The following is a 72,089-nucleotide window of genomic DNA, read 5'->3' on the forward strand; positions in this document are numbered from 1 at the left end:
GGCATCAGTTTCCAAAAACTGGTTCAGATGTTGCTGCTCTAATCATTCAAAACCTATTTAGCTAGAATGCCTAAATCTCAAGGCCAGCAGCAATTGAGTTGATCGGCATACCCTTTGCAGAGGCACTCGTCTCTAATAAATGGCACACGATATGCTGCTTTACTCAGACTAAACCTCCTGAGCTAGAATCCCCAAACTGGAAGATCAGTAATAATAGAAACAATGTTGATAAAGACTTTTGCCTCTGCCAAGGTTAACAAGTGGTACAAGACTTAATGATCTAACCAACTATACCCTCCTTAGCTAGCCCCCGAAATATAAAGGATAGCAACAATGGATTGGATAAATGGTACCTAATTTGCTGATCTACTCATTAAGAACATATTTAGCTAGACTTCCTATCTCTCAAGGTCAGAAACAATAGAGTAGATCATGATACCTTTTGGTAAGGCACAAGTCTCTAATAAATGACACAAGAGTTGATTTACTACTCAGTCTGAACCTCCTGAGCTAAAATCCCCAAATTTGCAGATCAGTAACAATAGATACAATATTAATACCTTTGGCAGAGGCACCAGTCTTCAAAAAATGGTACATGAGTCAATCCTCTAATTAATTAGAACAATGTTAGCTAGACTCCTGAATGTCAAGGTTAGCAAACAATGTTGATACCCTTGTCAGAGGCACCATACTTAAACATATGGTATGTTAGTTAATGCTCTAATTAATTAGACCCTACTTAGCTACACCAATAAATCTCAAGGTCTTTGAGAGGCAATAGTCTTACAAAAAAAAAAACAATCAAGAGTTGCTACTCATATCAGATTTATCCTCCTGAAGTAAGACCTTCAAATCGCAAGGTTAGCAGCAATGGAATCAATCGTGACACCTTTTGATGAGACATTTGTCTCTAATAAACTACATACAAGTTCTAATTTATCAATTAGAACCTAATTTGCTACAGCTATCAAATCTCAATGTTCGAAGCAATGGAATAACTTATGATACCCTTTGTGGAGGCACCAATCTCTAACAAACAGTACACAAGTTCATGCTCTAATTAATTAGAACCTCCTTAACTAGGCCCCCAAAACTCAAGGATAGCAACAATGGAGGTGATTTTGATACCCTTTGAGAGATAAAAGTATCCACAAAAATGTTACAAAGGTTGCTGCTCCTATCAGATACAATGCCCTAAACTAGGACCCTGAAATCTAAATGTCACCAGCAATGGGATGACTGATGATACCCTTTGTGGAGGCATCAGTCTTTAACAGAGGGTACACAAGTTAATTCTCTAATTAAAACCCATTAGCTAATTGTCTAAAACTCAAGGATAGCAACAATGGAGTGGATTTTGATACCCTTTGAGAGGAAAAAGTATCCACAAAAATGTTACAAATGTTGCTGCTCCTATCAGATACAATGTCCTAAACTAGGAACCTGAAATCTAAATTTCAGCAGCAATGGAATGCCTGATGATACCCTTCATGGAGGCATCAGTTTCCAAAAACTGGTTCAGATGTTACTGCTCTAATCATTCAAAACCTATTTAGCTAGAATGCCTAAATCTCAAGGCCAGCAGCAATTGAGTTGATCGGGATACCCTTTGCAGAGGCACTCGTCTCTAATAAATGGCACACGATATGCTGCTTTACTCAGACTATACCTCCTGAGCTAGAATCCCCAAATTTGAAGATCAGTAATAATAGAAACAATGTTGATAAAGACTTTTGCCTCTGACAAGGTTAACAAGTGGTACATGACTTAATGATCTAATCCAGGGCTTGACAAATTTGTTGTGAATCTAGGCGCCAGGTAAAAAAGTTAGGAGCCAGGATTTTTTTAAACTAACAGTTGGTCAGGAGTGATCTGATCATCATCAGCCCACTTACTAAACTCACAGCGTTTGACCTGGAAGCACCCTGGACTTTCAGGTCAGTGCTGTTTTTTTATTTATTTTTTTTGGTTTTTTTTTTTAACTCTTTCGATGCTGATGTTCCATTGGAGCACAGCATTGACTGATATTTCGTCCCCACAAGCTTGTGGGGACAAATGTTAACCCCTGCAATGCCACGAATGTGTCATACACAATTGTGGCATTGAAGGGGTTAATGCTGCACTGTCGCTCTCTTGGAGCGATCAGGCAGCAGGGGGGTGTTGGGGCTGGTCTCTACACTCATGTGGAGACCAAAGAACCCTCTCCCTTGTCCCTGAAGCTGCCTCTGGCAGCTGGGACTCAATTGCTGGTCTATAGACCAGCCACTGCAGGGAGGGGAGTCTTTGATGACTCCTGTAGGCTTCCATGCCTACAGGAATCATCAAAGGGCTTATGGAGGCTCGTTTTTGCTGTTGCTGGTCTGCCTGGGCTTCCAGGCAGACCACCAGCAGCAGAGCCCCGTGCAAAACGGGAATTAACCCCTAAATGCTGCGATCGCGGCATTGAAGGGGTTAACGCTGCACTGTCGCTCTCATGGAGCGATCAGGCAGCTGGGGGGTGTTGGGTCAGGTCCCCACACTTGTGTGGGGACCCAATCAACACACAACCCCCTTCCCTGAAGCTGCCTGTGGCAGCTGAAAACACGATTTCTGGTTTTGCAGCAACCGCGTTTTCAGCCTACAGAATCACTCCGTGGGAGTGATCTCAGGCTCGGGGGCAGGCTCTGAGTGGCTGTGCTGTCTGCCCAGACACCTGGGCAGACAGCAGCAGCAGCGCCCCCGTGTGGTAGCTCAGCCTCTAAAATCCACAATTTTTTCTGGATGTAAGAGGCTGACAAAACCTAGGCGCCAGGACAAAATTCTCTGTCGCCATGGCGACCTGGCGCCTGGGATTTGTCGAGCCCTGATCTAATCAACTATACCCTCCTTAGCTAGCCCCCGAAATATAAAGGATAGCAACAATGGATTGGATAAATGGTACCTAATTTGCTGATCTACTCATATAGAACATATTTAGTTAGACTTTCTATCTCTCAAGGTCAGAAACAATAGAGTAGATCATGATACCTTTTAGTAAGGCACAAGTCTCTAATAAATGACACAAGAGTTGATTTACTACTCAGTCTGAACCTCCTGAGCTAAAATCCCCAAATTTGCAGATTAGTAACAATAGATACAATATTAATACCTTTGGCAGAGGCACCAGTCTTCAAATAATGGTACATGAGTCAATCCTCTAATTAATTAGAACATTGTTAGCTAGACTCCTGAATCTCAAGGTTAGCAAACAAAGTTGATACCCTTGTCAGAGGCACCAGACTTAAACATATGGTACGTTAGTTACTGCTCTAATTAATTAGACCCTACTTAGCTACACCAATGAATCTCAAGGTCTTTGAGAGGCAATAGTCTTACAACAAAAAAAAACAATCAAGAGTTGCTACTCATATCAGATTTATCCTCCTGAAGTAAGACCTTCAAATCGCAAGGTTAGCAGCAATGGAATCAATCGTGACACCTTTTCATGAGACATTTGTCTCTAATAAACTACATACAAGTTCTAATTTATCAATTAGAACCTAATTTGCTACAGCTATCAAATCTCAATGTTCGAAGCAATGGAATAACTTATGATACCCTTTGTGGAGGCATCAATCTCTAACAAACAGTACACAAGTTCATGCTCTAATTAATTAGAACCTCCTTAACTAGACCCCCAAAACTCAAGAATAGCAACGATGGAGTAGATATTGATAGCCTCTGAGAGGCAACCTTCTCCACCAAAAATAGTATGCCAGTTCCTGCTCCTATCAGGTACAACATTCTGAGCTTGGACTCTCAAATTAAAAGGTAAGCATAAATGGAAGGACTCATGTCATGCTCCAAAAAATGGTACACAAGTAAGTGTTCTAGTCATTTACCAGCTCTTTAGCTAGAAACCCTTAATCTTAACATCAGCAACAACTGAATGAAACTTGATGCCCTTTGAAAGGCAACAGTATTCTCAAAAATGGTACATTAGTTGCTGCTCCTATGAGACACACATCTTGAGATTGCTTCTTAATGTCAGAAGCAATGGAACGACTCATGATACCCTTTGTGGAGGCATCAGTCTTTAACATAGGGTACACAAGTTAATGCTCTAATTAATTAAAACCCACTAGCTAGTTGTCTAAATCTCAAGGATAGCAACAATGGAGTGGATTTTGATACCCTTTGAGAGGAAAAAGTATCCACAAAAATGTTACAAAGGTTGCTGCTCCTATCAGATACAATGTCCTAAACTAGGACCCTGAAATCTAAATGTCAGCAGCAATGGAATGACTGATGATACCCTTCATGGAGGCATCAATCTCTAACAAACAGTACACAAGTTCATCCTCTAACTAATTAGAACCTCCTTAACTAGACTCCCAAAACTCAAGGATAGCAACGATGGAGTAGATATTGATAGCCTCTGAGAGGCAACCTTCTCCACCAAAAATAGTATGCCAGTGGCTGCTCCTATCAGGTACAACATTCTGAGCTTGGACTCTCAAATTAAAACGTAAGCATAAATGGAAGAACTCATGTCATGCTCCAAAAAATGGTACACAAGTAAGTGTTCTAGTCATTTACCAGCTCTTTAGCTAGAAACCCTTAATCTTAACGTCAGCAACAACTGAATGAAACTTGATGCCCTTTGAAAGGCAACATTATTCTCAAAAATGGTACATTAGTTGCTGCTCCTATGAGACACACATCTTGAGATTGCTTCTTAATATCAGAAGCAATGGAACGACTCATGATACCCTTTGTGGAGGCATCAGTCTTTAACAGAGGGTACACAAGTTAATGCTCTAATTAAAACCCACTAGCTAGTTGTCTAAATCTCAAGGATAGCAACAATGGAGTGGATTTTGATACCCTTTGAGAGGAAAAAGTATCCACAAAAATGTTACAAAGGTTGCTGCTCCTATCAGATACAATGTCCTAAACTAGGACCCTGAAATCTAAATGTCAGCAGCAATGGGATGACTGATGATACCCTTCATGGAGGCATCAGTTTCCAAAAACTGGTTCAGATGTTGCTGCTCTAATCATTCAAAACCTATTTAGCTAGAATGCCTAAATCTCAAGGCCAGCAGCAATTGAGTTGATCGGGATACCCTTTGCAGAGGCACTCGTCTCTAATAAATGGCACACGATATGCTGCTTTACTCAGACTAAACCTCCTGAGCTAGAATCCCCAAATTTGAAGATCAGTAATAATAGAAACAATGTTGATAAAGACTTTTGCCTCTGCCAAGGTTAACAAGTGGTACATGACTTAATGATCTAATCAACTATACCCTCCTTAGCTAGACCCCAAAATATAAAGGATAGCAACAATGAATTGGATAAATGGTACCTAATTTGCTGATCTACTCATTTAGAACATATTTAGCTAGACTTCCTATCTCTCAAGGTCAGAAACAATAGAGTAGATCATGATACCTTTTGGTAAGGCACAAGTCTCTAATAAATGACACAAGAGTTGATTTACTACTCAGTCTGAACCTCCTGAGCTAAAATCCCCAAATTTGCAGATCAGTAACAATAGATACAATATTAATACCTTTGGCAGAGGCACCAGTCTTCAAAAAATGGTACATGAGTCAATCTTCTAATTAATTAGAACATTGTTAGCTAGACTCCTGAATCTCAAGGTTAGCAAACAATGTTGATACCCTTGTCAGAGGCACCATACCTAAACATATGGTACGTTAGTTAATGCTCTAATTAATTAGACCCTACTTAGCTACACCAATAAATCTCAAGGTCTTTGAGAGGCAATAGTCTTACAAAAAAACAACCAATCAAGAGTTGCTACTCATATCAGATTTTTCCTCCTGAAGTGAGACCTTCAAATCGCAAGGTTAGCAGGAATGGAATCAATCATGACACCTTTTGATGAGACATTTGTCTCTAATAAACTACATACAAGTTCTAATTTATCAATTAGAACCTAATTTGCTACAGCTATCAAATCTCAATGTTGGAAGCAATGGAAAAACGTATGATACCCTTTGTGGAGGCACCAATCTCTAACAAACAGTAGACAAGTTAATTCTCTAATTAATTAGAACCTCCTTAACTAGACCCCCAAACCTCAAGCATTGCAACAATGTAGTGGAATGTTACATGAGTCGCTGGGATAATCCATCAGAAGCTCTTTAGAAACCCCAAATTATGAAGAACAGAATGGATGTTTATACCCAGCATATGGCACAGGAGTAGTAGTACTATACAACGAAAACTCTCTAACTACAACCCCCAAATCTAAAGGTCAGATTTTAAGTAGTAAACCTTCAAGCTCTCACCCATATCCAATGATTTCTGTGCTGTGAAGACGAGTATCAGCTCCAAGGGTGTAGGTGTGAAGATCTGTCAGAGACTGTAGCAGCAGTTACTATTGGTGACTTCTGTGACATCACAACGTGATCTCTCTTTGACATTCTTGCTCCAGTCGCAAAGTATAGCATGTTGAACATATTATTAATGTGATAATTACAAAAACAAATAGTTATTTAGATATTTGTTAACAAGCACATTATTTCTATTGTCTATTAGGGTGGAGAAGGTTTTTGATCAATTTTGTAGTTGCATTAGTCTCCAAGAAATGGTACACTAATTGCTGCTCTAATCAATTAGGACCTCCTTTGCTAGAACACCCAAAGCTCATGGTCAGCAGAAATTAAAATGATCTTGGAACCCTTTGCAGAGTCACCAGTCTCCAGCAAATCGTACACGAGATGTGGTTCTAATCATGAAGACCCTCCTTAGCTAGAACCCCAATTTTCAAGGTCAGCAACAATGGAATAGATCTAGATACAATTCCCAGTCTATAGCAAATGTTACATGAGTCGCTTGGCTAATCCATCAAAAGCTCTTCAGAAGTCCAAAATTATGAAGAAGAGAATGGATCTTCATACCCTTTGTTGAGACACGAGGCTTCAGCAAATGGCACAGGAGTAGTAGTACTATACAACTAAAACCTCTCTAACTACAACCCCCAAATCTAAAAGTCAGATTTTAAGTTGTAAACCTCCAAGATCTCACCCATATCCAAGGATTTCTGTGCTGGGATGACGAGTATCAGCTCCAAGGGTGTAGGTGTGAAGATCTGTCAGAGACTGAGATGTGACTGAGCACAAACAGAATGTTGCAGCAGTTACTAGGGGTGACTTCTGTGACATCACAACGTGATCTCTCTTTGACTTTCTTGCTCCAGTCGCAAAGTATAGCATGTTGAACATTTTATTGATCTTATAATTACAAAAACAAAAAGTTATTTAGATATTTTTTAACAATCACATTATTTCTATTGTCTATTAGGGTGCAGTCCCTAAATACTGTATTTTTCTTTCTATCTTACATATTTCTGATATCTATCAAACTAAATCCTTTTATACATTCAATAAAAATGTACATTTTGTGAACTGTATCCACTATTCCCTCTTGTGGATTTAGAGCACAACAAAATAAAGCCTATCAAAACTTCTTAGAATTTGGTACTGTTCCTTTATCACCCCTACATAAAAGGTGGAGGGCTGTTTGGGGGTCTCTGGTGGTCAAGGATGGTCAATCATTCAGGAGAGGTGCTAAAAGCTCATGGTTCACCCTAACCCAGGGCAAGCGGACCTAGTCACGTCTCGAAGTCACTAAAACAACTGTCTGCTTTTTACTTAGAGCAAATAAAATAATTGTATATAATGTTTTACTTGAGAGAACTCACAGACGTTTTCCTTCAAGCTGCCAATCAGTTGCAAGAAACGAATCCCATTGAAATCAATAGGCGATCTTTCTGCGCATGGGGGGGGTTATGAAAGCTAAAGGTGGATAGGGAGATGCGTTTGGCCGAACACACCTCTTGCACTGAAAATAGCTGCTGGGCAGGGAAAGGGCAGATACATATGGGGTGATTCTGCTAATTAACCTCCATGCATCTAAAAGGGGACACTATGACAAGTTAAGGGCACCCCGCAGCTTTCATACGCATTAATGTGTATGCGATGGCTGGAGTGTTTAAACATGCATGCAACAGGCATAAGCTTGAATATGAAAGAATTTCAAGGACCAAATCAGAAACTTTACTGAGTGGGCAGTAGATAAATGGAACAGCCTCCCATCAGAAGTGGCATATATTAATACATTGAGGGGATTTAAGCATGCATGGGTCAGGCATAAAGGTCATGATTCTAAGAGAAGACCAACGACTGATTAAGTATTAAATTCTGAGTCTCTACATCAGGAATAATGTACAGGCTAGATGGGCTGAAAAGCGTTGATTTTCAAAAACCGAAAAATCCGTTAAGAATAAGCCTAGCAGTCCCAGTCAGGTGCTAACGACGGCACCATGCCGTCACTAGCACTGTCTTACCTTCATGGAGGTCTGTGGACCTCCATCACCACCTACCCCGGCGATCTGACCCTCACACTGAAGGGCATCTGCCCGGTGACGTCTCGCGCAATGACGCAATGACGTCACCGCGCAACTTTATTAACAACTGACAATTGTCAGTTAAAGAGGTATGGGAGCCTGCTGCTTAGATGCCTCTATCTCAGGCATCTAAGCAGCTACATACCCCCAACATATACATAATAAAAAATATTACGTTAAAAAAAATAAAAATGTAAAAAAAATTATTTGGTGGGTCTCTAAAGGCAGATAAAAAAAGATCAAAATTGCCTAGAGACCCCCAAAATAAATTATTTAAACATAAAGTAGTTTAACTTTAAAAAAAAAAAAAAAAAGTTTAAGTATTCTAGCTAAATGATCACTGTGATAGCCAATGTTACCACAGCGATCATATAGCTTTAAAAAGTCACATTCCCTTTTTAAAAATGGCCGATACTAATTTTTAATCCTATGATCCCTTTGATCATGGGGTTAAATTTAGCCAACGGTAGAGGGAGGCAATTTTTGAAATCCTGATGAACTGCAAATATTATTAAAATCAGCCATTTAGCCTGTGCGGTACGTGAGTAACCATATCATCCCTGGAGCGCCTTGCATTTTTACTGCAAAACTTATTTTTGCTGTAAAAGTGATTTTTTTTTCTCCCTTTACCCTCATTTCTTTGGGATTGTAAGGGGAAAGAATGATGTGTGCTTCTGTGAGTAAATGTATGGAAAGAATGGCGTGTGCTTCTGTGAGTGAATGGAGATATGAAAGGCGTGTGAATGGTCAGTAATTAGGGTTGAAGCCTTGACATGGCATTACTGCTCACGTTAGAAGTTAAATTATGGCACAAAAAGTACACATATGCAAAAACTACACCCCTTGGCGCATCAAATGAGGGGCTGCATGTGTTTCTAGTACAAACCTGGAGTGCGCAAGACACAAATGAACATGTCATTATGGTTAGAAAAAACATATTTTCAAGCCAAAGCAACATATTCCATCATTATTTGTGCACTCAACTTTTGTCCTAGAAATACATGTAGCCCCTCATTTGAAGCTCCAAGGGGTGTAGTTTCTTAAAATGGATGAATTGTCTGAATGAGGGAGAGCATGAGTTAATATGTGGATGATTTGTCTGAATGAGGGAGAGCATGAGTTAATGTGATTGTGTGTATCATAGATGTATAATTGTGGAAGGGCAAAGATGGCACTAGCAGGATGTTTGAGCCTTGGGGACCAAGATGGCACAGACAGGGTGTATATGGGACAAAGATGGCAAATCGTATGTGTGTTATCTGGGTGCTGGCCAGGTTCTATGTGGGCAGTGTGGTTGGGGTGTGCAACCTGTGATCTATCCCTGTAATTTAGGGGGTTTTAAATATACCTTTAATGCCGTGTTTTTATGTGAATTCCAATTGATCTTTACCTGCAAAGCTGGGTTTCTGTGTTATTCTGTAGATCCATATCTGCTATGCTATGTTTCCATACATTATTTATGTATACCTGCAAATACAGGGTTTGTATGTCTTGTTCAGTTGATTAATACTTGCAATGCTGTTTCCATGTATTGATTTGATCTATACCTGCAATGCTACATTTCATATATTATTATTGTATACCTGCAAATACAGGATTTGTATGTCTGATTCTGTTTATTTGATATGTACCTTCAGTGCTGAAATCACAAGTGTATTTCAATTGATCGATACATGCAAAGCTGGGTTTGTGTGTTAATGTGTTAATCTATACCTGCTATCGGCAGCAGGGTCTAATATTCATATATATATTTATATATATATCGGCAGCAGGGACTAATATTAGGCCCTGAAATCATTTAGTGGAAAAGTTAAGGTATTGTGTTGTTTAAAGGATTTCAAGGATTAGTCGTACTAAATTGTGGCTTCAGGCTTCCCATGTTGAATGATCAAGTATTGTATTGTCCAATAACAAAAGTATCATTCCATAGCACATTACTTTTGGCAATATATATATATATATATATATATATATATATATATATGTGTGTGTGTGTGTGTTTTTTCAGTGGTATGATTTAATGGTGGAAATTATTAATGCCCCCCCAGTTTGACTGTGGTATCTTGTGTGCCCCCCTTATATATTGTTTCTAGAGTCGCCACACATGTAAACAGCCTGCGCCTGCCCCCTCCTCATCGCAGCCCTTATGAAACCAACAACATGGGCTGTTTCACAACAAGGGAGGGCAGCCCAGAGACAGCCAATGGGAGGCCACCCCTGCCGGTCACGTGAGCACACACTTTATGTAATGTTGCCGCACATGTTATGTCAGGGGCTCTTTGTGCTTCTTCTTCTTCCCACTTTGTGTCAGGGGCTCTTTGTGCTTCTTCTTCTTCCCACTTTGTTTCCGCCGGAGTCCGGATCCGCTGCGTGCCAAGCGGGGTGGAGAGTTACCCTCCTGTGACCCATGGATGTCTTTAACTGCCCCTCCTGCCAGCAGGCCCTCTGGAACCCTGTAACTGTAAGATGCGGCCACTCTTTCTGCAAAAGGTGCTTGCGGGGGCCAGCAGTGGACAGGTGCCACGTTTGCAAGCAGAAGCTGAAGCCCAGGGGTGCCCAGGAGCTGAAATGTAACACCCTTTTATGCAACTTGCTGGAGAAGTGCCTGCAGAGCGAAACCAGACTGAACAGGGTGAGAAGCGACCTGCGCGATCTGCTCTCACTCCAGGACCACAAAGAGGCAGCAAAAGTGGCCTCCAGAGGAGTTGCGATGGGTGAGTTTCTGTAGGAGGTACCATGGGGGGCATTTAAATGTCTATATGTGATCCTCATGATGATATAAGAGTAGATCATATATCACATTATATATGATCATTGCTATTATATACCGGGATTAACTCATCCATAGCCAGCGCATATTGAGTTTCTGTAAAATTGTGGACAGTGATCATTATCAATGCGTTTCTGTATTTTAATGGCCTGTTGTATGATTATTATTATTATTTATTGTTGTATATAGCGCCATCATACATTAAGGACATTACGCTGGTGGCAGCGTGTTAGGTGCCTGCCGCCGTCACACTATTACGTGTCTATGTAGGATGCCATCCTGAGAATGGAACGTAAAAACCTTTTTTGTTACTTAAAATATTTGTACTGGTGGTTGATCTGTGCCCTCCTACCATTAGATTGGGCTTAGGGGGTCTTTCAGGTGTTGAAATATCTGCCCAGAGCCCAGCAATGCATTAAAGTGCAGAACCTTCTTAGATGGAGAGGGGGAATGACGGAGGTAGAGGCGCATGTCCAAGACTGGACTCATCTCTGATAGCCTCAGGTCAGTTGAACCATCAGACGTGACATCAGTGCCAGTTAGGCATACCTTGGAGAGCTTCTTTAGCCAGCTGACTGCAACTATTTAGGTATTAACCCTTTAATAGCACCTCAAGAAGATTCTTTGGAGTGATTTGCCAAATTGTAAGACTTGTCATTTTTTTAAAAGATGCGCTTAACTGAGTCACCTGCATTCAAGCAGGGATATCATCCATAACATACTGGTATCAAAAGCACCAAGTAGGGGTCTTATGTATGATCACAGCAGTGTAGAATAGGACAGAGTCAGTTCCAGACCGTGTGATCTGGAGATTTTACTCCTTCATTCGGAGACGCTGATATTTGGGCAACAAACCACGGACTCCGCGTCAAACCTTAGAGTTCCCAGCTAGGCTCTTACAAGAATTATGGGGCTCATTCATTCTTTGGTGCAAAATTGGACGTTTGGGTGAGAGAGGGAACGTTCCTTGTCTCTCACCCTGCTCTGCGGATGCTGACATATTTAGATTTACGAATGTTTGCCATGTTAGGTTTTTTTTATGTTCTGTCCAATAGCAGATTATCTAAAATCATAGCTACCTGTGGAGTAGGAGGAACGTAAACCAGTTCTGGGTGGATCGGGGAGCACCTGTGAACGCTGTGTGTCTGCTTATGACAGCTTGACAAAGGCCCTGTTTGGCCGAAACGTTGCTTTTGTTTGTTTTCGCTTAATAAAGTGTCCTAGAGACTGGAAGCTGTTTGGAGTGCTGGGATTCCTTTTCTTTGTTTGAATGCTTATGACACGGTTTGAGTAATAAGCAGCATTTAACGATAAGTAATTAGCGAGATCTTTAACCTGAGTGCTGTTGGTAGCTACTGAATACTTCAAAGCAGTCTGGTGACACTTTCCCGAACATCCAAGAGGGAGTCACTGGGTTCTGTCTATGAGACACATATAGTGCTACATGTAGTATGGGCGATCAGACCTACTTCCACATTTCTGGGTGACAGATGGTGCCCTTCTGTGGCACCTGGACCAAGAGCCAGAGCTAGGCCCTTTTGCACCAGAGGCAACAATGGAAAATTGCACCCCCTAGCTATTTTTTTTTACAGAGGTTGTTTTATTTACACTGCCCTTACACACACCTGTCCATAAACACACAAATACACATACACGTTGCCTTTACACACACCTGTTCATTATCACGCATATACGCATACACTGCCCTTATACACAACTGCCCATAAACACACATATACGCATTCACTGCCCTTACACACCACTTCCCCAAAAACACACACATACACTGCCCTTACACGCGACTGCCCTTACACACACACCTGCCCATTAATATGCATAGACACATACACCAGCTTACAAACATACAAATACCTACACTGCCCTTACACACACAACAGCTTACAAACACACACCTGCCCTTTAACACGTGTATACACATACACTGTCCTCACACTCCCCTACATTTACACACACACATATACACACACACCAGCTTACAAACACAGAAATACCTACACTGCCCATACACACACACGCTGCCCATACACACACACACACTGCCTATTCACACAGACACACACATGCTGCCCATACACACACATGCTGCCCATACACACACACGCTACCCATACACACACACACACACACACACACTGCCCTCACACACTGCTCATACACACACACACTGCTCATACACACACACATATTGCCCATACACATACACACACACTGCCCATACACACACACCAGCTTACAAACACACACACATACACAGCACTTACACACACACCAGCTTACAAACACACACATATACACAGCCCTCACACACACACCAGCTTACAAACACACACATATACACAGCCCTTTCTCCCATCTATTACTTTTCTCATCTTCCATCATCTTCTATCTTACATCCTGTAGTGGGAGCTCGAGGTCTGTCACTCCAGGCCTCTGCTTGACATCATATCCCGGAGCTCTGCATCATTTGCCGTCGCATAGTGGTTAGGGAGAACGGAAGACGAGGTCTGAATAGGGAGCATGAGGTCTGTCAAATGTTGGGCCGGTTTGAGGGGTATTGTGATATCCCCAACCAGCCCTGCTCATCGGGCACCTCCACCCCAGACCAGTGCTGATGGTGCCTGGGTGCGCACTGCCCACGGGGGTGCCTGATGAGCAGGGCTGGATGGGGAGAGCACAATCGTGCAGTCCCCTGAAGACCGGCACAGGGGAGGGGGCCTTTCCGGTCGCCCTCTCCCATATAGAAATGCTACTGTCCGTGATCTCCCCAAGCAGACCTGTAGCTTCTGATTGGGCGGCTGTGCGCCCCCTCGCCTCACCCTTGCTACAGCCCTGCCTGGACCAGAAGAATGGCAGCTGTCACTCCAGAAAATATGGTGTCCTCCATTGAAAGTAGGTCCCAATGTAATGTAAGAAAATACCCGCAATGTATAAGTAGGTCGGACCCCCACCCACTAGGGGCCACAAAAAGACCCTTCATGCCTGGACATACACAGAAGAACTCTACATTGGCATTGAGAACCGTAGCCATAATGGACTACATACATTGGGAATTAAACAATTCTATTGCCATAGCAACAATTAATTATAATTTATTATCATTCAAGAATTATTTCAAAACTGTATGTATATTTAGTTACAAAAGTATATTGAGTAGAGTACGTTGAATATCGACACATGTAACATTCAATGTAATTATGTTGTAGGCGCAACATATTAAACACTGGCTAAATTTTCCTCCATTTAGCTGCTTGAAGATCTCGGTTTTCCGAGGGCCTTCATCTCCTGAAGAGCTGTTAGACGAGGTCTCTCATTACTTGAAGTCGTCCAGTCCAGACGCCGCTACCCTCATAGCTCCTCTAAAAGCTGCATCCATTGATTCATGTGACACAATAGCGAATGTGAAGGTAACGTTAAGTTTTGGTATGATTGGGATATAGCCATTGAAATACTGCAGGTTTACCTTACCAGGAGACATACAAAAATCACAAACAGTAGGAACCAAATTCATAACTTACCTCTGGCTCAGGGGGCATACGATTGAAATGTTGAGATACATCTGATGTCATCAATACAATGTGAGCCAGGAGAAAGAGTCAGAGCAAGCTATAGGTAAAGGGCCATATTTTAAATTTAGTTTCAGAGGGTATGCAGAGCTAGTGGAGGGACTGGCACAGTGGGACAGCTAATGATGGGACAGGGACTAATACTCACCGTACCCTTGTCTTTAGACAACGTCACATATTATATGACTGCACTTATTGTACCTCCCCTTTTATTATACTGTAAAGCGTAACATAGATGCACAAACTCGTAGTAAAAAATAAATATGCGTACATATACATTGTACTGTGAAAAAGTATTTCCACTCTTTCCCATTTTTTCTGGCTTTTGCACATTTGTCACATTGAAATGTTTCAGATCATCAAACTAATTTTAATATTAAATAAAGACAACTCCAGTAAAACACAAAATGCAGTTTTCAAATGAAGATTTTATGTATGGGAGGAAAATAAGCTATCCTACTCAACCTGGCACTATGTGAAAAAGTAATTGCCCCCTTACTTATTGAATCAATTAATTAACCAAATTTAAATGATAATTGGGTTTAATTTCACTAGACACCCCCAGACATGATTACTCCCAGCCCTGCTGAATCTAAATATCAATTAAATAGAACGTTTTTTGCAAAGTGATGTAGGCTTAAAGATCTCAGAAAGCAGCACATGATGCCACGATCTGAAGAAACTCAAGAGCAAAGAAGAAACAAAGTCATTGACATCTATCAGTCTGGAAATCATCCAAAGCAATTTCTAAGGCTCTGGGACTCCAGCAAAGCACTGTGAGAGCCATTATCTACAAATGGAGAAAACGAACAAAAAGAACACAAACTCTTGTCTGACATTTGCCAAACTACATCTTGATGATCCTCAAGACTTTTGGGATAATATTCTGTGGACTGATGAGTCTAAAGTGGATTTTTTTGAAAGACATGCTTCCTGGTAAATCTGAAGTAAATCTTAACACAGCATTCCATAACATCATACCAACAGTCTAACACGGTGGTGGTGGTAGTGTGGTGGCCTGGGACTGCTTTGCTGTTTCAGGACCTGGGCGACTTCCCATAATTGATGACGCCATGAATTTTGCTCTCTACCAGAAAGTCCTGAAGGAGAATGTCCAGTCATCGGTTTGTGACCTAAAGCACAAGCGCAGTTGGTTATGCAGCAGGACCATGATCCGAAGCACATAAGCAAGTCCACCTCTTAATGGCTCAAAATAAACAAAATGAAGGTTCGGTGCTACCAAGTCAAAGTCCTGACTTAAATCCGTAGGTAATGCTCGAAAACCTTCCAATGTGGCTGAATTAAGACAACTCTACCAAGAAGAGTCACCAATATTAATAATAATATTGCTATTTATTGCAAATGTTTGATTGCACTTTTTGCGCAAAGGATGGCAACCAGTAATGGCATTATTTTTTCACATGAGTAAAAAAGGTTTTGATGAACTCTTTACCTTCAATAAATAAAATAATTATTTAAAAGCTGCATTTTGTGTTTACTCAAATTTACTCAAGTTTTATATTAACATGTAAATATGACAAAAAAGAGTAAATGGTCTGAAAAATATCCCTCGTCTTATATTCGTTATAATCAAACCTCAAATAGAGATCTGACTACAAGACTAAGATCCAGATTCCCCGCAGCGCTGCAGGGGACCTGAATCCTTCTCTCTGGCAGCCAGTGGCTTATATGACAGAGCACCGGCATCACATGACCTTCCAGTGCTCCACCAAAGAAGCCCTGGACCTTTTTATTAACAGAGCAATTCTCTCTTCTGCATGTGCTCTGGCAGCTCTTATAACATGCTTTTCCTCTTTCTGCCTAATCTTATAGATCTGTCTGTCTTCCTAACTTTGCTTTTCTTTGTATTTACTAAATGCTTCTTGTTTTTTACTATTCTGGCCACTTTTGCGGAGTATCACAGTGTTTTCTTTAATTTTTGCTCTTACTGACCAGCCTAATAAAACTTTCTGTTACCTTCAATAATTGAACTTTTAAATAATCTCATTCCTCGTGTACTCCATTAAATGGCACCATTTAACTTTTTTACACATTCTCTCATCTTCGAAAATTCAGCAAGGGTGTGGGGGCATTAGGGTGGCCAAATTGGCCTTGTTTTACAGGACACATATAATTTTTACATATTGCTGACCAAACCTGCAGTATGGGGCATCATTTTATCTGTGCTGGCAGCATCAATACACAAGGGGCAGCTGGGACCATTACATAAATCAATACTTAAAAGGACAAAGAAGTGTGGGGGGAAAACATTGTTTTTATTGTTGTAGCTTAGCCCATCCAGATGTGTGACAGAGCCTGTCCTGGTGTGTGTGTGTTTAGGTGTCGATGTGGAAGAGCCTGTCCTGGTGTGTGTGTGTTTGGGTGTCAATGTCCTGGTGTGTGTGTTTGGGTGTTGGTGTGGCAGAGCCTGTCCTGATGTGTGTCCCCGTGTGGCAGAGCCTACCCTGGTGTGTGTGTGCATCTGGGTGTAGATGTGGAAGAGCCTGTCCTGGTGTGTGTGCTTGGGTGCTGGTGTGGCAGAGCCTGTCTTGGTGTGTTTATCGGTGTGGCAGAACATGTCCTGGTGTGTGTGTCGGTGTGGCAGAGCATGTCCTGGTGTGTTTGGGTGTTGGTGTGGCAGAGCCTGTCCTGGTGTGTGTGTTTTTGGGTGTCAATGTGGCAGAGCCCATCCTGATGTTTTGGTTGTTGATGTGGCAGAGCCTGTCCTGGTGTGTGTGTTTGGTCATCTGTTTCCTGGCACTGAAGAAATAAATGTAACTATTTAATCTTTACCATTTCAGAGATAAAGCACCCTCCTTTGTAGATCACTTCAGAGGACAAACCTTTCCAGGCCCAAAAATCCGTGAGAGGCCCAAAAATCAGAGGAGAAGTAAAGTTATTGTGTTATTTACTCTATTTCAATCTGCATATTTTATTAAAATTGATTAGTGACTTCAGGCATCCTGTGTATGATGACTTTTTTTTAGTGTACTGATGTACTCCCGATCCCATCACATTAGATTCTATCATATATTATCTGCCTAGCACTGATGTCATCTTATCCAGTACACATGGATGCTGAGGAGTTAAGATTCTAAGAGTCTATTGTATTTATTTCTATAAAAAGGTCCACTAAAATCCTCAGCACCAGGCCCACGATGATCTTAATCCAGCCCTGCCAATAACTAATACATAAAGATTTTTGTATATTGTATATTTTTCATTTTTTAGAGTCAATTACCAGCCCCTGGCAAGTATGTCTTAATGGGAAATAGGATTAAAGCGATTAAAGGGAAATGCTCTGAAAAATACCCCTCGTTTTATAATCCAACCTCAAATAAGAGTAAGATCCAGATCCCCGCAGCGCTACAGGGGACCTGGTTCCTTGTCTCTGTCAGCTGGTGGACATCTGCGCAATGTGCCGGGGTTTCTATGACGGAGCGGCAACGTGACATAATGTTTGGGTCAACATAGAAGCAAAGTCATGCAGTAAGAAAAAAAATGATATAGCTGTATTATTCCAAGAGAAAATGGAGCCTTTAGTCAGTTGAAACACTTTATTAAGCTGAAATAGAAATACATATAAAGCAACAAAAGCTTTTAAAACCTCACTTGTCACTTATTTTGTGTGATTTATATTTAAATGAATTTCTGATGTTAAGTACTTCTTTTTCTTTCTAAATATCTTACAGGGAGGAAAGAAGAAAAAAGACAAGCATTAGAAGAACAAAAGTGATACAATGTTGCTGGAACATGCATTTAACAAACCTCCATTATACTTATTAATGCGCTTCTGCATGTGTGTTTGTAAATGGTCTGCAATGTATATACTGATCTTTACTTAAAGATCATGGGTTTTCAGAATAAAACCTTAAACAAACTTGTTGAAGTAATCCAATATCTTATGAAATATACTGAGTACCTGTATATATACACTCTATACAATCGTCTACTTGAGCTCACTTGAGTTGCTTCTGCATTGAGATAGTCTCTTTTTCAAGTAGGCTATTTTAAGTAGGAGTTAAAAAGAAACAGGAGTTCCCTTGGAGGAGTACAACTGGTGGAAAAAGCTTTATTTGGTTGCATTCAATTACTCAGTCATCTGTTTTGGGTGCTTTATTTTTGGTGTTTTTTTCTTGTGTGCTGCAGCTCAGTTAATTGAGGGGAGTGGTTACCTAGCTTCACCTGTGTGGGGTTATCTATATAAAGCCCCAAGTAACTCACAGAGCTTGCTCACTTGAGTTGCTTCTGCATTGAGATAGTCTCTTTTTCAAGTAGGCTATTTTAAGTAGGAGTTAAAAAGAAACAGGAGTTGGAAAGAGAAACAGGGGTTCCACAAGGTACTGTATCTATACTGCTTTATATTTTTACTTTTAACTGTTTATTTTGACGGGTGTTCTTGTTTAACTGTTGTTTTGTAGGTTCTAATTTATTTTATTTTTTTTTTCTTATACTTGATTATGAGTATGGTTATGGGAGTTAGCAAGATTGATGATCTGACTCAAAGCACATCTTGTTTCATGTATGCATTCCTGGATGAATCCGTCCAGGGTCCATACCTCTGTGGCAGGTGTGAGCAAGTGGCTTCTCTGGAATCTCATATTAGAGATCTGGAGAAGCAAATTGCAACTTTGAGAGAGATAGACAATCTTGAAAGGAGTCTGCTGCTCACTGAGCAGAGTTTAGTGGTTGCAGGTAGTGAAGAGGGAGGAGATAAGTCAGCTGGGGAACAGGCATGTAGCTGGGTCACAGTTACACGTGGTGGTAGAGGGGGAGGAAAGAGGAAAGGTTTAGCTAGTCCTGACCTTGTGCAGCCTAACAGATTTGCCCGCTTGAGGAAGCTGTTCCTTCTAACAGCCGAGGGAACAGCCCCTCTAGTATGAGTGGGGTTGAGAGCGTAGGAAAGGCTAGACAGGTTGTGGTGGTAGGGGACTCTATTATTAAGAGAGTAGATAAGGTAATCTGCCGCTCTGATAAGCTCAACCGGACAGTTTGCTGTCTCCCGGGTGCTCGGGTCCGGCATGTTGCTGACAGAGTGGATGGATTATTGGGAGGGGCTGGGGAAGACCCAGCTGTCATGGTCCATATTGGTACCAATGACAAAGTCAGTGGAAAATGGAAGGTCCTAAAGAATGATTTCAGTGAATTAGGAGATAAATTGAAGAAAAGGACCTCCAAGGTAGTATTTTCAGAAATATTACCTGTGCCACGCGCAACAGTAGAAAGGCAGCGGGAGATCAGGGAGGTAAATGCGTGGCTAAAGTCATGGTGTAGGAAGGAGGGTTTTGGCTTTCTAGAGCACTGGGCTGATTTTGCGCTTGGGTACAATCTTTATAGCGGTGATGGATTGCACCTAAACGGAAGAGGGTCTGTTATGCTAGGGGAGAGGATGGCTAGAAGGCTGGAGGAGTTTTTAAACTAGTGGTAGGGGGGGAGGGACACAGAGATCTTGAAAATGGAGATTGGAGTGCAGAAAGGAGTGGGGCTTCAGATCAGAACAAGGGGGGTGGAGATGGGGAGAGGGGCAAGATCAGAACAGAGGAGGTATGTATTAATAAAAATTCTCATAAAATTCAAGAGACTCAGGGTAATATTAAATGTATGCTTGCTAATGCAAGGAGCCTAAATAACAAAATGGAAGGACAGAAAAAGCAGGAAGGGAGGAGGAGTATGCTTGTATGTTAGCAACGAGCTAAAGTCAAATATCAAGCATCTTGAAGGCGACAAGGGATTTGTGGAAGCTTTATGGGTAGATATCAACTTGGGGCATAAAAAAGGAAAATAACTACTGGTTGGGATATGTTATAAGCCACCTAATGTTAATAATGATGAGGAAGAGCAGCTGTTAGAACAAATTGAGAAAGCTGCACATCTGGGTAACGCGTTAATTATTGGAGATTTTAATTACCCGGACATAAATTGGGATAGAGAGACTAGTAGTTCTGCAAGGGGATCCAGGTTTTTGAACCTGTTAAATGACTCTTTCATGTCACAACTGGTACAAGCACCAACTAGAAAGGATACTTGTTTGGATCTGGTGATAACAAACAATGTTGATCTTGTGTCTAACATTCAAGTGGGGGAGCACTTGGGTAATAGTGATCACAATATGGTCTCTTTTGAAATAAACTCAAAAAAGAAATTGCCCATGGGGAATACTAAAACGTATAATTTGAAGAAGGCCAATTTCAATAAGAAAAGAGCAGCTTTACAACTTATTGACTGGCAAAAACTCTTCAGGGATAAAAATACGGAGGAAAAATTGAGTATTTTCAAACAAATATTAGCAGGGTACACTTCTCAGTATGTACCACTAGGAAACAAATATAAAAGAAACAAATTGAAACCGATGTGGCTTAGTGGGGTCGTTAAGCAGGAAATTAAAAATAAGAAAATGGCTTTTACAGCATTTAAATCAGACGAATCAGAGGCATCCTATATAAGATATAAGGAAGCCAATAAAGCATGCAAAAAAGTGATTAGATGGGCTAAACTAGAAAATGAGAGGGTGATTGCCAAAGAGAGCAAAACTAACCCCAAAAAATTCTTTAAGTACATAAATTCTAAAAAAACGAAGAATGAAAACGTAGGTTCATTAATAACAGAGAGGGGAGTGTTGGTTAAGGAGGACCAGGAAAAAGCAGAAACTTTAAATAAGTATTTTTCCTCAGTATATGTTATGGAGGAACCTATGGCAATGGAGATACATAGGACCACTGAGAAAAATTTTCAGTCAAACTGTGAGTGGATGGCCCAGGACAAGGTGCTGCAGGAACTAAAGAAAATTAATGTTAACAAGGCTCCAGGGCCTGACGGTATTCACCCACGAGTACTTAAGGAGCTGTGTCAGGAAATAAGTGAACCTCTGTTTCTAATCTTTCGGGATTCTTTTCTTTCAGGAATTGTACCAGAGGATTGGAGGAAGGCAGATGTGGTTCCTATTTTCAAAAAGGGTTCCAACTCTGTGCCCGGAAATTATAGACCTGTGAGCCTAACTTCCGTTGCTGGGAAAGTATTTGAAGGGCTGTTTAGGGATAATATTCAAGAATTCCTTGGGAAGAATAGTATTATTAGCATAAATCAGCATGGTTTTATGAAACATAGGTCATGTCAAACTAATTTAATTGCATTCTACGAAGAAGTAAGTAGAAGTGTAGATCAGGGTGTTGCAGTGGATGTAATCTACTTGGATTTTGCCAAGGCGTTTGACACGGTTCCACACAATAGGTTAGTATTCAAACTGAAAGAAATTGGCCTAGATGCAAATTCTTGTTCTTGGGTAGAACATTGGCTTAGAGGTAGAGAACAGAGAGTTGTTATAAATGGTAAATTTTCAAGCTGGTCAAAAGTGGTAAGTGGTGTCCCTCAGGGTTTTGTTCTGGGACCAATTTTATTCAACATATTTATAAATGACCTGGCAGGTCATGTTTCTGTGTTTGCAGATGACACAAAACTAGGTAAAGTTATACAGGGCAAGCAGGATATTACTGTGCTGCAGAGGGATCTAGATAGACTGGGGGACTGGGCACTCAAATGGCAGATGAAATTCAATGTAGATAAATGTAAAGTTATGCACTTCAGGGTAGCGACTGAACAAGCAACCTACACCCTAAACGGTAGTGAATTAGGGGTAATGACAAATGAGAAGGATTTGGGAATTGTTATAGACAACAAACTAGGCAACAATGTGCAGTGTCAGTCTGCGGTTGCTAAGGCCAGTAAGGTATTGTCGTGTATAAAAAGGGGCATCAAGTCGCGGAATAAAGATATAATTTGGCCTCTGTATAAATCAATGGTAAGGCCGCACCTTGAGTATGCTGTGCAATTTTGGGCACCTTTTTTAAAGAAGGATATCATAGCACTAGAAAGGGTGCAGAGGCGGGCTACAAAATTAATAAAAGGAATGGAGCACTATAGTTATGAAGAAAGGTTAACTAATTTAAATCTGTTTAGTTTAGAAAAACGTCGCCTCAGAGGGGATATGATAACGTTATATAAATATATTCGGGGCCAATACAAACCATTGTGTGGAAATCTGTTCATAAACAGGACTATGCATAGGACACGTGGTCATGCATTTAGACTGGAAGAAAGGAGATTTAGACTAAAGCAGAGGAAAGGGTTTTTTACAGTAAGGACAATAAGGATCTGGAATTCTCTGCCTGCAGAGGTAGTTTTATCAGAGTCTGTACAGACGTTTAAACTGCAACTGGATGGATACCTGGAAAAACATAATATTCGGGGATATAATCTTTAATTATGGGGAAACAGCTTATTGATCCAAGGAGAAATCTGACTGCCATTTTGGGGTCAAGAAGGAATTTTTTTCCCTGGTTAGTGCAAAATTGGAAAGAGCGAAGCCGGGGTTTTTTGCCTTCTTTTGGATCAAACAGCAATAAATTAACAGATATAGGAAAGGCTGAACTTGATGGACGCATGTCTTTTTTCAGCCCATGTAACTATGTCCACAGCCTAGGGCTGAATATGGAGCAGCACCATAGGCTGGTACAAATGATCTATCAAAAAAAGACTGAGGGATCCATCAGGAAATAACATGGGGGCTCAATATAGAAAACAGAGGGGGGGATAGTATAGAAACATTTCCATACATAAAGGCATTTCACAATGTATCAGAGGGAAGTTCGTGAAATCAAGGAGCTGAAACCACAACTCTCCTGACGAGTCTTCTGTTGGTGAATAGCTACAAACAGCAGACTCGGGTGGTCTTTCGGGCGGTCAGGCACTGTACCTGCGTGTCCCAGTAATCCCGCGCACTCCTGCAAGGCTGCCTTCACCCTTCATTGAACCAGTTCCCCACCTTTGTGTATAGAATATTTTTTGGGGTTGCCAACTTGCTCTCAGGTCCAGGAAAACTTTTATATTTAAAATCTGCATATTTTTAGGTATAATCATCACGCAGAAGGAAACATAACAAACCTGATGTACAATTGTTGAGTAAAGATACCACAACAATTAAATAGTTAAAAAAAAATCCCTGGCTGAATAATTTATTGGTCTTCCAGCGCCATCTAGTGTAAAGAAAAATCACTACACAAAGAAACAAATTATTTTTGGAAATTATTGAAATATTTTTTATATTATTTTGAAAACTGCCAAATTTTGTTCCAGGAGGAATATAGAGACTTTATTGCATATCCGAGGACTTTTCAGGCACAGTTTTTGGTTTAATTCTATCTCTTAGATCGGCAGCAGATGTTTATTCCAGGGACTTTGTTGACATTAAAGACGTAAAGCTCAGGTACAGGTAATTTATTGCAGCTAACAAATTGCAACTGGATAACCCGGGCTTGTTAGGGAGTCGTTGTTGGTCCTTGTGATCACCAAATAAATAGCACTGTGGGTTGTAGTTTTGAAAGCAACTTCCGATACAGCGATGGGCGAGAGGGGCAGTAAAAGCTACTGTTCTTCCACATGTCATTTTATTTTCCAGCAGACCCTACCACTTCTCTGTGGCTTACCTTTGGAGGCAGTTGTTTTTGTTCAGTCCCACAGGCCACGGTTCCAAATAAATATTTCCGAGTAAAGGGACACTTCAGTAATAGTTGTCAATGTACATATGCTACCCATAATTAAGATGGTTTGAGATGAGGTTCCAGGCAATTTTTACCACTTATCCCCACAGAGCCGGCATAGTCTGGCTAATTTAAGTGCAAGTCACCCCACCCCATAAATCCAAAAAGAAAAGGAATGCCCGTCTCTTTAACAAAGCTTGTACAGCTTGACCCGTTACCTTGCCCTCTTGGAACTTTTATGTTGTTTGAATATCAGCCTTCCTATGTATTGCTGACTGTACACTTTTGGGCAAAGGCTGTTTTAACGTTTTTGCTGTGTTACTGTTTATAATTTCCTTCTTTGTCATTTTGTGCATCCACACACATTGTATACACATTATACCACAAACATTACATATCATATATTATATATTTTTGAAAACTAAACACCCCAGGGTATTTCAAATACTGATATTTTCCTTCTTTCCATGCACAGATTTTATCACCAGCCTTTCTCAACATTTGCAGTAGTTTTTGTGTCCCCCCCCACACATTTAGGTATGAATTTACAGCTCCTGGTATATGTTACTGTCAAAAAACAGCCCAATTTGTGTTCAGTAACACTGAGTACAGTGATACCCCCATGCATAGGGGTTTGTTGGGTTGCCTGGGAGGTAAAAGGCCATCTTGACAAGGTTTGCATTTTTTTTTTGAATTTCAACATCAGTCTGGGCTGCCAGGCCCATTAGACTTGGTTTATTGTGAATCTAGTGTTTAGCCAATATGTGTGTAGTAGATACATGGAGCGGTTACCCTTTCAGGCAGAAATGGTACGAGGGTGGAGTGGCGAGAGTTAACAGAGTTTAAATAAGATGTGGAGTGAACCTAATCAACCGTACATGAGGTTTACTCCAGTTCATTAGTATCTTTGTGTTATTATGGGAGTCCTTTTGCCTAAACCATTCCAAGTTGGGAAATGTGACACCTCTCCTAGCCAGAAAGGCACCGTTTTGACCCTGCAAAGAACCCTCCAACAAACAAAGGCGTTACAAACTCAGCCCCTTTTCTACTAAAGGTTATATTTAAGAGATTAAATCTAGATCCAGGGATCTGGGGTCCTCATATTTATATTTGAGGTGCCCACATTTTTCCTAGCAGAATGACATCAGACAAGGTTGGGTTACCTCCAATCATTTAATAGATAAACTGAAGTCTGCAGTGTTAGATCACAGACTGACCAAGGAAGGTCATTATGGAAAGAGGGATTTCTGACAAGTCTGGATCTGAAAAAATATAACCTTTATATGCTGTAACTGGATAGAAAAACCCTTTGCTAGGTGTCCCAATGGACACCTAGGTGTCCCAAAGTGGCCCAATCTCATAGCCCCTCCTATTCTTCTGCGGACTGCAGCCCTGACATCTGACCTGCAGTCAACAGGTATAAAGTATCCTGTACTTCGATATTAAGGTGTCCTTATTTTGGTGGCCAAGATCTAATTTTGCAATAAATTGCCATTATTCTTGCCAAAAGCTCCTCCGGGAATAGAATAAAGTACTTCTGTAAGTAGGATTTCTATTAACTGTTCTCCCTTTTATTTTTATCTGCTTGGTGTGACTAAATTGTTAATATAATTGTTTGTATGTACTGTGAATATTTTTTATTTCATAATAAATCATTCATTTATTAAGTTCCTGCCTTTGTCTGGTATAAGAACCACATTTGCCTTGAAGAGAGTTATTTAATAATCCGTAGTCTTCTTAGATGCTTGGCTAATCTGCATGTTTGGATATATAAACTATTTGGGGACAGTAGATTAAAAAGTAAATTGAGCGTTTTAACCAGGTTTGGTGGCAGCATTACCTATCTTTATATCAGAGTGGGGAGGTGTGTAATTATTATTTTCCAGTCTAGTGAAGACAGATAGTGATTTAGACCCTCTTACCGCAAAAATAAGTCAAGTGCCTGCTTGGAGTAGTGCGCATTCCATGTGCCATGTCCTATTTTTAGGAGATCTTTCAACCTGGCCAAGTCAATCTACCCCATCAATCTACCCCATCAAATCATCAAATAAAATTTTTTTAAACTACACACTTCATGGGCATTTACAACACCATTTTTTTTTAACTCTTTCCATGTGATAATGTTTGTGAAGATATAGTGCTAATTTTAGGACTTGCTCATATCTGCATGTATATTTGGACTTTAAAAAAAAGAAAGATTTGTGAAACTGGATGGTTCTCCTGATGCTGACATCCGTGACAAATTATTTTTACGTTACACATTTTTTAAACTATTTTATTATTATTATTATTATGATTTTACGGATCACTTGTGATTAGTGAGCTGGGCTCCATTGACTGTGTGGTTGAATTCAGTACATGGACAGACCCTTGTGAAGTCATTAGCTGTTCAGTTGGCAGTGCCATCTTGTGAGTGGCAGCAATGGTGCTTAGAATAAAATCAGTCTGGGTGCAATGAAAAAACATTCTACAGAATTATCAGTAATCAGGTTCCCTTTATTCTCAGTGGAACTCAATGTATCACTAAATAGTGTCCAGAAAAGACAGAATATGGAGGCAGAGAGACAAACAGTGTGCCATGCAGTATACATTTATCGGCCAATCACAGTGATTGTATGACATAGGTGGTTGCTAATTGGTTCCTACAGACTGCCTTGGTAACGAGACAGTCTCCTGCAGTGGGTTCTATAAGATCAATATAGGTTTTTGGGCACACTTTTTGTGCGATAACATAGAACATGATTGATGTTTTTACTGTTTAATAACTATGATTAATAACTCATTGTTAACTGAAATAAACAATGTGAGAAGTGGCACATGGCAAATAGACAGAAAAATAGTGGGTCTCCAGCTGTCATGGGACTATGATTTCCTTGAGTTCAGTCAGTATCTTTAAGGAAGAGAAGCATGCATATGGTCATCTGAGATTATGAGCTTTGTAGTTCTACAACAGCCAGAGTACTGCTGTCTTTCTCAGGTAAGCATACAGCAGGGCAATGTCCTTTTCTAAACTTTGCTCATACCTCTTCTACTCTTTGTCTTCTCAAAAACTGTTTTATTTGTGTTTTTCTCAAACACTATCTTGATTATTTTTGTATCCTATAAATTAAATCCCATAATGATCAAAATCACCTGATTCCAAAATCTCAATACACAAAATACCCTCTCTTTTTAATGTAAACAAATTGAGTAAATGAGACTAATAAAACCAACATTAGACAATATAGATTTAGAAACTTCACATTTATTTAGAAAAATTAAACAGAATAAGAAACATTTTGCAGTTTCCGGATAAGAACATTAGGAAGTTAAGAGACAACATGACAGTGAGAAATATGGCCAAAATAAGGGCTACATCTGGACTCACAAAGAGTCATCCTTCAGCACTCAGGAGAGGAAAAAACCCCATTATGGAGGAAACCTCTGGGGAACCATGGAAAAAAGGACTGCCCTTCCCTCTGGGCTTAAGTAGGAAAATGTAAAATGCCCTTAATTGTTCTTCAATTAAAATTACCTTTAACAGTGTGTTTCTTTCAAATTATTATTATTATTATACTTTAGATTCGGCAGCGCTGAAAATTTTACAGATAATGACAAGTACAATACAGCAATTGAAATACAGCTACAAGAGAAATAAAGGGGCCTGTTCCCGCAGGAACTTACAATCTATGTTTTAACAGAATGGAATTATTTGACAAGTTTATGTTCCCTTACTTACCATCTGCAACCCCACCAAAAGAAACAATAATGGAAGAAATGTTGAGACCCTTTCCAAAAGATTTGTCTACACATGTTGCTGTTATAATCATTTACAACCTTGTGACATAACCACCAACTCACAAGGTCAGCAACCATGGAATGGATCTTTTGCAGAGGCACAAATGGTACATGTCAATCTAATCAGCTACAACCTCCTTGAACTAGAACCCTCAAATTGCAAGGTAAGCATAAATAGAAAGGATGTTTGGCAGAGGCACTAGTCTTTAAAAAATGGTACATGAGTCAATCCTCTAATTAATTAGAACATTGTTAGCTAGACTCCTGAATCTCAAGGTTAGCAAACAATGTTGATACCCTTGTCAGAGGCACCATACTTAAACATATGGTACGTTAGTTACTGCTCTAATTAATTAGACCCTACTTAGCTACACCAATAAATCTCAAGGTCTTTGAGAGGCAATAGTCTTAGAAAAAAAAAAACAATCAAGAGTTGCTACTCATATCAGATTTATCCTCCTGAAGTAAGACCTTCAAATCGCAAGGTTAGCAGCAATAGAATCAATCGTGACACCTTTTGATGAGACATTTGTCTCTAATAAACTACATACAAGTTCTAATTTATCAATTAGAACCTAATTTGCTACAGCTATCAAATCTCAATGTTGGGAGCAATGGAATAACTTATGATACCCTTTGTGGAGGCACCAATCTCTAACAAACAGTACACAAGTTCATGCTCTAATTAATTAGAACCTCCTTAACTAGACCCCCAAAACTCAAGGATAGCAACTATGGAATAGATATTGATAGCCTCTGAGAGGCAACCTTCTCCACCAAAAATAGTATGCCAGTTGCTGCTCCTATCAGGTACAACAACCTGAGCTTGGACTCTCAAATTAAAAGGTAAGCATAAATGGAAGGACTCATGTCATGCTCCAAAAAATGGTACACAAGTAAGTGTTCTAGTCATTTACCAGCTCTTTAGCTAGAAACCCTTAATCTTAACGTCAGCAACAACTGAATGAAACTTGATGCCCTTTGAAAGGCAAAAGTATTCTCAAAAATGGTACATTAGTTGCTGCTCCTATGAGACACACATCTTGAGATTGCTTCTTAATGTCAGAAGCAATGGAACGACTCATGATACCCTTTGTGGAGGCATCAGTCTTTAACATAGGGTACACAAGTTAATGCTCTAATTAAAACCCACTAGCTAGTTGTCTAAATCTCAAGGATAGCAACAATGGAGTGGATTTTGATACCCTTTGAGAGGAAAAAGTATCCACAAAAACGTTACAAAGGTTGCTGCTCCTATCAGATACAATGTCCTAAACTAGGACCCTGAAATCTAAATGTCAGCATGTCAGCAGCAATGGAATGACTGATGATACCCTTTGTGGAGGCACCAATCTCTAACAAACAGTACACAAGTTCATGCTCTAACTAATTAGAACCTCCTTAACTAGACCCCCAAAACTCAAGGATAGCAACGATGGAGTAGATATTGATAGCCTCTGAGAGGCAACCTTCTCCACCAAAAATAGTATGTCAGTTGCTGCTCCTATCAGGTACAACAATCTGAGCTTGGACTCTCAAATTAAAAGGTAAGCATAAATGGAAGGACTCATGTCATGCTCCAAAAAATGGTACACAAGTAAGTGTTCTAGTCATTTACCAGCTCTTTAGCTAGAAACCCTTAATCTTAACGTCAGCAACAACTGAATGAAACTTGATGCCCTTTGAAAGGCAACACTATTCTCAAAAATGGTACATTAGTTGCTGCTCCTATGAGACACACATCTTGAGATTGCTTCTTAATGTCAGAAGCAATGGAACGACTCATGATACCCTTTGTGGAGGCATCAGTCTTTAACATAGGGTACACAAGTTAATGCTCTAACTAAAACCCACTAGCTAGTTGTCTAAATCTCAAGGATAGCAACAATGGAGTGGATTTTGATACCCTTTGAGAGGAAAAAGTATCCACAAAAATGTTACAAAGGTTGCTGCTCCTATCAGATACAATGTCCTAAACTAGGAGCCTGAAATCTAAATGTCAGCAGCAATAGAACACAAGTTAATGCTCTAATTAATTAAAACCCACTAGCTAGTTGTCTAAATCTCAAGGATAGCAACAATGGAGTGGATTTTGATACCCTTTGAGAGGAAAAAGTTTCCACAAAAATGTTACAAAGGTTGCTGCTCCTATCAGATACAATGTCCTAAACTAGGAGCCTGAAATCTAAATGTCAGCAGCAATAGAACACAAGTTAATGCTCTAATTAATTAAAACCCACTAGCTAGTTGTCTAAATCTCAAGGATAGCAACAATGGAGTGGATTTTGATACCCTTTGAGAGGAAAAAGTATCCACAAAAATGTTACAAAGGTTGCTGCTCCTATCAGATACAATGTCCTAAACTAGGACCCTGAAATCTAAATGTCAGCAGCAATGGGATGACTGATGATACCCTTTGTGGAGGCACCAATCTCTAACAAACAGTACACAAGTTCATGCTCTAATTAATTAGAACCTCCTTAACTAGACCCCCAAAACTCAAGGATAGCAACGATGAAGTAGATATTGATAGCCTCTGAGAGGCAACCTTCTCCACCAAAAATAGTATGCCAGTTGCTGCTCCTATCAGGTACAACATTCTGAGCTTGGACTCTCAAATTAAAACGTAAGCATAAATGGAAGGACTCATGTCATGCTCCAAAAAATGGTACACAAGTAAGTGTTCTAGTTATTTACCAGCTCTTTAGCTAGAAACCCTTAATCTTAACGTCAGCAACAAGTGAATGAACCTTGATGCCCTTTGAAAGGCAACAGTATTCTCAAAAATGGTACATTAGTTGCTGCTCCTATGAGACACACATCTTGAGATTGCTTCTTAATGTCAGAAGCAATGGAACGACTCATGATACCCTTTGTGGAGGCATCAGTCTTTAACATAGGGTTAATGCTCTAATTAAAACCCACTAGCTTATTGTCTAAATCTCAAGGATAGCAAAAATGGAGTGGATTTTGATACCCTTTGAGAGGAAAAAGTATCCGCAAAAATGTTACAAAGGTTGCTGCTCCTATCAGATACAATGTCCTAAACTAGGACCCTCAAATCTAAATGTCAGCAGCAATGGAACACAAGTTAATGCCCTAATTAATTAAAACCCACTAGCTAGTTGTCTAAATCTCAAGGATAGCAACAATGGAGTGGATTTTGATACCCTTTGAGAGGAAAAGGTATCCACAAAAATGTTACAAAGGTTGCTGCTCCTATCAGATACAATGTCCTAAACTAGGACCCTGAAATCTAAATGTCAGCAGCAATGGAATGACTGATGATACCCTTTGTGGAGGCATCAATCTCTAACAATCAGTACACAAGTTCATGCTCTAATCAATTAGAACCTCCTTAACTAGACCCCCAAAACTCAAGGATAGCAACGATGAAGTAGATATTGATAGCCTCTGAGAGGCAACCTTCTCCACCAAAAATAGTATGCCTGTTGCTGCTCATATCAGGTACAACATTCTGAGCTTGGACTCTAAAATTAAAACGTAAGCATAAATGAAAGGACTCATGTCATGCTTCAAAAAATGGTGCACAAGTAAGTGTTCTAGTCATTTACCAGCTCTTTAGCTAGAAACCCTTAATCTTAACGTGAGCAACAACTGAATGAAACTTGATGCCCTTTGAAAGGCAACAGTATTCTCAAAAATGGTACATTAGTTGCTGCTCCTATGAGACACACATCTTGAGATTGCTTCTTAATGTCTGAAGCAATGGAATGACTCATGATACCCTTTGTGGAGGCATCAGTCTTTAACATAGGGTACACAAGTTAATGCTCTAATTAATTAAAACCCACTGGCTAGTTGTCTAAATCTCAAGGATAGCAACAATGGAGTGGATTTTGATACCCTTTGAGAGGAAAAAGTATCCACAAAAATGTTACAAAGGTTGCTGCTCCTATCAGATACAATGTCCTAAACTAGGACCCTGAAATCTAAATGTCAGCAGAAATGGAGCACAAGGTAATGCTCTAATTAATTAAAACCCACTGGCTAGTTGTCTAAATCTCAAGGATAGCAACAATGGAGTGGATTTTGATACCCTTTGAGAGGAAAAAGTATCCACAAAAATGTTACAAAGGTTGCTGCTCCTATCAGATACAATGTCCTGAACTAGGACCCTGAAATCTAAATGTCAGCAGCAATGGAATGACTGATGAGACCCTTTGTGGAGGCATCAATCTCTAACAAACAGTACACAAGTTCATCCTCTAACTAATTAGAACCTCCTTAACTAGACTCCCAAAACTCAAGGATAGCAACGATGGAGTAGATATTGATAGCCTCTGAGAGGCAACCTTCTCCACCAAAAATAGTATGCCTGTTGCTGCTCCTATCAGGTACAACATTCTGAGCTTGGACTCTCAAATTAAAACGTAAGCATAAATGGAAGGACTCATGTCATGCTCCAAAAAATGGTACACAAGTAAGTGTTCTAGTCATTTACCAGCTCTTTAGCTAGAAACCCTTAATCTTAACGTCAGCAACAACTGAATGAAACTTGATGCCCTTTGAAAGGCAACAGTATTCTCAAAAATGGTACATTAGTTGCTGCTCCTATGAGACACACATCTTGAGATTGCTTCTTAATGTCAGAAGCAATGGAACGACTCATGATACCCTTTGTGGAGGCATCAGTCTTTAACAGAGGGTACACAAGTTAATGCTCTAATTAAAACCCACTAGCTAGTTGTCTAAATCTCAAGTATAGCAACAATGGAGTGGATTTTGATACCCTTTGAGAGGAAAAAGTATCCACAAAAATGTTACAAAGGTTGCTGCTCCTATCAGATACAATGTCCTAAACTAGGACCCTGAAATCTAAATGTCAGCAGCAATGGAATGACTGATGATACCCTTCATGGAGGCATCAGTTTCCAAAAACTGGTTCAGATGTTGCTGCTCTAATCATTCAAAACCTATTTAGCTAGAATGCCTAAATCTCAAGGCCAGCAGCAATTGAGTTGATCGGGATACCCTTTGCAGAGGCACTCGTCTCTAATAAATGGCACACGATATGCTGCTTTACTCAGACTAAACCTCCTGAGCTAGAATCCCCAAATTTGAAGATCAGTAATAAGAGAAACAATGTTGATAAAGACTTTTGCCTCTGCCAAGGTTAACAAGTGGTACATGACTTAATGATCTAACCAACTATACCCTCCTTAGCTAGACCCCAAAATATAAAGGATAGCAACAATGAATTGGATAAATGGTACCTAATTTGCTGATCTACTCATTTAGAACATATTTAGCTAGACTTCCTATCTCTCAAGGTCAGAAACAATAGAGTAGATCATGATACCTTTTGGTAAGGCACAAGTCTCTAATAAATGACACAAGAGTTGATTTACTACTCAGTCTGAACCTCCTGAGCTAAAATCCCCAAATTTGCAGATCAGTAACAATAGATACAATATTAATACCTTTGGCAGAGGCACCAGTCTTCAAAAAATAGTACATGAGTCAATCTTCTAATTAATTAGAACATTGTTAGCTAGACTCCTGAATCTCAAGGTTAGCAAACAATGTTGATACCCTTGTCAGAGGCACCATACCTAAACATATGGTACGTTAGTTAATGCTCTAATTAATTAGACCCTACTTAGCTACACCAATAAATCTCAAGGTCTTTGAGAGGCAATAGTCTTACAAAAAAACAACCAATCAAGAGTTGCTACTCATATCAGATTTATCCTCCTGAAGTAAGACCTTCAAATCGCAAGGTTAGCAGGAATGGAATCAATCATGACACCTTTTGATGAGACATTTGTCTCTAATAAACTACATACAAGTTCTAATTTATCAATTAGAACCTAATTTGCTACAGCTATCAAATCTCAATGTTGGAAGCAATGGAAAAACGTATGATACCCTTTGTGGAGGCACCAATCTCTAACAAACAGTACACAAGTTAATGCTCTAATTAATTAGAACCTCCTTAACTAGACCCCCAAACCTCAAGCATAGCAACAATGTAGTGGAATGTTACATGAATCGCTGGGCTAATCCATCAGAAGCTCATTAGAAACCCCAAATTATGAAGAACAGAATGGATGTTTATACCCAGCATATGGCACAGGAGTAGTAGTACTATACAACTAAAACCTCTCTAACTACAACCCCCAAATCTAAAAGTCAGATTTTAAGTAGTAAACCTCCAAGATCTCACCCATATCCAAGGATTTCTGTGCTGTGAAGATGAGTATCAGCTCCAAGGGTGTAGGTGTGAAGATCTGTCAGAGACTGAGATGTGACTGAGCACAAACAGAATGTTGCAGCAGTTACTAGGGGTGACTTCTGTGACATCACAACGTGATCTCTCTTTGACTTTCTTGCTCCAGTCGCAAAGTATAGCATGTTGAACATTTTATTGATCTTATAATTACAAAAACAAAAAGTTATTTAGATATTTTTTAACAATCACATTATTTCTATTGTCTATTAGGGTGCAGTCCCTAAATACTGTATTTTTCTTTCTATCTTACATATTTCTGATATCTATCAAACTAAATCCTTTTATACATTCAATAAAAATGTACATTTTGTGAACTGTATCCACTATTCCCTCTTGTGGATTTAGAGCACAACAAAATAAAGCCTATCAAAACTTCTTAGAATTTGGTACTGTTCCTTTATCACCCCTACATAAAAGGTGGAGGGCTGTTTGGGGGTCTCTGGTGGTCAAGGATGGTCAATCATTCAGGAGAGGTGCTAAAAGCTCATGGTTCACCCTAACCCAGGGCAAGCGGACCTAGTCACGTCTCGAAGTCACTAAAACAACTGTCTGCTTTTTACTTACAGCAAATAAAATAATTGTATATAATGTTTTACTTGAGAGAACTCACAGACGTTTTCCTTCAAGCTGCCAATCAGTTGCAAGAAACGAATCCCATTGAAATCAATAGGAGCTCTTTCTGCGCATGGGGGGGGTTATGAAAGCTAAAGGTGGATAGGCGAGATGCGTTTGGCCGAACACACCTCTTGCACTGAAAATAGCTGCTGGGCAGGGAAAGGGCAGATACATATGGGGTGATTCTGCTAATTAACCTCCATGCATCTAAAAGGGGACACTATGACAAGTTAAGGGCACCCCGCAGCTTTCATACGCATTAATGTGTATGCGATGGCTGGAGTGTTTAAACATGCATGCAACAGGCATAAGCTTGAATATGAAAGAATTTCAAGGACCAAATCAGATACTTTACTGAGTGGGCAGTAGATAAATGGAACAGCCTCCCATCAGAAGTGGCATATATGAATACATTGAGGGGATTTAAGCATGCATGGGTCAGGCATAAAGGTCATGATTCTAAGAGAAGACCAACGACTGATTAAGTATTAAATTCTGAGTCTCTACATCAGGAATAATGTACAGGCTAGATGGGCTGAAAAGCGTTGATTTTCAAAAACCGAAAAATCCGTTAAGAATAAGCCTAGCAGTCCTAGTCAGGTGCTAACGACGGCACCATGCCGTCACTAGCACTGTCTTACCTTCATGGAGGTCTGTGGACCTCCATCACCACCTACCCCGGCGATCTGACCCTCACACTGAAGGACATCTGCCCGGTGACGTCTCGCGCAATGACGCGATGACGTCACCGCGCAACTTTATTAACAACTGACAATTTTATGGCAGACAGGAGGCTTCATATTATGCATTAAATCTTTCTTTACTACTCATAGCAGCAAGAGTTAACAAAGTAAAGTAAAAGTGTTTTAATTAGTCAGGTGTGTAACAGGTAACTAGTAACCAATTAGCATGTAGCCTAGGTAATATAACATCTGGAGTCCTCTTTCACTTCCTCTTTCTTTGCTGCTCTTGTGAAGATAAGTACTATATTTTATAAGAAGCTTATGAAGAGTTTATTCTTTCTGTGAATATTAATAATTACATTGTGCGGTTACTTGTGCATGTGTAGTCATATGCGCGCATTAATTGTATATATATATATATATATATATATATATATATATATATATATATATACACATTTACTTTTCCACTGTGGTTTTTTACACACAGGTTTTTTCTCTCGCTGTTTTACTGCCACCTATTCTCCTCAGGACAATACTAGCTACAGTATTCTGCATTATATCCTTAGTAGAATAGAAATATAGATAGATATATTTCTGTGTATATATATGTTTGTATATCTATGTATGTAAGTGCATATATAAACAGTATGTATGTAGGTGTCTTGTATATATGTATTTCTCTTGTAAAACACAACTAAATATACATTATCCTTAATTCATACATTTACAGAGATATATTGTTTTCCCCATTATGGCTAATGAACAAGCAAATATAAAACCCTTTCCTTCAGATATTTCTGAGGAAAAAGATTATGAATACGTTACTGAAGAACATATTCACAGCCTTGTAGAAAAGTCTGTTAACAAATCTGTCCAAGCTGCTATCCGCTCCGCTATGTCCACCATGCAGGACACGATTTCTAAATCAGTAACACTAGCCATTGCTCAAGCTACTCCTAGAGAATCCCCTCAGAAAATTCCATCTACTCCTTCTGAGTTATTCTGGTCCGCTGAGGATTCTACCACAGCTATGGCTAAAGGCATAAAAAAGTCTAGTAAATGTTCTCAGAAGAGACATTTTTGTTATACCGATACCTCTTCCCCTAAACATAAAAAATTAATGTCCAAAAAAGAGGATCAGGTCAAATCACATAGCTCGCACATTAAAGCTAGCTCTTCTGCAGGTGTCCAAAAGTCACACCTTTTACCCTCCGCCCGTGAGGAAGAAATTTATAAACGGGCAATCAAAGTCCCTTGTCGGCTTGAACCAGACTTAAACGAAACCTCATCAAATGAATCTTTTTTGGAGGAATCAGATTCCTCATATATAGATGAAAATTCGGACTGTGAGGAGGTTTCAGATAAAGATGTTAATAATATGCCTATTGATGATGATGCCACAATTTTGGACAGCACAGGAGAACCCTACTTCGACCCAGGGCACATAAAACACCCGCGATCGGGAGAGTGGGTCCCTCACCCTCAAGTGGCAAAATTTTTATCCCTTTGGATGAGAAAACCTCTAGAAAAATCAGCTAGGAGCAAATTGAGAGCAGAATGTCCTAGACCCACATTGCCTCTTAATGCAGCCTCTACTCCCGAACTAGACCCTATTCTAGTCAAATATTTAATGAAAACGGGGAAAAATCCCAAAAAGGCATTGATAGGTCATTTAAATCGTGTCAAGACAAATTTCTTGACCTGTTAGGTCCAATTACAAAGATTTTGGACTTATCGGAAGAAGCCATATCTTCTGGCAAACCCATAGACGTAAACATACTTAAAGGTTGGGCCCAAAGGGCAGTATGTCTTTTGGGTAACACTAATGCCGCCTTTTGTGCAGAGCGGAGACGCTCTATCCTTATGAGACTTGATCCTCAACTCATACACTTGGCTAGTACTGAATCAAAATCTAATGAAGGTTTACTCTTTGGTAGTTCCTTCATTAAGGAAATAAGTAAATATGTAAGCATATTTTCTTCACTTGATAAAGCTCAAACTTCTCTGAAAAAAGTGTTTCAACATAGAGTTTTTGGCAGGGCTGGGAGAGGAAAGGGCCGCTTTCCCAGCCGCCAATTCCAAGACAGAAAATACTACAAAGGCCCTACCCATTCCGAAAGACCCTCCTACACTCCAACAAACACTTTTCAACCCACACCCTTCTTTCCCTCACGAGGACGCCCTTGGAGGGCCAGAGGTCACAGAGGCTACCCCAGATCCAGACCTCCTACAGGTGAGTGCTCTAATTCCACTTTTTTCCCGCATTCCCTTAGGGGGAAGGCTCACACATTTTTTCCACAATTGGGCTATGATTACGTCAGATACCTGGATTCTAAACACCATCTCAGGGTATCAGATAGAGTTTGTCTCCCCTCCTATTCAACTAACAAAACCTCAACCTATTATATTTTCAAAAATAGATCAAAATCTAATAAGAATAGAAATCAAAGAATTACATTCCAAGGGAGCAATTTGTCCAATCCCACCTCAATACCCTGGGTTTCTGAGCAACCTATTTTTATTAAAAAAGAAGGACGGAGGTTACAGACCCGTCATAAATTTGAGAACCCTCAACAATTATGTCAGATATCAGCACTTCAAAATGGAAGGGATCCATCTTTTAAGAGACCTTTTAATTCAAGGGGATTGGTTGGTCAAAATAGATCTCAAAGATGCCTATCTCACAGTCCCAATTCATCCTTCTTCTCAACCCTATCTACAATTCTGTTGGGAAAATCAAATTTGGCAATTCACCAGCCTACCGTTCGGCCTTTCTTCAGCACCATGGTGCTTTACGAAACTCATGAAACCGGTAGTAGCTGCTCTAAGAAGTCGAGGGGTTCGTCTTATAATTTATTTAGACGACATTCTCTTAATGGCCCAATCATTACCACTCATTCATCTACATATGCAATGGACAGTATCGTTACTCACGGACCTTGGATTTTTAATCAATCTCCAAAAATCAGTTTTAACCCCAGGAAAGACTATAGAATTTCTAGGTTTTATAATAGACACCCAATCGGCTCTTCTCAGTCTCCCTTCCAGGAAACTAAAAACAATTCGAAGGGAGATTCACTCCATACTAAACAAACAATTAGTTTCCTTAAGGACAATTGCTCGTGTTGTAGGTCTACTTTCAGCCTCAATACAGGCCATTTTCCTAGCCCCTCTGCATTACAGAGCCCTTCAACGTCTCAAAACCCGACATTTAAGAGACGGTTTAAGCTACTCGGACGAGATAACCCTCAATTCAGACACCAAGGAAGAACTTCTTTGGTGGCTACAACACATCCAAGCCTGGAATGGAAAAACCATTTTCAACTCCTTACCAGACCTAATTATAGAATCTGACGCGAGTCTATCAGGATGGGGTGCTCGCTGTGGACCTTTTTCCACAGGGGGCAAATGGTCCATAAAAGAATCCCATCTCCATATCAATTGCTTGGAGCTCCTGGCGGGGTGTTTCGCTCTCAAGAGTTTTGCGAAAAACAAATTGCATTGCTGCATTCTTTTACGGATGGACAATGTGTCTGCTGTGCAATATGTCAGTCAATTGGGAGGTACGAGATCAAAACTTCTAGCCGACATTGCGAAAAACTTTTGGCATTTTTGTCTGGACAGGGATATTGTTTTGAGAGCGGAATATCTCCCAGGACTCTCCAATTCCATCGCGGATTGGAACTCCCGATTTTTGGTAGATACCAGCGACTGGAATCTGAGTCCCTTGATTTTCCAACAAATCCTTTCTATTTGGGGCCCTCTTCATATAGACCTATTCGCCTCGCGTTTAAATCGCCAACTTCCTCAATTTTTCAGTTGGCGTCCCGATCCCGAAGCACTGGGAGTAGATGCTTTTCTTCAAACTTGGCCAACCATGACCTCCATTGGCTCTCATCCCAAGAGTCCTGATTCATACAATAGCCATGAAATCAACTCTAGTTTTAATAACCCCACGACGGCCCACTCAAACTTGGTTCCCTCAACTCCTAGGGATGACCATAGACTTCCCTCGTATTCTACCAGCAATACACAATATCCTTCGGGATCCACAGGGGAACCCTCATCCTCTAATTACATCGGGACAACTTTCTCTGGTTGCTTGGTTAATCTCAGGACAACAGAATCTGATCCGGGATTTTCACAATCAACTAGAGACATCCTTTCAGAGGCCTGGGCTCCAGGTACCAGGACAGCTTACAGATCAGCCTGGAAATTATGGCTTTATTGGTGCATGCAACGGGATTTGGATCCCATTCATGCATCTATCTCCCATATCTTAAATTTTCTCTCTTTCTCTTTTGATGAAGGAAAGGCATATCGTACAATAAATGTTTATCGTTCTGCTATTTCTTCTAATCATTCACCGATTGATTCTATCCCTGTAGGTAAACACCCCCTAATTTGCAAATTAATGAAAGGAATTTGCTTCAAGAGGCCCCCTCTTCCCAAATATCAATCTACTTGGGATGTTAGTGTTCTTCTAAACCTTATCATCTCATGGGGAGATAATGACTCATTAACCTTAAAATTACTTTCATTTAAACTTACAGTTTTACTATGTCTTATATCTTTTAAGAGAGTTTCTGACGTGAAAGCACTAGACATATCCCGTAGACACTATTCTCCTCAAGGGGTTCATTTTTCTATATCTAGACGTACAAAAACAAATTTACAAACAGTTTTTTACCCTGCATTTCCTCACCATAATAACTTGTGTGTAGTTCGCTGCTTAAAAACATATGAATCAAAAACTATTAATCTTAGAACCCAATCTTCTCAATTACTCATTTCCTATTGTAAACCATACTTACCCGTATCTTCTCCTACTTTAGCTAGATGGGTTAGACAAACTATGAACTTAGCAGGCATTGATACCAAGAAGTTTGGCGCCCATTCAACTAGAGGAGCCATGTCCACCAAAGTTCTTCAAGCAGGAGGATCCCTATCGGATATTCTTAAAGCAGCCAATTGGTCATCTGAATCAACATTTAAAACCTTTTATTTTAGACCTGAATCTCATGTGTCTATGTCTATTCTTTAGAAATATGATACTTAAATTAATGAATGTATTTTACAGATCTTAGCTTTAAACTTGCATAATATGAAGCCTCCTGTCTGCCATAAAATTGGAGATTTTCCTAACCTTGGTGACGGAAAATATGGATTTTATTAAAGACAGGAGGCGAATATTATCCCACCCAATTAACCCAACCCTTATTCATTTCCTATAGTTTAATGGACGACAACAGAAGTTTTTCCAGGTTCAAGATCCAACCTACCTGAGTTTCGATGTTCTTCTGATTACAGTTTTTTTTCCTACTTCAACCATATCACATCAAAAAAAGAGGAAGTGAAAGAGGACTCCAGATGTTATATTACCTAGGCTACATGCTAATTGGTTACTAGTTACCTGTTACACACCTGACTAATTAAAACACTTTTACTTTACTTTGTTAACTCTTGCTGCTATGAGTAGTAAAGAAAGATTTAATGCATAATATTCGCCTCCTGTCTTTAATAAAATCCATATTTTCCGTCACCAAGGTTAGGAAAATCTCCAATTGTCAGTTAAAGAGGTATGGGAGCATGCTGCTTAGATGCCTCTATCTCAGGCATCTAAGCAGCTACATACCCCCAACATATACCGTTGGAAAGGTAATCGACTCACCTTTCCAACGGTATATAGATTGTAAAAAAAGAATAAAAAATATTACGTAAAAAAAAATACAAATGTAAAAAAAATTATTTGGGGGGTCTCTAAAGGCAGATAAAAAAAAGATCAAAATTGCCTAGAGACCCCCAAAATAAATTATTTAAACATAAAGTAGTTTAACTTAAAAAAAAAAAAAAAGTTTAAGTATTCTAGCTAAATGATCACTGTGATAGCCAATGTTACCACAGCGATCATTTAGCTTTAAAAAGTCACATTCCCTTTTTAAAAATGGCCGATACTAATTTTTAATCCTATGATCCCTTTGATCATGGGGTTAAATTTAGCCAACGGTAGAGGGAGGCAATTTTTGAAATCTTGATGAACTGCAAATATTATTAAAATCAGCCATTTAGCCTGTGCGGTACGTGAGTAACCATATCATCCCTGGAGCGCCTTGCATTTTTACTGCAAAACTTATTTTTGCTGTAAAAGTGATTTTTTTTCTCCCTTTACCATCATTTCTTTGGGATTGTAAGGGGAAAGAATGGTGTGTGCTTCTGTGAGTAAATGTATGGAAAGAATGGCGTGTGCTTCTGTGAGAGAATGGAGATATGAAAAGCGTGTGAATGGTCAGTAATTAGGGTTGAAGCCTTGACATGGCATTACTGCTCACGTTAGAAGTTAAATTATGGCACAAAAAGTACATATTTGCAAAAACTACTCCCCTTGGCTCATCAAATGAGGGGCTGCATGTGTTTCTAGTACAAACCTGGAGTGCGCAAGACACAAATGAACATGTCATTATGGTTAGAAAAAACATATTTTCAAGCCAAAGCAACATATTCCATCATTATTTGTGCACTCAACTTTTGTCCTAGAAATACATGTAGCCCCTCATTTGAAGCTCCAAGGGGTGTAGTTTCTTAAAATGGATGAATTGTCTGAATGAGGGAGAGCATGAGTTAATATGTGGATGATTTGTCTGAATGAGGGAGAGCATGAGTTAATGTGATTGTGTGTATCATAGATGTATAATTGTGGAAGGGCAAAGATGGCACTAGCAGGATGTTTGAGCCTTGGGGATCAAGATGGCACAGACAGGGTGTATATGGGACAAAGATGGCAAATCGTATGTGTGTTATCTGGGTGCTGGCCAGGTTCTATGTGGGCAGTGTGGTTGGGGTGTGCAACCTGTGATCTATCCCTGTAATTTAGGGGGTTTTAAATATACCTTTAATGCCGTGTTTTTATGTGAATTCCAATTGATCTATACCTGCAAAGCTGGGTTTCTGTGTTATTCTGTAGATCCATATCTGCTATGCTATGTTTCCATACATTATTTATGTGTACCTGCAAATACAGGGTTTGTATGTCTTGTTCAGTTGATTAATACCTGCAATGCTGTTTCCATGTATTGATTTGATCTATACCTGCAATGCTACATTTCATATATTATTATTGTATACCTGCAAATACAGGATTTGTATGTCTGATTCTGTTTATTTGATATCTACCTTCAGTGCTGAGATCACAAGTGTATTTCAATTGATCTATACATGCAAAGCTGGGTTTGTGTGTTAATGTGTTAATCTATGCCTGCTATCGGCAGCAGGGTCTAATATTTATATATATATTTATATATATATCGGCAGCAGGGACTAATATTAGGCCCTGAAATCATTTAGTGGAAAAGTTAAGGTATTGTGTTGTTTAAAGGATTTCAAGGATTAGTCGTACTAAATTGTGGCTTCAGGCTTCCCATGTTGAATGATCAAGTATTGTATTGTCCAATAACAAAAGTATCATTCCATAGCACATTACTTTTGGCAATATATATATATATATATATATATATATATATATATATATATATATATATATATATATATATATATGTGTGTGTGTGTTTTTTCAGTGGTATGATTTAATGGTGGAAATTATTAATGCCCCCCCCCAGTTTGACTGTGGTATCTTGTGTGCCCCCCTTATATATTGTTTCTAGAGTCGCCACACATGTAAACAGCCTGCGCCTGCCCCCTCCTCATCGCAGCCCTTATGAAACCAACAACATGGGCTGTTTCATAACAAGGGAGGGCAGCCCAGAGACAGCCAATGGAAGGCCACCCCTGCCGGTCACGTGAGCACACACTTTATGTAATGTTGCCGCACATGTTATGTCAGGGGCTCTTTGTGCTTCTTCTTCTTCCCACTTTGTCTCCGCCGGAGTCCGGATCCGCTGCGTGCCAAGCGGGGTGGAGAGTTACCCTCCTGTGACCCATGAATGTCTTTAACTGCCCCTCCTGTCAGCAGGCCCTCTGGAACCCTGTAACTGTAAGATGCGGCCACTCTTTCTGCAAAAGGTGCTTGCGGGGGCCAGCAGTGGACAGGTGCCATGTTTGCAAGCAGAAGCTGAAGCCCAGGGGTGCCCAGGAGCTGAAATGTAACACCCTTTTATGCAACTTGCTGGAGAAGTGCCTGCAGAGCGAAACCAGACTGAACAGGGTGAGAAGTGACCTGCGCTATCTGCTCTCACTCCAGGACCACGAAGAGGCAGCAAAAGTGGCCTCCAGAGGAGTTGCGATGGGTGAGTTTCTGTAGGAGGTACCATGGGGGGCATTTAAATGTCTATATGTGATCCTCATGATGATATAAGAGTAGATCATATATCACATTATATATGATCATTGCTATTATATACCGGGATTAACTCATCCATAGCCAGCGCATATTGAGTTTCTGTAAAATTGTGGACAGTGATCATTATCAATGCGTTTCTGTATTTTAATGGCCTGTTGTATGATTATTATTATTATTTATTGTTGTATATAGCGCCATCATACATTAAGGACATTACGCTGGTGGCAGCGTGTTAGGTGCCTGCCGCCGTCACACTATTACGTGTCTATGTAGGATGCCATCCTGAGAATGGAACGTAAAAACCTTTTTTGTTACTTAAAATATTTGTACTGGTGGTTGATCTGTGCCCTCCTACCATTAGATTGGGCTTAGAGGGTCTTTCAGGTGTTGAAATGTCTGCCCAGAGCCCAGCAATCCATTAAAGTGCAGAACCTTCTTAGATGGAGAGGGGGAATGACGGAGGTAGAGGCGCATGTCCAAGACTGGACTCATCTCTGATAGCCTCAGGTCAGTTGAACCATCAGACGTGACATCAGTGCTAGTTAGGCATACCTTGGAGAGCTTCTTTAGTCAGCTGACTGCAACTATTTAGGTATTAACCCTTTAATAGCACGTCAAGAAGATTCTTTGGAGTGATTTGCCAAATTGTAAGACTTGTCATTTTTTTAAAAGATGCGCTTAACTGAGTCACCTGCATTCAAGCAGGGATATCATCCATAACATACTGGTATCAAAAGCACCAAGTAGGGGTCTTATGTATGATCACAGCAGTGTAGAATAGGACAGAGTCAGTTCCAGACCGTGTGATCTGGAGATTTTACTCCTTCATCCGGAGACGCTGATATTTGGGCAACAAACCACGGACTCCGGGTCAAACCTTAAGAGTTCCCAGCTAGGCTCTTACAAGAATTATGGGGCTCATTCATTCTTTGGTGCAAAATTGGACGTTTGGGTGAGAGAGGGAACGTTCCTTGTCTCTCACCCTGCTCTGCGGATGCTGACATATTTAGATTTACGAATGTTTGCCATGTTAGGTTTTTTTTATGTTCTGTCCAATAGCAGATTATCTAAAATCATAGCTACCTGTGGAGTAGGAGGAACGTAAACCAGTTCTGGGTGGATCGGGGAGCACCTGTGAACACTGTGTGTCTGCTTATGACAGCTTGACAAAGGCCCTGTTTGGCCGAAACGTTGCTTTTGTTTGTTTTCGCTTAATAAAGTGTCCTAGAGACTGGAAGCTGTTTGGAGTGCTGGGATTCCTTTTCTTTGTTTGAATGCTTATGACACGGTTTGAGTAATAAGCAGCATTTAACGATAAGTAATTAGCGAGATCTTTAACCTGAGTGCTGTTGGTAGCTACTGAATACTTCAAAGCAGTCTGGTGACACTTTCCCGAACATCCAAGAGGGAGTCACTGGGTTCTGTCTATGAGACACATATAGTGCTACATGTAGTATGGGCGATCAGACCTACTTCCACATTTCTGGGTGACAGATGGTGCCCTTCTGTGGCACCTGGACCAAGAGCCGGAGCTAGGCCCTTTTGCACCAGAGGCAACAATGGAAAATTGCACCCCCTAGCTATTTTTTTTTTACAGAGGTTGTTTTATTTACACTGCCCTTTCACACACCTGTCCATAAACATACACATACACGTTGCCTTTACACACACCTGTTCATTATCACGCATATATGCATACACTGCCCTTATACACAACTGCCCATAAACACACACATACACTGCCCTTACACGCGACTGCCCTTACACACACACCTGCCCATTAATATGCATAGACACATACACCAGCTTACAAACATACAAATACCTACACTGCCCTTACACACACACCAGCTTACAAACACACACCTGCCCTTTAACACGTGTATACACATACACTGTCATCACACTCCCCTACATTTACACACACACATATACACACACACCAGCTTACAAACACAGAAATACCTACACTGCCCATACACACACGCTGCCCATACACACACACACTGCCTATTCACACAGACACACACATGCTGTCCATACACACACACGCTACCCATACACACACACACACACACTGCCCACACACACACTGCCCACACATACTGCCCATACACACTGCTCATACACACACACACTGCTCATACACACACACATATTGCCCATACACATACACACACACTGCCCATACACACACACCAGCTTACAAACACACACATACACAGCACTTACACACACACCAGCTTACAAACACACACATATACACAGCCCTCACACACACCAGCTTACAAACACACACACATATACACAGCCCTTTCTCCCATCTATTACTTTTCTCATCTTCTATCATCTTCTTTCTTCCATCCTGTAGTGGGAGCTCGAGGTCTGTCACTCCAGGCCTCTGCTTGACATCATATCCCGGAGCTCTGCATCATTTGCCGTCGCATAGTGGTTAGGGAGAACGTACGACGAGGTCTGAATAGGGAGCGTGAGGTCTGTCAAATGTTGGGCCGGTTTGAGGGGTATTGTAATATCCCCAACCAGCCCTGCTCATCGGGCACCTCCACCCCAGACCAGTGCTGATGGTGCCTGGGTGCGCACTGCCCACGGGGGCGCCTGATGGCTGGATGGGGAGAGCACAATCGTGCAGTCCCCTGTAGACCGGCACAGGGGAGGGGGCCTTTCCGGTCGCCCTCTCCCATATAGAAATGCAACTGTCCGTGATCTCCCCAAGCAGACCTGTAGCTTCTGATTGGGCACCCTCGCAGGTGCGCCCAAGGCGAGTGCCTCACTCGCCTCACCCTTGCTACAGCCCTGCCTGGACCAGAAGAATGCCAGCTGTCACTCCAGAAAATATGGTGTCCTCCAATGAAAGTAGGTCCCAATGTAATGTAAGAAAATACCCGCAATGTATAAGTAGGTCGGACCCCCACCCACTAGGGGCCACAAAAAGACCCTTTATGCCTGGACATACACAGAAGAACTCTACATTGGCATTGAGAACCGTAGCCATAATGGACTACATACATTGGGAATTAAACAATTCTATTGCCATAGCAACAATTAATAATAATTTATTATCATTCAAGAAATATTTCAAAACTGTATGTATATTTAGTTACAAAAGTATATTGAGTAGAGTACGTTGAATATCGACACATGTAACATTCAATGTAATTATGTTGTAGGCGCAACATATTAAACACTGGCTAAATTTTCCTCCATTTAGCTGCTTGAAGATCTCGGTTTTCCGGGGGCCTTCATCTCCTGAAGAGCTGTTAGACGAGGTCTCTCATTACTTGAAGTCGTCCAGTCCAGACGCTGCTACCCTCATAGCTCCTCTAAAAGCTGCATCCATTGATTCATGTGACACAATAGCGAATGTGAAGGTAACGTTAAGTTTTGGTATGATTGGGATATAGCCATTGAAATACTGCAGGTTTTCCTTACCAGGAGACATACAAAAATCACAAACAGTAGGAACCAAATTCATAACTTACCTCTGGCTCAGGGGGCATACGATTGAAATGTTGAGATACATCTGATGTCATCAATACAATGTGAGCCAGGAGAAAGAGTCAGAGCAAGCTATAGGTAAAGGGCCATATTTTAAATTTAGTTTCAGAGGGTATGCAGAGCTAGTGGAGGGACTGGCACAGTGGGACAGCTAATGATGGGACAGGGACTTATACTCACCGTACCCTTGTCTTTAGACAACGTCACACATTATATGACTGCACTTATTGTACCTCCCCTTTTATTATACTGTAAAGCGTAACATAGATGCACAAACTCGTAGTAAAAAATAAATATGCGTACATATACATTGTACTGTGAAAAAGTATTTTCACTCTTTCCCATTTTTTCTGGCTTTTGCACATTTGTCACATTGAAATGTTTCAGATCATCAAACTAATTTTAATATTAAATAAAGACAACTCCAGTAAAACACAAAATGCAGTTTTCAAATGAAGATTTTATGTATGGGAGGAAAATAAGCTATCCTACTCAACCTGGCACTATGTGAAAAAGTAATTGCCCCCTTACTTATTGAATCAATTAATTAACCAAATTTAAATGATAATTGGGTTTAATTTCACTAGACATCCCCAGACATGATTACTCCCAGCCCTGCTGAAGCTAAATATCAATTAAATAGAACGTTTTTTGCAAAGTGATGTAGGCTTAAAGATCTCAGAAAGCAGCACATGATGCCACGATCTGAAGAAACTCAAGAGCAAAGAAGAAACAAAGTCATTGACATCTTTCAGTCTGGAAATCATCCAAAGCAATTTCTAAGGCTCTGGGACTCCAGCAAAGCACTGTGAGAGCCATTATCTAGAAAACGAACAAAAAGAACACAAACTCTTGTCTGACATTTGCCAAACTACATCTTGATGATCCTCAAGACTTTTGGGATAATATTATGTGGACTGATGAGTCTAAAGTGGATTTTTTTTGAAAGACATGCTTCCTGGTAAATCTGAAGTAAATCTTAACACAGCATTCCATAACATCATACCAACAGTCTAACACGGTGGTGGTGGTAGTGTGGTGGCCTGGGACTGCTTTGCTGTTTCAGGACCTGGGCGGCTTCCCATAATTGATGACGCCATGAATTTTGCTCTCTACCAGAAAGTCCTGAAGGAGAATGTCCAGTCATCAGTTTGTGACCTAAAGCACAAGCGCAGTTGGTTATGCAGCAGGACCATGATCCGAAGCACATAAGCAAGTCCACCTCTTAATGGCTCAAAATAAACAAAATGAAGGTTCGGTGCTACCAAGTCAAAGTCCTGACTTAAATCCGTAGGTAATGCTCGAAAACCTTCCAATGTGGCTGAATTAAGACAACTCTACCAAGAAGAGTCACCAATATTAATAATAATATTGCTATTTATTGCAAATGTTTGATTGCACTTTTTGCGCAAAGGATGGCAACCAGTAATGGCATTATTTTTTCACATGAGTAAAAAAGGTTTTGATGAACTCTTTACCTTCAATAAATAAAATAATTATTTAAAAGCTGCATTTTGTGTTTACTCAAATTGTTTTATATTAACATGTACATATGACAAAAAAGAGTAAATGGTCTGAAAAATATCCCTCGTCTTATATTCGTTATAATCAAACCTCAAATAGAGATCTGACTACAAGACTAAGATCCAGATTCCCCGCAGCGCTGCAGGGGACCTGAATCCTTCTCTCTGGCAGCCAGTGGCTTCTATGACAGAGCACCGGCATCACATGACCTTCCAGTGCTCCACCAAAGAAGCCCTGGACCTTTTTATTAACAGAGCAATTCTCTCTTCTGCATGTGCTGTGGCAGCTCTTATAACATGCTTTTCCTCTTTCTGCCTAATCTTATAGATCTGTCTGTCTTCCTAACTTTGCTTTTCTTTGTATTTACTAAATGCTTCTTGTTTTTTACTATTCTGGCCACTTTTGCAGAGTATCACAGTGTTTTCTTTAATTTTTGCTCTTACTGACCAGCCTAATAAAACTTTCTGTTACCTTCAATAATTGAACTTTTAAATAATCTCATTCCTCCTGTACTCCATTAAATGGCACCAAGTAACTTTTTTACACATTCTCTCATTTTCGAAAATTCAGCAAGGGTGTGGGGGCATTAGGGTGACCAAATTGGCCTTGTTTTACAGGACACATATAATTTTTACATATTGGTGACCAAACCTGCAGTATGGGGCATCATTTTATCTGTGCTGGCAGCATCAATAAACAAGGGGCAGCTGGGACCATTACATAAATCAATACTTAAAAGGGGGGGTCAATGACAAAGAAGTGTGGGGGAAAAACATTGTTTTTATTGTTGTAGCTTAGCCCATCCAGATGTGTGACAGAGCCTGTCCTGGTGTGTGTGTGTTTGGGTGTCGATGTGGAAGAGCCTGTCCTGGTGTGTGTGTGTTTGGGTGTCAATGTCCTGGTGTGTGTGTTTGGGTGTTGGTGTGGCAGAGCCTGTCCTGATGTGTGTCCCCGTGTGGCAGAGCCTACCCTGGTGTGTGTGTGCGTGCATCTGGGTGTAGATGTGGAAGAGCCTGTCCTGGTGTGTGTGCTTGGGTGCTGGTGTGGCAGAGCCTGTCCTGGTGTGTTTATCGGTGTGGCAGAACATGTCCTGGTGTGTGTGTCGGTGTGGCAGAGCATGTCCTGGTGTGTTTGGGTGTTGGTGTGGCAGAGCCTGCCCTGGTGTGTGTGTTTTTGGGTGTCAATGTGGCAGAGCCCATCCTGATGTTTTGGTTGTTGATGTGGCAGAGCCTGTCCTGGTGTGTGTGTTTGGTCATCTGTTTCCTGGCACTGTAGAAATAAATGTAACTATTTAATTTTTACCATTTCAGAGATAAAGCACCCTCCTTTGTAGATCACTTCAGAGGACAAACCTTTCCAGGCCCAAAAATCCGTGAGAGGCCCAAAAATCAGAGGAGAAGTAAAGTTATTGTGTTATTTACTCTATTTCAATCTGCATATTTTATTAAAATTGATTAGTGACTTCAGGCATCCTGTGTATGATGACTTTTTTTAGTGTACTGATGTACTCCCGATCCCATCACATTAGATTCTATCATATATTATCTGCCTAGCACTGATGTCATCTTATCCAGTACACATGGATGCTGAGGAGTTAAGATTCTAAGAGTCTATTGTATTTATTTCTATAAAAAGGTCCACTAAAATCCTCAGCACCAGGCCCACGATGATCTTAATCCAGCCCTGCCAATAACTAATACATAAAGATTTTTGTATATTGTATATTTTTCATTTTTTAGAGTCAATTACCAGCCCCTGGCAAGTATGTCTTAATGGGAAATAGGATTAAAGCGATTAAAGGGAAATGCTCTGAAAAATACCCCTCGTTTTATAATCCAACCTCAAATAAGAGTAAGATCCAGATCCCCGCAGCGCTACAGGGGACCTGGTTCCTTGTCTCTGTCAGCTGGTGGACATCTGCGCAATGTGCCGGGGTTTCTATGACGGAGCAGCAACGTGACATAATGTTTGGGTCAACATAGAAGTAAAGTCATGCAGTAAGAAAAAAAATGATATAGCTGTATTATTCCAAGAGAAAATGGAGCCTTTAGTCAGTTGAAACACTTTATTAAGCTGAAATAGAAATACATATAAAGTAACAAAAGCTTTTAAGACCTCACTTGTCACTTATTTTGTGTGATTTATATTTAAATGAATTTCTGATGTTAAGTATTTCTTTTTCTTTCTAAATATCTTACAGGGAGGAAAGAAGAAAAAAGACAAGCATTAGAAGAACAAAAGTGATACAATGTTGCTGGAACATGCATTTAACAAACCTCCATTATACTTATTAATGCGCTTCTGCATGTGTGTTTGTAAATGGTCTGCAATGTATATACTGATCTTTACTTAAAGGTCATGGGTTTTCAGAATAAAACCTTAAACAAACTTGTTGAAGTAATCCAATATCTTATGAAATATACTGAGTACCTGTATATATACACTCTATACAATCGTCTACTTGAGCTCACTTGAGTTGCTTCTGCATTGAGATTTTTTCAAGTAGGCTATTTTAAGTAGGAGTTAAAAAGAAACAGGAGTTCCCTTGGAGGAGTACAACTGGTGGAAAAAGCTTTATTTGGTTGCATTCAATTACTCAGTCATCTGTTTTGGGTGCTTTATTTTTGGTGTTTTTTTCTTGTGTGCTGCAGCTCAGTTAATTGAGGGGAGTGGTTACCTAGCTTCACCTGTGTGGGGTTATCTATATAAAGCCCCAAGTAACTCACAGAGCTTGCTCACTTGAGTTGCTTCTGCATTGAGATAGTCTCTTTTTCAAGTAGGCTATTTTAAGTAGGAGGTAAAAAGAAACAGGAGTTGGAAAGAGAAACAGGGGTTCCACAAGGTACTGTATCTATACTGCTTTATATTTTTACTTTTAACTGTTTATTTTGACGGGTGTTCTTGTTTAACTGTTGTTTTGTAGGTTCTCATTTATTTTTATTTTTTTTCTTATACTTGATTATGAGTATGGTTATGGGAGTTAGCAAGATTGATGATCTGACTCAATGCACATCTTGTTTCATGTATGCATTCCTGGATGAATCCGTCCAGGGTCCATACCTCTGTGGCAGGTGTGAGCAAGTGGCTTCTCTGGAATCTCATATTAGAGATCTGGAGAAGCAAATTGCAACTTTGAGAGAGATAGACAATCTTGAAAGGAGTCTGCTGCTCACTGAGCAGAGTTTAGTGGGTGCAGGTAGTGAAGAGGGAGGAGATAAGGCAGCTGGGGAACAGGCATGTAGCTGGGTCACAGTTACACATGGTGGTAGAGGGGGAGGAAAGAGGAAAGGTTTAGCTAGTCCTGACCTTGTGCAGCCTAACAGATTTGCCCGCTTGAGTGAAGATGTTGGGTGCATCAGCTCAGGAGTAGCTATACTGGAGGAAGCTGTTCCTTCTAACAGCCGAGGGAACAGCCCCTCTAGTATGAGTGGGGTTGAGAGCGTAGGAAAGGCTAGACAGGTTGTGGTGGTAGGGGACTCTATTATTAAGAGAGTAGATAGGGTAATCTGCCGCTCTGATAAGCTCAACCGGACAGTTTGCTGTCTCCCGGGTGCTCGGGTCCGGCATGTTGCTGACAGAGTGGATGGATTATTGGGAGGGGCTGGGGAAGACCCGGCTGTCATGGTCCATATTGGTACCAATGACAAAGTCAGTGGAAATGGAAGGTCCTAAAGAATGATTTCAGTGAATTAGGAGATAAATTGAAGAAAAGGACCTCCAAGGTAGTATTTTCAGAAATATTACCTGTGCCACGCGCAACAGTAGAAAGGCAGCGGGAGATCAGGGAGGTAAATGCGTGGCTAAAGTCATGGTGTAGGAAGGAGGGTTTTGGCTTTCTAGAGCACTGGGCTGATTTTGCGCTTGGGTACAATCTTTATAGCGGTGATGGATTGCACCTAAACGGAAGAGGTCCTGTTGTGCTAGGGGAGAGGATGGCTAGAAGGCTGGAGGAGTTTTTAAACTAGTGGTAGGTCGGGAGGGACACAGAGATCTTGAAAATGGAGATAGTGCAGAAAGGAGTGGGGCTTCAGATCAGAACAAGGGGGGTGGAGATGGGGGGAGGGGCAAGATCAGAACAGAGGAGGTATGTATTAATAAAAATTCTCATAAAATTCAAGAGACTCAGGGTAATATTAAATGTATGCTTGCTAATGCAAGGAGCCTAAATAACAAAATGGGAGAACTAGAGGCAATAGCATACACTAACCAATATGATATAATAGGCATAACAGAAACATGGTGGGATTAGAGCCATGACTGGGCAGTTAACTTAAAAGGTTATACGTTATATAGGAAGGACAGAAAAAGCAGGAAGGGAGGAGGAGTATTCTTGTATGTTAGCAACGAGCTAAAGTCAAATATTAAGCATCTTGAAGGCGACAAGGGATTTGTGGAAGCTTTATGGGTAGATATCAACTTGGGGCATAAAAAAGGAAAATAACTACTGGTTGGGATATGTTATAAACCACCTAATGTTAATAATGATGAGGAAGAGCAGCTGTTAGAACAAATTGAGAAAGCTGCACATCTGGGTAACGCGTTAATTATTGGAGATTTTAATTACCCGGACATAAATTGGGATAGAGAGACTAGTAGTTCTGCAAGGGGATCCAGGTTTTTGAACCTGTTAAATGACTCTTTCATGTCACAACTGGTACAAGCACCAACTAGAAAGGATACTTGTTTGGATCTGGTGATAACAAACAATGTTGATCTTGTGTCTAACATTCAAGTGGGGGAGCACTTGGGTAATAGTGATCACAATATGGTCTCTTTTGAAATAAACTCAAAAAAGAAATTGCCCATGGGGAATACTAAAACGTATAATTTGAAGAAGGCCAATTTCAATAAGAAAAGAGCAGCTTTACAACTTATTGACTGGCAAAAACTCTTCAGGGATAAAAATACGGAGGAAAAATGGAGTATTTTCAAACAAATATTAGCAGGGTACACTTCTCAGTATGTACCACTAGGAAACAAATATAAAAGAAACAAATTGAAACCGAGGTGGCTTAGTGGGGTCGTTAAGCAGGAAATTAAAAATAAGAAAATGGCTTTTACAGCATTTAAATCAGACGAATCAGAGGCATCCTATATAAGATATAAGGAAGCCAATAAAGCATGCAAAAAAGTGATTAGATGGGCTAAACTAGAAAATGAGAGGGTGATTGCCAAAGAGAGCAAAACTAACCCCAAAAAATTCTTTAAGTACATAAATTCTAAAAAAACGAAGAATGAAAACGTAGGTTCATTAATAACAGAGAGGGGAGTGTTAGTTAAGGAGGACCAGGAAAAAGCAGAAACTTTAAATAAGTATTTTTCCTCAGTATATGTTATGGAGGAACCTATGGCAATGGGGATACATAGGACCACTGAGAAAAATTTTCTGTCAAACTGTGAGTGGATGGCCCAGGACAAGGTGCTGCAGCAACTAAAGAAAATTAATGTTAACAAGGCTCCGGGGCCTGACGGTATTCACCCACGAGTACTTAAGGAGCTGTGTCAGGAAATAAGTGAACCTCTGTTTCTTATCTTTCGGGATTCTTTTCTTTCAGGAATTGTACCAGAGGATTGGAGGAAGGCAGATGTGGTTCCTATTTTCAAAAAGGGTTCCAACTCTGTGCCCGGAAATTATAGACCTGTGAGCCTAACTTCCGTTGCTGGGAAAGTATTTGAAGGGCTGTTTAGGGATAATATTCAAGAATTCCTTGGGAAGAATAGTATTATTAGCATAAATCAGCATGGTTTTATGAAACATAGGTCATGTCAAACTAATTTAATTGCATTCTACGAAGAAGTAAGTAGAAGTGTAGATCAGGGTGTTGCAGTGGATGTAATCTACTTGGATTTTGCCAAGGCGTTTGACACGGTTCCACACAATAGGTTAGTATTCAAACTGAAAGAAATTGGCCTAGATGCAAATTCTTGTTCTTGGGTAGAACATTGGCTTAGAGGTAGAGAACAGAGAGTTGTTATAAATGGTAAATTTTCAAGCTGGTCAAAAGTGGTAAGTGGTGTCCCTCAGGGTTCTGTTCTGGGACCAATTTTATTCAACATATTTATAAATGACCTGGCAGGTCATGTTTCTGTGTTTGCAGATGACACAAAACTAGGTAAAGTTATACAGGGCGAGCAGGATATTACTGTGCTGCAGAGGGATCTAGATAGACTGGGGGACTGGGCACTCAAATGGCAGATGAAATTCAATGTAGATAAATGTAAAGTTATGCACTTCGGGGTAGCGAATGCACAAGCAACCTACACCCTAAACGGTAGTGAATTAGGGGTAATGACAAATGAGAAGGATTTGGGAATTGTTATAGACAACAAACTAGGGAACAATGTGCAGTGTCAGTCTGCGGTTGCTAAGGCCAGTAAGGTATTGTCGTGTATAAAAAGGGACATCAAGTCGCGGAATAAAGATATAATTTTGCCTCTGTATAAATCAATGGTAAGGCCGCACCTTGAGTATGCTGTGCAATTTTGGGCACCTTTTCTAAAGAAGGATATCATAGCACTAGAAAGGGTGCAGAGGCGGGCTACAAAATTAATAAAAGGAATGGAGCACTATAGTTATGAAGAAAGGTTAACTAATTTAAATCTGTTTAGTTTAGAAAAACGTCGCCTCAGAGGGGATATGATAACGTTATATAAATATATTCGGGGCCAATACAAACCATTGTGTGGAAATCTGTTCATAAACAGGACTATGCATAGGACACGTGGTCATGCATTTAGACTGGAAGAAAGGAGATTTAGACTAAAGCAGAGGAAAGGGTTTTTTACAGTAAGGACAATAAGGATGTGGAATTCTCTGCCTGCAGAGGTAGTTTTGTCAGAGTCTGTACAGACGTTTAAACTGCAACTGGATGGATACCTGGAAAAAAAAATATTCGGGGATATAATCTTTAATTATGGGGAAACAGCTTATTGATCCAAGGAGAAATCTGACTGCCATTTTGGGGTCAAGAAGGAATTTTTTTCCCTGGTTAGTGCAAAATTGGAAAGAGCGAAGCCGGGGTTTTTTGCCTTCTTTTGGATCAAACAGCAATAAATTAACAGATATAGGAAAGGCTGAACTTGATGGACGCATGTCTTTTTTCAGCCCATGTAACTATGTAACTATGTCTACAGCCTAGGGCTGAATATGGAGCAGCACCATAGGCTGGTACAAATGATCTATCAAAAAAAGACTGAGGGATCCATCAGGAAATAACATGGGGGCTCAATATAGAAAACAGAGGGGGGGATAGTATAGTATGGTCTTCCAGCGCCATCTAGTGTAAAGAAAAATCACTACACAAAGAAACAAATTATTTTTGGAAATTATTGAAATATTTTTTATATTATTTTGAAAACTGCCAAATTTTGTTCCAGGAGGAATATAGAGACTTTATTGCATATCCGAGGACTTTTCAGGCACAGTTTTTGGGGTAATTCTATCTCTTAGATCGGCAGCAGATGTTTATTCCAGGGACTTTGTTGACATTAAAGACGTAAAGCTCAGGTACAGGTAATTTATTGCAGCTAACAAATTGCAACTGGATAACCCGGGCTTGTTAGGGAGTCGTTGTTGGTCCTTGTGATCACCAAATAAATAGCACTGTGGGTTGTAGTTTTGAAAGCAACTTCCGATACAGCGATGGGCGAGAGGGGCAGTAAAAGCTACTGTTCTTCCACATGTCATTTTATTTTCCAGCAGACCCTACCACTTCTCTGTGGCTTACCTTTGGAGGCAGTTGTTTTTGTTCAGTCCCACAGGCCACGGTTCCAAATAAATATTTCCGAGTAAAGGGACACTTCAGTAATAGTTGTCAATGTACATATGATACCCATAATTAAGACGGTTTGAGATGAGGTTCCAGGCAATTTTTACCACTTATCCCCACAGAGCCAGCATAGTCTGGCTAATTTAAGTGCAAGTCACCCCACCCCATAAATCCAAAAAGAAAAGGAATGCCCGTCTCTTTAACAAAGCTTGTACAGCTTGACCCGTTACCTTGCCCTCTTGGAACTTTTATGTTGTTTGAATATCAGCCTTCCTTTGTATTGCTGACTGTACACTTTTGGGCAAAGGCTGTTTTAACGTTTTTGCTGTGTTACTGTTTATAATTTCCTTCTTTGTCATTTTGTGCATCCACACACATTGTATACACATTATACCACAAACATTACATATCATATATTATATATTTTTGAAAACTAAACACCCCAGGGTATTTCAAATACTGATATTTTCCTTCTTTCCATGCACAGATTTTATCACCAGCCTTTCTCAACATTTGCAGTAGTTTTTGTGTCCCCCCCCCACACATTTAGGTATGAATTTACAGCTCCTGGTATATGTTACTGTCAAAAAACAGCCCAATTTGTGTTCAGTAACACTGAGTACAGTGATACCCCCATGCATAGGGGTTTGTTGGGTTGCCTGGGAGGTAAAAGGCCATCTTGACAAGGTTTGCATTTTTTTTTTTGAATTTCAACATCAGTCTGGGCTGCCAGGCCCATTAGACTTGGTTTATTGTGAATCTAGTGTTTAGCCAATATGTGTGTAGTAGATACATGGAGCGGTTACCCTTTCAGGCAGAAATGGTACGAGGGTGGAGTGGCGAGAGTTAACAGAGTTTAAATAAGATGTGGAGTGAACCCAATCAACCGTACATGAGGTTTACTCCAGTTCATTAGTATCTTTGTGTTATTATGGGAGTCCTTTTGCCTAAACCATTCCAAGTTGGGAAATGTGACACCTCTCCTAGCCAGAAAGGCACCGTTTTGACCCTGCAAAGAACCCTCCAACAAACAAAGGCGTTACAAACTCAGCCCCTTTTCTACTAAAGGTTATATTTAAGAGATTAAATTTAGATCCAGGGATCTGGGGTCCTCATATTTATATTTGAGGTGCCCATATTTTTCCTAGCAGAATGACATCAGACAAGGTTGGGTTACCTCCAATCATTTAATAGATAAACTGAAGTCTGCAGTGTTAGATCACAGACTGACCAAGGAAGGTCATTATGGAAAGAGGGATTTCTGACAAGTCTGGATCTGAAAAAATATAACCTTTATATGCTGTAACTGGATAGAAAAACCCTTTGCTAGGTGTCCCAATGGACACCTAGGTGTCCCAAAGTGGCCCAATCTCATAGCCCCTCCTATTCTTCTGCGGACTGCAGCCCTGACATCTGACCTGCAGTCAACAGGTATAAAGTATCCTGTACTTCGATATTAAGGTGTCCTTATTTTGGTGGCCAAGATCTAATTTTGCAATAAATTGCCATTATTCTTGCCAAAAGCTCCTCCGGGAATAGAATAAAGTACTTCTGTAAGTAGGATTTCTATTAACTGTTCTCCCTTTTATTTTTATCTGCTTGGTGTGACTAAATTGTTAATATAATTGTTTGTATGTACTGTGAATATTTTTTATTTCATAATAAATCATTCATTTATTAAGTTCCTGCCTTTGTTTGGTATAAGAACCACATTTGCCTTGAAGAGAGTTATTTAATAATCCGTTTTTTTTTTTTAACTCTTTCCATGTGATAATGTTTGTGAAGATATAGTGCTAATTTTAGGACTTGCTCATATCTGCATGTATATTTGGACTTTAAAAAAAAGAAAGATTTGTGAAACTGGATGGTTCTCCTGATGCTGCCATCCGTGACAAATTATTTTTACGTTACACATTTTTTAAACTATTTTATTATTATTATTATGATTTTACGGATCACTTGTGATTAGTGAGCTGGGCTCCATTGACTGTGTGGTTGAATTCAGTACATGGACAGACCCTTGTGAAGTCATTAGCTGTTCAGTTGGCAGTGCCATCTTGTGAGTGGCAGCAATGGTGCTTAGAATAAAATCAGTCTGGGTGCAATGAAAAAACATTCTACAGAATTATCAGTAATCAGGTTCCCTTTATTCTCAGTGGAACTCAATGTATCACTAAATAATGTCCAGAAAAGACAGAATATGGAGGCAGAGAGACAAACAGTGTGCCATGCAGTATACATTTATCGGCCAATCACAGTGATTGTATGACATAGGTGGTTGCTAATTGGTTCCTACAGACTGCCTTGGTAACGAGACAGTCTCCTGCAGTGGGTTCTATACCATCAATATAGGTTTTTGGGCACACTTTTTGTGCGATAACATAGAACATGATTGATGTTTTTACTGTTTAATAACTATGATTAATAACTCATTGTTAACTGAAATAAACAATGTGAGAAGTGGCACATGGCAAATAGACAGAAAAATAGTGGCTCCCCAGCTGTCATGGGACTATGATTTCCTTGAGTTCAGTCAGTATCTTTAAGGAAGAGAAGCATGCATATGGTCATCTGAGATTATGAGCTTTGTAGTTCTACAACAGCCAGAGTACTGCTGTCTTTCTCAGGTAAGCATACAGCAGGGCAATGTCCTTTTCTAAACTTTGCTCATACCTCTTCTACTCTTTGTCTTCTCAAAAACTGTTTTATTTGTGTTTTTCTCAAACACTATCTTGATTATTTTTGTATCTTATAAATTAAATCCCATAATGATCAAAATCACCTGATTCCAAAATCTCAATACACAAAATAACCTCTCTTTTTAATGTAAACAAATTGAGTAAATGAGACGAATAAAACCAACATTAGACAATATAGATTTAGAAACTTCACATTTATTTAGAAAAATTAAACAGAATAAGAAACATTTTGCAGTTTCCGGATAAGAACATTAGGAAGTTAAGAGACAACATGACAGTGAGAAATATGGCCAAAATAAGGGCTACATCTGGACTCACAAAGAGTCATCCTTCAGCACTCAGGAGAGGAAAAACCCCCATTATGGAGGAAACCTCTGGGGAACCATGGCAAAAAGGACTGCCCTTCCCTCTGGGCTTAAGTAGGAAAATGTAAAATGCCCTTAATTGTTCTTCAATTAAAATTACCTTTAACAGTGTGTTTCTTTCAAATTATTATTATTATTATACTTTAGATTCGGCAGCGCTGAAAATTTTACAGATAATGACAAGTACAATACAGCAATTGAAATACAGCTACAAGAGAAATAAAGGGGCCTGTTCCCGCAGGAACTTACAATCTATGTTTTAACAGAATGGAATTATTTGACAAGTTTATGTTCCCTTACTTACCATCTGCAACCCCACCAAAAGAAACAATAATGGAAGAAATGTTGAGACCCTTTCCAAAAGATTTGTCTACACATGTTGCTGTTATAATCATTTACAACCTTGTGACATAACCACCAACTCACAAGGTCAGCAACCATGGAATGGATCTTTTGCAGAGGCACAAATGGTACATTTCAATCTAATCAGCTACAACCTCCTTGAGCTAGAAACCTCAAATTGCAAGGTAAGCATAAATAGAAAGGATGTTTGGCAGAGGCACTAGTCTTTAAAAAATGGTACATGAGTCAATCCTCTAATTAATTAGAACATTGTTAGCTAGACTCCTGAATCTCAAGGTTAGCAAACAATGATGATACCCTTGTCAGAGGCACCATACTTAACCCCTTAAGGACAATGGGCGGCCCCTAAACCCATTGAAAACAATGCATTTTGAGCTCGTACATGTACGGGCTTTGTCATTAAGGGGTTAAACATATGGTACGTTAGTTAATGCTCTAATTAAATAGACCCTACTTAGCTACACCAATAAATCTCAAGGTCTTAAAGCGGCAATAGTTTAAAAAAAAAAATCAAGAGTTGCTACTCATCAGATTTATCCTCCTAAAGTAAGACCTTCAAATCGCAAGGTTAGCAGCAATGGAATCAATCATGACACCATTTGATGAGGCATTTGTCTCTAATAAACTACATACAAGTTCTAATTTATCAATTAGAACCTAATTTGCTACAGCTATCAAATCTCAATGTTGGAAGCAATGGAATAATTTATGATATCCTTTGTGGAGGCATCAATCTCTTACAAACAGTACACAAGTTCATGCTCTAATTAATTAGAACCTCCTTAACTAGACCCCCAAAACTCAAGGATAGCAACGATGGAGTAGATATTGATAGCCTCTGAGAGGCAACCTTCTCCACCAAAAATAGTATGCCAGTTGCTGCTCCTATCAGGTACAACAATCTGAGCTTGGACTCTCAAATTAAAAGGTAAGCATAAATGGAAGGACTCATGTCATGCTCCAAAAAATGGTACACAAGTAAGTGTTCTAGTCATTTACCAGCTCTTTAGCTAGAAACCCTTATTCTCAACGTCAGCAACAACTGAATGAAACTTGATGCCCTTTGAAAGGCAACAGTATTCTCAAAAATGGTACATTAGTTGCTGCTCCTATGAGACACACATCTTGAGATTGCTTCTTAATGTCAGAAGCAATGGAACGACTCATGATACCCTTTGTGGAGGCATCAGTCTTTAACATAGGGTACACAAGTTAATGCTCTAATTAAAACCCACTAGCTAGTTGTCTAAATCTCAAAGATAGCAACAATGGAGTGGATTTTGATACCCTTTGAGAGGAAAAAGTTTCCACAAAAATGTTACAAAGGTTGCTGCTCCTATCAGATACAATGTCCTAAACTAGGACCCTGAAATCTAAATGTCAGCAGCAATGGAATGACTGATGATACCCTTCATGGAGGCATCAGTTTCCAAAAACTGGTTCAGATGTTGCTGCTCTAATCATTCAAAACCTATTTAGCTAGAATGCCTAAATCTCAAAGCCAGCAGCAATTGAGTTGATCGGCATACCCTTTGCAGAGGCACTCGTCTCTAATAAATGGCACACGATATGCTGCTTTACTCAGACTAAACCTCCTGAGCTAGAATCCCCAAATTAGAAGATCAGTAATAATAGAAACAATGTTGATAAAGACTTTTGCCTCTGCCAAGGTTAACAAGTGGTACATGACTTAATGATCTAATCAACTATACCCTCCTTAGCTAGCCCCCGAAATATAAAGGATAGCAACAATGGATTGGATAAATGGTACCTAATTTGCTGATCTACTCATTTAGAACATATTTAGCTAGACTTCCTATCTCTCAAGGTCAGAAACAATAGAGTAGATCATGATACCTTTTGGTAAGGCACAAGTCTCTAATAAATGACACAAGAGTTGATTTACTACTCAGTCTGAACCTCCTGAGCTAAAATCCCCAAATTTGCAGATCAGTAACAATAGATACAATATTAATACCTTTGGCAGAGGCACCAGTCTTCAAAAAATGGTACATGAGTCAATCCTCTAATTAATTAGATCATTGTTAGCTAGACCTCTGAATCTCAAGGTTAGCAAACAATGTTGATACCCTTGTCAGAGGCACCATACTTAAACATCTGGTATGTTAGTTAATGCTCTAATTAATTAGACCCTACTTAGCTACACCAATAAATCTCAAGGTCTTTGAGAGGCAATAGTCTTACAAAAAAAAAACAATCAAGAGTTGCTACTCATATCAGATTTATCCTCCTGAAGTAAGACCTTCAAATCGCAAGGTTAGCAGCAATGGAATCAATCATGACACCTTTTGATGAGACATTTGTCTCTAATAAACTACATACAAGTTCTAATTTATCAATTAGAACCTAATTTGCTACAGCTATCAAATCTCAATGTTCGAAGCAATGGAATAACTTATGATACCCTTTGTGGAGGCACCAATCTCTAACAAACAGTACACAAGTTCATGCTCTAATTAATTAGAACCTCCTTAACTAGACCCCCAAAACTCAAGGATAGCAACGATGGAGTAGATATTGATAGCCTCTGAGAGGCAACGTTCTCCACCAAATATAGTATGCCAGTTGCTGCTCCTATCAGGTACAACAATCTGAGCTTGGACTCTCAAATTAAAAGGTAAGCATAAATGGAAGGACTCATGTCATGCTCCAAAAAATGGTACACAAGTAAGTGTTCTAGTCATTTACCAGCTCTTTAGCTAGAAACCCTTAATCTTAACATCAGCAACAACTGAATGAAACTTGATGCCCTTTGAAAGGCAACAGTATTCTCAAAAATGGTACATTAGTTGCTGCTCCTATGAGACACACATCTTGAGATTGCTTCTTAATGTCAGAAGCAATGGAACGACTCATGATACCCTTTGTGGAGGCATCAGTCTTTAACATAGGGTACACAAGTTAATGCTCTAATTAATTAAAACCCACTAGCTAGTTGTCTAAATCTCAAGGATAGCAGCAATGGAGTGGATTTTGATACCCTTTGAGAGGAAAAAGTATCCACAAAAATGTTACAAAGGTTGCTGCTCCTATCAGATACAATGTCCTAAACTAGGAGCCTGAAATCTAAATGTCAGCAGCAGTGGAACACAAGTTAATGCTCTAATTAATTAAAACCCACTAGCTAGTTGTCTAAATCTCAAGGATAGCAACAATGGAGTGGATTTTGATACCCTTTGAGAGGAAAAAGTTTCCACAAAAATGTTACAAAGGTTGCGGCTCCTATCAGATACAATGTCCTAAACTAGGACCCTGAAATCTAAATGTCAGCAGTAATGGAATGACTGATGATACCCTTCATGGAGGCATCAGTTTCCAAAAACTGGTTCAGATGTTGCTGCTCTAATCATTCAAAACCTATTTAGCTAGAATGCCTAAATCTCAAGGCCAGCAGCAATTGAGTTTATCGGCATACCCTTTGCAGAGGCACTCGTCTCTAATAAATGGCACACGATATGCTGCTTTACTCAGACTAAACCTCCTGAGCTAGAATCCCCAAATTGGAAGATCAGTAATAATAGAAACAATGTTGATAAAGACTTTTGCCTCTGCCAAGGTTAACAAGTGGTACATGACTTAACCCCTTAAGGACAATAGGGGTTTTTACTCGTAGTATATTGTGGGACAATGGCTCTTTTAACGTTTTTCAGTGTTACTGTTTAGCTGTGATTTTCTTCTCTCTCATTTCATGCTCCCACACATATTATATATTGTTTTTTTCAGGACAAACAGGGCTTTCTTTAGATACCATTAATTTTATCATATCATCTAATTTACTATAAAAAAAATGATAAAATATGGGGATTTTTTGTTAAAAAATTACTTTTTCTCACTTTTTAAACAGAAAACTTTTACTCATCTGCAAAAACGAATGAAAAAACCTGCTAAATAGATTCTACTATTTGTCCTGAGTTTAGAAATACCCAATGTTTTTATGTTTTTTTGCTTTTTTCTGCACGTTATGGGGCAATAAGTACAGGTAGCGTTTTGCCATTTCAAAACCTTTTTTTCCAAATCTGGTAATTCTTCCCCCCATGTGCCATTTCAGGTATCTTTGAAGCCGGCCAATGAAATTTACCCCATCAAATCATATATTTTTAAAAACTAGACACCCCAAGGTATTTGAAATGCTGGTATTTTAACCCTTTCAATGCACTAATTTTACCACTACCCTTTGTGAAACTTTATGGTAGTAATTCTTTTTGTATTTTTTTCACACATGTTGTATAAATTTATCGCTCCTGGTGTATGTCCGTGTCACACAACACCCCAATATGTGTTCAGTAACATCTCCTGAGCGCAGCGATACCCCACATGCATGGGTTTGTAGGGTTATTTGGGAGGTAAAAGGCCGCCTTTGTGAGGTGTGTATTTTTTTGCCATTTAGACATCTGCCCCATGTCCCATATTTGGGACATCTTTGAACCCGGCCAATTCAATTTACCCCATCAAATCATATATTTTTTAATACTAGACACCCTATGGGCATTTGTAATGCCAATATTTTAACTCTTTCCATAATGGAATTTTTGTAAAGATATTAGGACATATTTTGTAAAAATTTTAGGACTTGCTTATTAAAAACTTTTTTTTTTTTTTTGGTGACAGTGGGGATTTTTACATGTTACCATATTTTTGACATTTTTTTGAAACATTTTTTAAATTTTTTTTTTAATTTTTTTTTTTTTTTTTTTTTACTAGTCACTCTCACTAGTGAGCTGGGCTCCATTGACCTTGCATGGTTGGATGCAGTACCTGCATTCAACCTGCAGGAGGAGCTCGAGAGTTCTCAAGAGGGTCTGGATAGACCCTCTATGAACTCATTTCTATTGTTAATGCCATCCTGTGAATGACGGCAACGTCATTCACAGGATGGCACTTGTGGTTGCTCCTCGGAGCAATCACAAGGCGATCGGGGGTCGGGGGGTAGTGTTGCTGACATGCCTCGATATCGAGGCATGTCAGTAACACCATTTATGCTTAGGAAGCGATTCATATCGCTTCCTAAGCAGTTTTAGCCGGGCGCCGCCGCGATCTTTGATGATCGGTGCGGCGGCGGCCATTTTTCTTCCGGGGAGGGCTGCCGAGGGCTGCCCTCCCCGGATCCACGGTCAGCCTCATTTGTGAGGCTTCCGTGGATGCTGCAAAGCCGCCGATCGCGGCGAAAACGCCGCGATCGCGGCGCTGCAGCTATTTAACGGCAGCCCGTACATGTACGGGCATTGTCGTTAACCCGTTGCACGGCAACCCCGTACATGTACGGGGATTGTCGTTAAGGGGTTAATGATCTAACCAACTATACCCTCCTTAGCTAGCCCCCCGAAATATAAAGGATAGCAACAATGGATTGGAGAAATGGTACCTAATTTGCTGATCTACTCATTTAGAACATATTTAGCTAGACTTCCTATCTCTCATGGTCAGAAACAATAGAGTAGATCATGATACCTTTTGGTAAGGCACAAGTCTCTAATAAATGACACAAGAGTTGATTTACTACTCAGTCTGAACCTCCTGAGCTAAAATCCCCAAATTTGCAGATCAGTAACAATAGATACAATATTAATACCTTTGGCAGAGGCACCAGTCTTCAAAAAATGGTACATCAGTATGGGGGAGGATGGATGGTGACGTAGAACGCTGCACGCACCACGCTATGCGTGCTGTGTAATATGCCGGCGGCTGGTGCCGGCTTTTGGAGACACATGGCGACGCTCGGTTTTTACCGGGAGATGGTGTAGCTGCCTGCCGAGACGAGACGAAACCTCAACGGTTCTGAGCTTTTGGAATAACCCCAGGACAGCGGTTATTTATAACTGCGGATTCAGCCTGACTTAACCTGACTTAACCCGGGGGATCAACCTGGTATATGATACCTACCTGCATACTCTATGTATATCTCCTGCGTGCTGTTATCCGTTTGGAGTAAGAAGCAGGAGATATGGCGTCCTGATGGTTGAATAAGAAATCACAGACGCAGTGATACACGGACATATTATTCGCCCACGATTACAACTACGACTTCATCTAGTTTTTCACCGTCCGGTATACATATATCTTTCTGTATACTGCTATTAACGGAGATTCAAAGAAACTTCTGGAGGTATCAACATATTGTCGTGTTATATTGCTGCACTACGCCATTAACTGGGGACTTATATACTTACAAACATTCAGAGGCCTAAACCCATGAGGTCTCTGGGAATTTCACTGAATACCACTGAATATATTCCTTTGAAATAGATTGAATTTTTTCTTTTTTTTTCTCCTTTTTTTTTTTTTGGATTCAAATGAATTAATAAGAACTCATGTGAATACCATTCAATATATTCCTCTTTTTTTTTTTCTTTTTTTTTGCTGCACTACGCACTACGCCATTAACTGGGGACTTATATACTTATAAACATTCAGAGGCTTAAACCCATCAGGTCTCTGGGAACTTCATTGTATACCATTGAATATATTCCTTTGAAATAGATTGAATTTTTTCTTTTTTTCTCTCCTTTTTTTTTGGACTCAAATGAATTAATAAGAACTCATGTGAATACAAATTAATATATTCCTCTTTTCTTTTTCTTTTTTTTTGCTGCACTACGCACTACGCCATTCACTGGGGACTTATATACTTACAAACATTCAGAGGCTTAAACCCATCAGGTCTCTGGGAACTTCATTGAGTACCATTGAATATATTCCTTTGAAATAGTTTGAATTTTTTTTTTTTTTTGGACTCAAATGAATTATTAAGAACTCATGTGAATTACCTAAGTAGAAGAGGAGAACTTTAGGAGAACTTTAGGAGATTAAGGAAACATATGAGGAGGGGGCTAACAAACTAAGGAGAAAAAAAGGAGGAAAAAGAGAGAGAGGAAGGAGGAAAAAACAGCAGAAGGAAAAGAAGGGAAAGGAAGAAAAGAAGAGAGGAGGGAGGGAAGGAAAAGAGAAGGCAAGAAAAAAGGAAAATAAAGTAAACAGGAAAGGAGGAAGAAGGAAGGAAGAAAAAGAGAAGGGGAGAAAAGAAAAAAGAAATTAAAATAAAAAAAAATAAAAAAAAAAAAATAAGGAGAGTAGAGAGAGGAGAGAGAAACATCACATAAGAAACTAACGGGCACAAACGGCTCCAGTGCATTAGCACTTAAAATATTAAGATGCCGCCAAAAAAGGACAAAGACAGAGAAAGGGATAGAGAAAAGGACAGAAGAATGAGCCATGAAAAATCTAAAGTCCTAACTACATACTACTCTCCCAAACCGATTCTCATTACACCTACACCTAAACATCTCTCAAAAAATTCCTCGGATATATCAATGGATTCCTCTCTGGATACTCACCCCGAATTGGTACAAATTGAACTAACTAATCCAATTAAGATTAATGATATAAGCGATTTATATTCTAAACTCACTATAGAAATGAAAACTAATACAATCTCTCTGAAGCAAGATATTGCATCAATTTCAGAAAAATTTATCTCACAATCAAATCTAATCCAGGCATTGCAGGATGAACTTGAGAACCTCAGAATGGAGAACAGTGATCTCAGGTCTAATTATCAAGCTATAGAAACGAAATTAACACTCTTGGAAGACAGATCAAGACGGAAAAACTTGCGGATAAGGGGGATACCTGAAGAAATTAGTAATCTGGAGATTTATCTAAATGATCTTATATCAACCTTTATTAAAGAAGATAATTTAGGTCATTTTTTGCTGGACAACTTTCATAGACTTCCTAAACCAAAAGACCTAAACACTAGTACTCCAAGGGATGTTATAGTTCGTTTCAACAACCTTTATATTAAGAATCTTTTTTTAACACAATTTAATAAAAAATTTGCACAAAGTCTGAAACTTCTTCCTGATTTTTCAATGGCAACACGAAAGTTCAGAAGACAATTTTATGAAGGCACTAAGAAACTCCGAGACCTGAGCATCAAGTATAAATGGGGATCACCCTTTAAGCTGATCATACAGAACGAGGGAGAAACACTAGTAATTAATAAACCTCCAGAACTTGAGGACTTTTTATCTACATTCTCTCATAGGAAAAATATTCTGGAGAGATGATGATAGCAGGGCAGCTATCCTATTATGAATTAAACTTTTTTATTTATTATTTACTTTAGTTATTTATTTATTTATGTAATTATTATTGTAATTATTGCATTTTTATTTTATTTTATGGATGTATTACTAATGTATTTGGAAACCATATAAGCTATACTGATTTTGAATAACTAATATCACGAACTGAGTTTTACAGGTAGATACATCTACCTAAATGTTAATAATATTTATTATTTTAATTTTCTTTTTTTTCTATTTATTTGGAGAGTTAGCATTCTAGCACTATAATTTTGCGAATATTTATTATCTGTAGTCTTAATACATTACATTACAAATATTAATTTTGGGTAAAGGAATATTACTACACACTAGAAATATACACTGTAATAATTTATTTATTATTATTGATTAATTAATTCTATTAATAGTGAACTTATCACATAATAATGAAGTGGCAGTACATTAAATGCCTTTGGCACCTTATACCCGCTAAATCGTAATTAATTTCTACTTACAATAACATATTTTGCTTGACGTAGTAATCTATTATTTAACTTTATTAAAAATGAAATCAATATATAATAATGAAACGGTAGCACATTAAATACCTCTAGTATTCTAGTTTTGCTCATTTGCACTTAATTATCACTAATAATTAATAATAATTAAAAATAAGTTTGGGAAATATGTAAGTTTAATGCACTACTTGGCTAAATTTTTTTATATATTTTGTATCTTTATATTGCTTAAATAATATATTATTTATTTATTTAATTTATATTTAAATGTGTAATAAATTATTTATTAGTATTACTGATTAACTAACCCTATTAATAATGAATTTATTATATAGTAATGAAACTGTTTCATACTAAACCTCCTTAGCACTTAACACTTATCTACTTGTACTTAATTGTTTAAATGATATATTATATTATTTATCTACTTAATTTATATATAATTTTGTAATGATTTACTCATTATTATTACTGATTAATTTTATTAATAATGAATATATTATATAACAATGAATTGGCTACACACTAAATTTCTTTAGTATTCATATTTGCTTATTTACACTTAATTACTATTTACAATAAGGTATTATTTGATGAAATAACGTATTTATTATTATTACTATTGACTAATTAATTCTATTAATAATGATAGCACTTTATAATAATAAAATCGTGGCGCACTAAAGGCCTTGAGCACTTTACTTTTGCTCATCTGCACTTAATTATCTATTGATCAGTTTTATTAACAATGAAAGTATTATATAATAATCAAACGGCGGCACATTAAATGCCCCGACTTATTAGTGTTTAAATAATAAATTATATTATTTATTTACCTAATTTATATTTAACTTTGTAATACTTACCTGTTATTATTATGGATTGGTTAGTTTTATTTTATTAATAATGCATTTATTATATAACAATGAAATAGTTGCACATTGAATCCTTTTAGCACTTTACACCTGCTTATTTGCACTTAATTATTATCTTTAATGTATTTATTTGATGAAATAATTTACTTATTATTATTACTACTGATTAATTAATTTTATTAATAAGAAAGTATTATATAATAATAAATCGCGGCACATTAAAACGTTTTAAGCACTTTATCTTCGCTCATTTGCACCTATCACTTATAACAATTAAAATATAAGTTTGAGGAAATAATAATGAACTTACTATTTAGCAATGAAGTGGTAGCATATTAAACCTCTTTAGCATTTTATATTTGTTTACTTGAAGCGGGTCTATTGGTGCCTAGACATTATTTCAATTTTTTTTTTTTTTTTTTCTGTATATTAAAGGTCTCCTTATGTCGGCACCTACGCATGAACTCGCCCAATCTAATGACGGGGCAAAAGACGCATGAAAGATTTTCATGTGTAAATTGTATAAATGCTTTGTTTTTTGTTGTCTGTGTATGTTTTGACAGTAAACCAAAGTTGAGGAGGGAGGAAGAGGGCTTAATATTATTTAATATTTATGACACTTAAACTTGTTTCTATTAATTGCCAAGGTTTAAATTCCCCACATAAAAGAGGTTTCTTATACGATATGTTAATTAGAGAACACATAGACATATGTTTTGTGCAAGAAACACATTGGAAAAAAGGAGCTTCCCTTCATTGGACTTATAAGAAATATCCTGTTACTACTCACTCCAGTTTAACTGGGAAAAAAAAGAGGAGTTGCAATCTTGATAAATAAAAATATTAAGTTTGAACAGATACATATGGAATTAGACCATGAAGCTAGATACATTATTCTCCTTTGTAAGTTGAATGACGTGACTTACACTTTAGTTAATATATATGCACCAAATATCTCTACGGTTAGATTTTTGGATAAAACTTTTGAGAAAGTCCATGCTATTTCAAAAGGTTTCTTGGTAATTGGAGGAGATATGAATTGCATATTAGACGTTAAATTGGATAAGAGTTTTATGCACGGTACTTATCCAAACTTAAAGTTGAAATCCTTAGCTAACTCATTTTCTTTGTGTCTTGCTCGGAATAATTTGTTTGATATATGGAGAACGTATAATCCATCTGTGAAGGAGTTTACGCATTATTCTGTTAGGCATCACTCGTATTCCAGAATTGATATGTTTTTTTCAGACAACAAATCTTTAGAAATTTATGAGTCGCCTACTATAGGAAATTTTACCTGGTCTGACCATGCACCTATCTTTATAAAAATCAAAAACAATGAAGAGTTTAAAATAAAATCTAATTGGAGGCTTAATGAATCCCTTTTGCTTTCACGTGACTTCAAGGAACAGCTTACGAATCTGGCTAAAAACTTTATTGAGACCAACGATAATGGCACAGTCTCGCTTGCTACTCTATGGTGCGCTTTTAAATGCACCATGCGGGGCTACCTCATAAAACAGGGAGCACATATAAAGAAAATGAAAGGCGCGACTCTAACAGATTTATATATTAAGCTGGCACAGTTAGAAGTTAGTAATAAAATAAGACCTTCAAATCTCTTATACACAGACATAAAAGAAACTCAATGTAAGATTAAAGAGAGACTGACGGAGAACATTAATAAAAATCTCTTATTCCTTAAACAGGATTGGTATTACAGCAGTAACAGGGCCAGTAAGAATTTAACAAAAAAAAATTAAAAATAAGTTAGCTAAAAGTAGAATTAATAAGATCGTATATAACGGTAAAACCTATATATCTCCAAAATTAATTGGAGAAGCTTTCAAAGATTATTATAGTACATTATATATTATATACATTATATATATTACCCATAGTCAATAAGGATAAAATACAGAGAAGTGCATTTCTTAACGCCTTAAATTTACCCAAATTATCTAAAGAAAAATTGGAAAACTTAAATCTACCTATTCAACTTTCTGAAATAAATATTATAATAAGATATCTACCTAAGTCCAAGGCTCCTGGCCCAGATGGATTTTCAGCTCCTTTTTATCAACTATTGGATCCTATAATATCTCCATTATTACTGAAAGTATTTAGAGAAATTCCATTAGGGAAAGAGTTCCCGTCGGAAATGTTACAGACCGCAATAATTCCTATCCCAAAGACTGGGAAAGATTTGAGTAAAGTTTCAAATTATCGCCCTATTTCTCTTATAAATCTTGACATTAAAATATTTTCAAAAATTCTAGCTAACAGATTAGCTGCTGTTATGCAGGACTTGATCCATTCAGACCAAACGGGCTTTATATTGGGTAGGAGTGGTGAAGATAACACCCGTAGGATATTAAATCTTATACATGAAATACACTTTAATAATACGCCGGCAGTCTTCTTAGCCTTAGATGCGGAGAAGGCTTTTGACCGGGGG

At 39.2% G+C, this 72,089-nt stretch overlaps 1 protein-coding gene and 2 long non-coding RNA genes across 3 annotated transcripts; all 3 read left to right on the top strand.

The window, feature by feature from the left end:
- Positions 1-14,467: 14,467 nt before the first annotated feature.
- On the top strand, positions 14,468-18,635 carry LOC128474759 (uncharacterized). The gene is made up of 2 exons (XR_008346400.1): positions 14,468-14,596; positions 18,448-18,635. It is a non-coding gene; the product is annotated as an uncharacterized LOC128474759 (long non-coding RNA).
- Positions 18,636-36,281: 17,646 nt separating this feature from the next.
- LOC128472636 (uncharacterized) lies at positions 36,282-41,123 on the top strand. Its single transcript, XM_053454549.1, has 2 exons — positions 36,282-37,855; positions 40,857-41,123. The coding sequence occupies exon 1, from the start codon at positions 36,374-36,376 to the stop codon at positions 37,328-37,330; it is 957 nt and encodes a 318-aa protein (XP_053310524.1). The 5' UTR covers positions 36,282-36,373; the 3' UTR covers positions 37,331-37,855; positions 40,857-41,123.
- Positions 41,124-47,149: 6,026 nt separating this feature from the next.
- Positions 47,150-51,343, top strand: LOC128472638 (uncharacterized). The gene is made up of 2 exons (XR_008346190.1): positions 47,150-47,304; positions 51,156-51,343. It is a non-coding gene; the product is annotated as an uncharacterized LOC128472638 (long non-coding RNA).
- The last annotated feature ends 20,746 nt before the right edge of the window (positions 51,344-72,089 follow it).

This window comes from Spea bombifrons, chromosome 2 (genome assembly GCF_027358695.1).
Source record: "Spea bombifrons isolate aSpeBom1 chromosome 2, aSpeBom1.2.pri, whole genome shotgun sequence".
Lineage (NCBI taxonomy): Eukaryota > Metazoa > Chordata > Amphibia > Anura > Pelobatidae > Spea > Spea bombifrons.

Excerpts from the sequence above, each read along its gene's own strand:
- LOC128472636 (XM_053454549.1), top strand. The coding sequence starts at position 36,374 with ATGGCTAATGAACAAGCAAATATAAAACCCTTTCCTTCAGATATTTCT.